Here is a 72,089-nt window from a genome sequence, read left to right as displayed (position 1 = left end):
TGACTCCAGCTGATGATAACAAATTCAGTTACTGTGCACCAAAGAAACCTGCCAGCTCTTGAAATCAGTCATTTCACATATGACTGGTAGTACAGCCTTATGAAATCAGGGCTACAACTATGTACAACCAAGGAGGAAACAATTTTCCTTTTTCGAAGAAAAGGAAAAAAACAAGACGCGATTGGGCATTTCATTCCAGTGACTGTGCATGTGTGTACACCTACTCTAGCTGTAGCTGCAGACAACCAAAACTTGAACTTAAGCTTCATGTTTTTTCCAATCAAGTATTTATCAGTATGAAGCAGTAATTTTGCAACACATATATTTTCAGTAATACGGAATTATTGTAAACTATATCATCACACTGTATGCCTACTTTTATACCACAATGAACATTTTTTTCAGATCTATGAACCCTATTGCATGGTAAGTAATGTCCTAAGTAACAGAAATATGTGTAATCAAAGGTGTACAATTTTCTCATTTTTTTCAGCTGCAGTGTTTGCTTAAAGTATTCTCTGTATAATTGTGGGCATCATTTACCTGAGAATTGACAGCCTTGGATCTCAGAAACATAATCAATCTGTATTACATGGACAAATAATGGTAATACAGAGCTCATATAAAAACACATGGAAAGGCATTTTGTGAGAATTTGGTAATTTTTGCTCCAAATCTGGCTTTTTTTAAAAAAAGCAATATTTTAATGTTATCTTTAAGCAAACAGTGTTAAAGCTGTAACTGAGTTTCCAAAGCCAACCCCCCCCTGCCCTTGGTGTTTCTGACATAAACTTTATCATATCTACTCACGTGAGGGATAACTCTGTTCCTTGCTGCTCTCTGCCCTCCGCTGTCAAGCTGCCTGAGGCAGCAAACAGAAAAAGCCTCCGCTTCACCACTTGACCCTCTCTCGTTTCAGCATGGCTTTAACCTTGTGGCTTACTGTGTGCTTCTGATATTTTTAAAACAAAGAAGGACTGAAACAAAGATAAAATTTGTCAGGTGGTCTAGGGTATGACTTTTTTCATCAAGAAAGACTGGGACAGACATCTGAGTACTAACAGTGGGCCAGTTCAGGTTGATGCCATACGTTACCACACTGGCTGTGCAGTCTGTCTTTGAGCTGCTCAGAAGCTCCAGTTCCTATTATAAGACTTAGCTCTGTCCAGTAGCAGTGAAATGCCTAAATATTATTGAGGGTCTGGGTAATGGCATAGCATATATGGTTACTTGAGAGATCAGGGTGCTTCTGCCATTAGCTGCTGGCATTCATATTGTGTTTATGCCAGCCTTTGCAAGTCTCATCTGCCCTTGTAGGAGACAACACTGGCATCTCTCTGAGAAAGGTCTGTATTGATCTGGTCTGTAGTGAAATATCAAAATGCAATCATTTAAATACCAGGTAGGACAATAAAGACCCTCTGAGCTACAGATGGTGCTGTATCCAGAATCTGTAAAGAAGTTCAACCCTGGGGTCATTCCAAATCAAAAGTCCTCGCACAGTAAGAGGTGATGACTTGTTCCCAGGTTAAGCAATGGGAACGACCAGTGAATGCTTTTGCACCTCATTGTGAACATACTCTGCAAAAAGATTAGGCATTTACACACTGTGGTAACAGCCCTGTAAGAACTACCAGTAGAAATTTATGTAAGCAGATGGCTGATGGATTAGCAGATGCCAAGTTTTGAGGTCTCTTCTCACTGAAGAGAGTAACTTCTGATGCATGAGTTAGTGACTAAATCTTTTACTAACCTTTACCATATAAAATAGACTGTGCTGAGGATGTTCAAGAGAGATGCAAGGTGCTGTATGCACCCTGTTGCACCTCATCCTATGAGACTAGATTTGATAATCCTTACAGTTTTGCTGTCAGCATCACAATAACTGGTTATCTTCAGCAAAAGAGTGAAAAATGTGGAGATACTCAGAACCGGACTAGACATGGTCCTGGGAAAATCCATAACTATTGATGTAAAAGGATTGCATGAAGATCTCATTTTCCATGAAAAATGTGATTGCTCTTTATGTTGTTGTAGGGGAAGGTTTGAAAATATCAAAGGAGTGAAGTAACAGGATCAAGATCAAAGAGAAAAGATATGTGCTCATTTTAAAATTGTACAATATTTACCCAATCCAAAAATTTTAGGGGACCTGACTCATGATTTTTGAACATTTAGGAAATACCATTGGTGACTAAGATTCATTTGAGTCAGTTCCTATGGCATCCTTAAATAATCTGATATCTGTGCTAGAGCTAAACCATTAAAATGCTTCACTTATTTAAAAGGAACTTCACCTGCCCAGCTGATTTACCTTTCATCTGGGTTTTTGTTGCTGGAAATAAATGAAGTCTGCTGCAGAAAAATGAAAATCTTCCCCACAAAAAGAGGGAAACCTCACAAATTACTTGGCCTGGAACCAAAGTGCTGGCAGAAGGGAGATTTTGAGTCCAATAAATACAAGTCTTTGGAGACCACAGGAAAATGGGATTCTAGTGACAGTGCATGTCTATGAAAATTCACTGCAGTATCAGACATCCCAGGTGCCTATTTTATCAGGAATCATTATGCTGCTCAGTGTTCCAGGAACAGTTCTGGACAGTGAAATAGCTTTTGCATTCAAAGAGGTGACATTTAGTCACCAGGCATTTAGCTGCTGGGCATAGAGGCCACTGCTTGTGAAAGGGTTTTGTTTGAAAGAAGAGAGTGCGTGTGTGTGTTATTAACTTGAGACTAAGAGTAAACTTTTAAATGAAATATGCTGCAGCTTAGTCAGTATCTTGGGCTCAGCATCATTGATGGGGGTAATGGGAAGTTCTGAGCTCCTGCTGAGCTCACTTAAATTTAGGACTGCCGCTGAACCTCACCAAAGATTTGGGTTGAAACCTTGCCTTTGTAAATATGTATTTCATATGTAAGAGTCTAATAAAATAAGAGTGTGCATTTGAATTTGCCTCTGATGAATACACACCATAAAGGAAACAGTCATTTATATATGAGTGTTCAGCTGAAGGCTGCAGCCTTTGGGAACTGATGTAATTTGGTACTTTCATAGCTCTAGGGAGCAAAGCAATAAGAAATAGTAAGTGAACAGCTACAGTAAAACTAATCAAACCAAACAAATACAAACCAAAAAGCCTCTCCAAAAGGTATTCTGACTGGAAAACCATTTTATAAATTAAGGAATCTCACATTCATGGGAAGAATCTTGTAACTAAAAGGTGGAACTAGCACGTGGTCAGTAATAACGTTGTGGGGCTGGGTGTGCTGAAAAGCTCTGGCAGGAAGGCTCAGGGCACAGATCTTGGACATGCCTGAATCAGAAAAAAAAAAAAGGAAAAAGATTTAGCGTAAAAGCCTGTTGGCAAGTCCGTTGTTATTTGTGAAGATTTGACCAGGAAGCCTATAGAGAAATTCACATGCAATTTAATATTTACTGGAACAAAGGAACATTACAGTTTTCCTTTTGGCTTCTTTGCCACTTTCTTTACCTGTTGGATGCTATTTTGGGTTGCAAGTATGAGGGAGCGGACTGATGCTGCATCAAGAGCTCCTGAGGTTTTAAAACCTAGGGCCTGTTCTGACATTGCGGATTCCTGCGGAGACACACTGTCTTTCCCTTTCATTTGCAGTCTGGTTAATGAGCCTGTAAATTGAATTAGCTCAGTCTAAGTGCTCAGAATGAAGCTGAAATGAAAACAAGATTGGAATAGTATATGGAGGCTATACTTGTTTGGGTGCCTTTGGTTTCCTGAGAAATACAGTAAGGCTGAAATAATAACAACAAAATATGTGACTGAAGATATATGATTCATCATATTGTACAAACCAACCCGTTAAACAGTGTTCAAATATCAGAGTGGTGGGTATTCTGCTGGTGAGTTAGTGTTTCCTGGTTCTAAAGAGATAAAGGGTAACTAAAGGAGAAGGCATTGTATTTTTACATTTTTCCCCAGTGCTATGGTATGTGCATATCCTTTTGGACAATGTTTGGCATCATTTTTTTTTTAAATAGCACAGAAGTGGCCCAGGGGAGTGACTGCAAATCCGAGTAATGATTAACGGGATTTATGATAGCAACATTGCATTGAAATGTGGGGGAAAAGCTGGACAGCTCTGCATCATTTGTTCCCAATGATTTTGAAGCAATCATTGCTAAAAGGAGAAAGCATCATCTGTCCTCCCAAGCTTTCCCTTCCTCTATAGATAAAAGCGTACCTGTTTTCCTGTTAGCAAACAGAAAAGGAAGGCCTCTCTCCTCCGCTGGTGGGGCCTCTCTGCCCCTGCCTGCGGCTGCTGTGTGCCAGCCATGCCCAGAGACCGGCTGTGATGGTACCTGACATCCCTGTGCCACTGGGTGAATCACCAGTCCAGGCTCCTCCATGTGTACTGACGAAGCTCTGAATTTCTCTTGGTACAGGCCAGTGAGTTCATCCAGGGTCAGCACTGTTTCATCAGTCAGTCCAGGCAAACATCTGCTGATGTTGTTTCCCTGCTCATAGTAAGGGTTTGTCTGAATAAAACAGTGAGGTGATTCCCAGTTCGGTGACTGGGATTCATGGAGCCTAAATGACTTAATGATTCATTCCTCTTGCAATTAGCTCAGCCATTAAACAGACCAATGCCCTATTCCCCTGCCCTCTGCCTGCGCTTCTGTTCACCTCTAGACTTGGTTACAGGTTACTGCCATGCGGAAAAGTCAAACCAGTTTCATCTCTGCTTGTGTCCATGGATGGCTCTTCTGCCTCCAGGTCTCAGCGACTAACCTTTGGGAAGTCACAGCTATTAAACTTTCTCCAGGGCACACAAGACAAAGCTGATGTGTTTCTGTTATCTTGAGGGCTGGATGAAATGCTATTGTTTCCATCCAGGATTTAATACATTTGTATATACACAAATATTTCCTTCACCAAAACTGATTTCCACCCTACCTTAAGTTAAAAATAGCAAAACAATCCAGGGATTGGATGACTTTTCTTATCGGCTAGTGGTCGTATGGGAAGTCACAGTGTATACAGACCACCTTCCTTACACAGAAGTCGGTCTGCTGTAACGTGCATGAACAGCAGTTGGAAAGAACCAAACTTCACAAGATTTTGGAGTCTTTCTTTTCTCAGCTATGATCTGAAGAAATGGAGGATAAACATATAAGGATTTATCAAGCTTTGAATAAAAGGAACCCACAGAAAGAATACTAGAAGTATCGTTAGCTAGTAACAATGGAACTAAATGAAAGGCCTTTATCTTATTTTCATCACTCTTATTCTCATGTGTGAAATGAGAGCTAAGCTGCCTTATTATTTGTTTTTATCTCTAGAGGATCTACTGTCTACAATCACTATAATGATGTCATATTCTAAGGAGAAAAAAAATGATAGGAAGAAAACACTGAATATGATTTTTCTCCTGTGAAAGCCAGGGATTTTTTAAAAAAATTATACTAAATAGCTAGTAGTCATATTTTTGGCTCAAAAGTATATGTCAAAAATACTACATTGTGGAAAGCTTGAGAGGCATGCAAGATCTGTGTTTCAATTCAGATATAGGGTTTTGGTAGAGATTTGCATGATCAAAAGCAGAATTTCCATACAGTCTGCAAGCAGTAACTTGTACGTACTCCCACAGAAGAATAAATCTGACCAAAAAAGGGCTACTTACATGTTGTTAGCATTGATTCCTACAGAGTTAAAGTCCCAAAATAAGTATTACCCATCCAAAAACCCAGGCTGGATATAAATCGACCTGAAAAACATGTTCATAATCTAAGAATAAAATTTAAAAAACATAAGCCCACTCACAGTACTTATAACTCTTTTTTGTTTCTTTATAAAAGTCTCAGAGCAATTCCAGTAAAACTATATAATTAAATCTTTCTTGTCTCCAAGGAACATTTAAGAGATGTGTTTAAATAAGGTCACTCACTGAAGAAGTGTTGACAGCTCAGCAGCAGGACTCAACAGCCGTTCTACAGAACATAGCAATGCAAGGGGGAGACCACCACATCCAAAATTTAACAATGCAGCCACCAATGATCTGGTTGGAATTTGTCCAAAATATTGAAAGCAACATATAGACCTAACATACCTACCTTATAGAAAGGGCTATAAGGATTTTCTGTCTTGTATAGATATGAATATATATATTTATGAGTTAAAAGGTGACAGAAGTTTGATATAATTTATTTTAAATTTTATTTAGCTGATATTATCCTGAGATGTTATCCATGAACATGGGTATCCTGGAAAGCGTACTTGGAGTACTTAACAAATGGTAATGAATCACATGAGGAAGAGTAGTAATAGATTGAATTTCAGTGGAATGTTAGTTCTTTCTCCCCATTTTATTCCAGTGTAACTGAATGCCAGATCCTTTTAATCCCTATACCTGTAATATTTTCATTTTTCAAAACCAGGCCCAACACAGAGAGATGGCCTGTGTCTCTAGTGGGAGCTAAGAGAAATAGATGTATGAGGAATCTCAGGACAGTGTTCAGGTATCCCTGCTGCTGCTGAGGCTGTTTCATGTGGAGGTCTGAGAATGGAAATGATTCTCTGAAGCTTTCATGTTGAGTTTTTAATCTTTGCTCACAACAAGTTTGCAATCCTTGAAAATTAGCCTGGAAAACTACCATGAGTCTGAGCATCATTTTGCTTTCCAAGCAAAGAGTAAATCTCTTTCTAAAGTTCCTCATTGTTCCTTTGTCACTTGAAACAACGATAAATGCAGTATGGGTACAGGAGAAGATGTTCTTCCTAGAGAATCAGGGCTTCCTGTAGCAGGTTCTTCCAGATTTTTGGTGGTATTTGAATTGTGACATTTGATGGAGAATAACTATTAGATACTAGGTCAGATTTCAAGAAAAGGTGTTATAAACACCAAATAAGACATGAGCACATTTCCACATTGAGGAGGTTTAAGCAGAACTTGCAAGAAATGTGTACAAATATTTTGCTCTACCACTAATGTCTTCTAATCTCCAGTTTTGTTTTTTTTTGCAACATAGTCTCAACTATAGTGTCCAGTATTAACGATAGTAAACTCAATCTGGGATGGGCTCAAACAGAGCCACTGTGGAACCAGGAGACAGAAAGCAACATTTTTGTCATTCTTCTTTAATGGTTGCTCCATAGTTGACGGTGATTATCAGATGTGTTTTATGCTGGATTCTGGCATCCAGACCTCCTTCCTTGGGACTTGCTTGTTGTGCTCAGCTGAGAAGTGGCTGAGTGGAGAGGTGCACACTCTTCTTAATCCTACACTGAGTAGGACTGCCTGGACTGCATATGTGGCCTCACAAACTGGTAGGTTCACAATTCACTGTGGTGTTACTTGGGTAGAGAGAACTTAATATCTGGTTTAATATCTAGCCAGTACATTCCACAAGGGAAAAGTCTGGCTAAGCAATCATCTCTTATGATGTAATTTTTTGTTCTCTGCTGATTTTTTTTTTTTTTCTCATGCATTGTATCTATAAAACATTGCTTTTCGTAACACAGTTTTCTTTCCTCTATAAATTGCTGCTATACTGGAAATTTTTTTCTCTCGCTATTTTTACCTGTTCAACTAGAACACAAGAGAAAATATACCAAACATCTTAACGGAGATCAGCATATAAATTCAGTCTTATTCTAGACTCTAAAATTGGTGGCCACCAGAAATTTTGATGGCCAACTACCGGCTAAAGCTTCTGGAGACAGCTAGCACTTACACACATCCTATGACGATAACAGATGAAAAAATAGGTCTACAAACAATGAATTTTGAGACCGTCTGTGTAAGAGAAGAAATAAACGCCTATTATCAGCTGTCTGACATAGATAAAAGTTTCCAGTCACTATTCTTACTACAGTAGTCATTAGGCTAGAAGTATTTGCCAGGCTCTCCTGAAGGCACTGGTCTGTGCCTCATGTAACTGAGTTATTTAACATATTTAAGAGATGACCTTTTACTTTGTTCACAGTAAATAAAATAAGTTTTCAGCAGAAGCAGAACTACCGGATAAAGAAAGAAGCTCTTCATGAACCACTGCTGCTGCATTTAGCTCAGCAGCTTGGCTTCTATGGAAAGCTACCAAGGAAAAAGTGGAAGTGAACAAACTATGCTGAAATGGCTGTGAATTTTAAGTTAAAGATAGTTGTTGACTACCTTTCCAGATAAAATGTAGAACATTTCTCCCTAAAGAGTTTGGAAATGGAGGCTTTCTGCTACCCCTGGCAAAAAGGCCTAGATACATGGGTTGAATTCCTCGTTCAACTCCTTGGTTATATAAATTGAAGAAACAACACACCCAACTCACTAACGTAAACAGAAACATAGACACAGAAACCCTGCCATTCTGTCTAACAATTGTTTAACAGAAGTTAAATGATATCTACAAATAAAATGAAATGGCAGCGGAAAGCACTTGTCATATGAATAATTAGACATAATAGCAACAGTATGCTCCGTCCGCTCTCATCTGTAGTGTTTCTGTTTAGCAGCTGCTATGCCTGACAAACAGCTGCTAGATGCAAGAGTTGTTTGATGGATACCTGAACATGCTCTGTGTGTCCTCCTGAACTTTACTACGGTTTAAATGTTATTCTGGACCCGCAGAAAAGTAGACTGAAGTTTTTCCAGCTTAGCAAAAGGGAATTTTCTTTCTCTGAGCAAGTGGGAAGTGCACAAAATATGTCTCAGCTAAAAACCATTTTAGCATTCACTGTTCAAATCATCTGCTTTTGTAATCTGTAAAGCATAGAGCATGTTGTTCACAAACTTGACTTGTAACAATGAACAAACTCAGCTTCCCACATGTGCTTTTACACACCAGAATACCTGCTTCCCAACAACAGATGGGAAATCTAGAGCTCTTGAATTTCTGGTCCTGTCGATTGCTCTGCTAATTGTGCATTAACAATTAGAGATTAGAGAATATGCTTCTGATTACTACCAGTGTAATAAAGTCAGAGGTGGTTGCAAACAGACTTTGTAGAGTGAAGAAAAATTAGTATCACAAGACATCTCACTGTCAATTCATGCCAGCTGTCCAATGATGAATGACACCTGTGTGAATGGTATCAAAGTCAGCCTACAGATTTGCTATATATACTTAATGACCTGCAAATACATAAAGCAAAATGGCCCCACTGACACTGTGCATCAAAACAGAGAGTATAATGCTTTGTCATGGGGTAAACTGCTATATTAACATTATCACATGTTCAGAAATGAATGTGGCACTTGTTGATTTCAAGCTAGTTTTTTTTTTGGACACAGGTTTTCTTCCAGAAGTCTCATTTCCATGATTCAGCTTTCATTTAGCTGCTATTTAAATACTACCAGCTCTAACAGGGCCTTATACCTTTTATTCTCCAATCAAAGGGAATGTCACAAGGTCCGTTTTTATGGTAGTTTCTAATAGTACATGCTATGTTTCTTCAGCAAAATGCCAGCAATCTTTGCTGCTTAATACAGGTGACTAGGTACTCTTCCAAGTGTTTTGCTACAGTTTAATGTTGTTGATCAGCGGTCCTTTCCCAAGGTGAAGCTGGTAGTGCTGCAAACTTACAGAAATGGAGTGCCTAGGACAGAATCTCTACTTGTATAAGCTGCTGAAATTGAAATATATATATGTTTACATATGATGAACTCTGAGAGCTAGATCTCACCTACATATTAAAGAAATTGTGTCAGGGTTATAAATGAGACTAGTTTCCTTCTATTACCTTCTGCTCCTTTTTTTTTTTTTTTTTTTTTTTTTCCCCTTCCTGATACAGCTATAAAGGTCTCACTTGGCATAATGTGGTTGCTACTTTAGCTTAGTTCAAACCTTTCATCCTAAAAGTATTAAAGAGTTTTGCTCACCTGACCTAATTCCAGTCATTTAAAAGGTAAATATTCAGACTAAGCTTATTAGTTAGACTTTTGCTTCTCTGTCATGGAAGAAAGATGTGATGAATTGCCCTCTTCAGGCACATTCTTGCATGGAGCGTGGAAGGTTCTCAGGTGTCTCAGAGCAGATGTTTGTCTTTCAGGCTGCACTGTACAGCATCTGTCCCCTGGGCTTCATCCAGTTTTGTTATCTTCACTCTTTGCCAAAAAGAAGCCTCAGAAGTCAACAACTAACAGAAGCATAATTTTCTTTGTTCCTTTCAACTTAGGGATAAATTTGAACATGATAAAATGTGAGGATTTTGCTGGAAACCGTATTATTTAGCACAACATCAAGGTAATGGGTTGGTCCAGTTCCTTGTGAGATGAGACAAGGTCAGAGAAGAGTCAATGGATGTAATACCTCCTTTCCAGGTAGTTCTTTTACAGAAAGTTTCTCTCTCTGTAGTGACTTTTTTTTAATCTGTGTGCTTCAACTTTATGCTTACCAGACCCCCTGACTTCAAGTTAATCAATAGCAGAACTTTGGAACAAAACTAAGCAAACCCAAGACCTAACAATAGCCAAATGACTCAGGAAGAGTCATAATTATGGGTAAGAAATATCACATGCATCAAAAAAACTCACCACATTGGTTTTTAATGGATATTGCTCATTAAATGAAATAAACCTTTGAAAGAAAAGAAGTTTGTCTAGAGAAGCTAGAAAATGATAAACACAAATATGACAACTGGCAAGGTGCAGCATCAAACTGGGTGAGTTAGTGTCAGCATTTACTATAAATTTTATTCTATCAGAGGGACAGAGATGCTTAGTCAAGTTTCATCCTCTTTGCCTTTGTTGAGAACACGCACCCAGCAGATGGTACAAATATGTGCATTTCAGGTCTCTGAACTCTCAAATGTCTTCTGTCATGAAGACAACCAGTTTAAAGTCTGTAATCTGTTTCCTGCTGGTTATGTGCACTTACCCTTAAAGTCACATGTTTGCTCAGAGAAGGTCCACAGCTGGAACATCAAGATGAATTATGTGTGTAAATGACTCTGTCAAGGGACATGCTCCACTGTGCTTAACTATTTTTCTGCAGAGAAAGCTGTGCATATGGCTTCTCATAACCAGGCATAAAAATATTTCTCAGTGAAGAATGGAATTGCCATGAAACTAAACGATGAGCTAATTTCCTACTAACAGAGAACAAGATGCTAACAGTATTTGGAGTGTTTTTAAAATGCGGTACTGATTAATTCTGCATTTATTCAATGCTACATTAACTTTTTAAATCATTCAGGTAGCTTCAAATCCTTTGCACTACAGACAATACCAGCTTTTCCGTTGCCTGCAATAGGAGTAAAATTGTTTCTGTATTAAAGAATATACAGCATCAATTGGAGGAGACAAAAATGTTATAAAAGTGTTGTGGAAAATATTTCTGGTATAGAAGCTCAGATTTTTTAATCTGTGGCAATTCTTTGCAAAGCACTTGGGTTTTATTATTTAATTAAAATTTAATATGAACAGTTAATTACTGCAGGTTTCCAACAGGAGATCACTCAGATAATCATGGAAACATGATGATAGTTAACTTTGGGGTAGGTAACAGGCTGAGTGATTTCTCCAGGTATCTTGCAGCCCTGTTTGGATAATTCAATGAAAGACATTTTGAAATATCAATTCTGCTACAGAATGTTCTTAGTTCTAAAGCCGGTTTTTAGTAATGATGAACAGTATTTGTTGTCAAAGCTCCTGCTAAAGCGGCTATATCACAATCAGTGTGATTCAACCTCCCACCCCGAAACGGTTTTCACAAGGTGTCTTGTAACTGTATTCAATATTAATACAGACTGATAGAAGCTGTTTTTCTTCTCTGAAAGATGACTAGCAATGCATTTTAAGTCTTGTAACTTATTATTTTTACCTATTTTTTTCTGTGTGAATAATAGTAGTTGATAATACAGTGAATCATCTCATTTTAGAAAGAAGCATGGCAACCACTAGCATTAGGAAATACCACTAATAATTTCTGTTTTCATTTTGTAGATGGAAAATAAGCAATTTTAGTCAGAAGGCTGATGATTTTACTTGGGCTGAAAAGCAGTATTTTCATGCCTCTTGTTCAAAAGAAAGTTGCAATAACCCCCACCTAACTGCTGAAAGATCTGAGCCTGCATTTCCAAAATCTTGGCCAGAAAGCCTCCTCAGATGCTTCAAGCTCTGCAGCTGCTTGTGACCATAGGCATTACCATTCTGGGTTGGCTGAGAGTCTGGGGACACATTTCATGCCTACAACTGTCGGGGGGGTCACAGGCTTCAGGAAGCAATTCAGTATTCATGAGTCTAGAGAGCGAATGGAGCTGTAGAGTGTAGGGAATGTTTGCTAGGAAAATGAGAAGAGTTCTTGGTGCTGTTTTAAGGAATACTTTGCATTTTACTTTAGATGATGAAAATGCAGAAATAGCACTGGAAGTAGAGACCATCATGCAAACTCAGAACCAACCACCTTGGGGGTCTAAGGTGCTGCTACATGATATTTAGTAGACCTAGCCAGAAACCTCAAGTTTGGGTTTGTTATTTTTACATCTAGAGCCAGGTACCTCATGCTGAGCTAACCTCTACTTGTGATTTGCTGGGATAGGGGAATTGGCTTCCACTGTGGTTGAATCCACCTACTTTTGGTTGATCCTTGTTTCTCCAGTTAATTAGCTTCCTCCTATTCCCTGTTCAGATTCCCTTGGCCCAGTCCCTTGAATAATTGGCAAAGCAGAACAGAGGCTGTGTGGTACTACCTGTGGCTCAGTTTTATTTAATAACACTGCATAACTCTGTGCAGCACATTGTGACTAATCACTTCCCCATTGCCCTGCCAGTCTGTGAAAAGGCCAGCATCACAAAACACCAAGTCAGAGCTCCTTGCTGAAACTCTGGAAGTTTATATAAAAAGCAAACTTTGGTGAATGAGGTCTGACTGGTAGGGGAATTGTTTTGATGAAAGAAACGTGCCCATCATTGACTCCTCTTCAGTGCTGAAGTTTGTGATTTTCCCCTTAGATGTAATGTACATCAACAGTTTTGACTCTGCAGACCTTGTGAAAAGGTCTTCCTCTTTTTCGTTCCTGGCAAACAAAAACTGCATTCATATAAACTCATGTAATTTCTGTTCTGGGTTTATCGTCTGTGGATTTGAATTTTTATTTTATTCAATGAATATAATTTCTCCCTTTCTTGCTTCTTCCTTAGTGCTAAAAAATACACAATGGCTTTTTAATATTTAATTGATTAGATCATTTTACAGGTTTTAGTTTAAAGGTAACCATAGCACAAATGCATCCATTATTAACTGCAGAACGGCAGTGTAGCTTCTTGGGAACCCTCTTTAGTTTAATATGAGAACCCCTGTCAACAGAAAACAGCGCTGATATTGTTGTTAAGTGTGACAAACTGGCAAATGCAATGGGCACCACGCTGGAACAATGCAAACTGCTTATATCAATGGAAGAGGCGATGTTTAAAAGTGAGATAAAGGCGGACAGCGAGAGGCTGTCAAGGAAGGTTCGATTCCGCGTTGCGTCCTCGCACAGCGGGAGGGTGCTGAAGGAGGTGTACGCTGACGGGGAGGCTGCCGACTCTCTGGACTCCGAGTATGCCAGTAGCTCAGAGACTGACCAAACCAGCCGGCTGAGCGAAGTGGATGGGCAGCAGAATGGACACGTAGGGTCCGAGTGCGACGAAAATGAGAACGAGCAGGATGACTTGCTCATTTTAGTCAGAGCCACTAAAGAGAGGAGGTTTGGTACAAAGCGAGTCAACATCCTCAGCAAAAATGGCACAGTCAGGGGAGTCAAGCATAAAGTGAGCGCTGGTCAAGCCCTCTTCGACAATTTGGCAAAAGTATTTCAGGTAGGTGATGTGGTTCTGCTGGCTGTAAGCCCTGTGTCTGTTCCTTTTAACTCCTCATGTTATTCTTCCCTTTGTCCAAACCTCTCTCATTTATGATTTCTCAATGTTCTGCCTCATTTCCATTGCCATCCACTTGCTGTTGTTGCCCAGGAGGGGCTCATTGTTCTTTCTGCTGTATAACACCTCCCCATTTCCACACTCCAAATTGACTGTGAACTTTTTCTTCCAAAATTGGCCTGAAGTTTGCTGAGTAGAGATGTGTATGTTGTGCTTCCCACGTATGGACCAGGAAAGAAACGTTAACAGAGGAATTAGCTGGCACTTTATTGGAGGTTTGTACAGACCCACCGTACAGGGATGTGTCATGTTTCTACTCCTATTATATTAGTTCTAATGAGTTTATGATGTTATCCACTGTCCCCTACATGTAAATAAGTATACTTGCAAATCCCATTGTGTTTAATGTGCAAAGTAGATCAAATTAGGTGCAGGATGGCAGCATTGACGGTTTTCCCACATTAAAATTTCAGAGGAATGAAATCTTAGTCGGACGTCTCTTTTATTAACATGTGTTTTCCATTTATTTTGTAGAAGGAGCAGAATATCTGTATTTGAAACAGTATATGCCACACTGATGCCTTAGGCAGAGAAACACAGGCCTCAGAAAAATCGAGATAAGAGTTCTAAAACAATTAGCTCATGTATATGTTTTATCTATATAGGCTATTCAAGCCTTTAAATCATTACTATTGAAAAAAAGAGCAACAAGTATGGAACCAAACTCTTTCTAAAGGTTGTTATATTATGATGGTCACTTAAATTCATCTACAATTGGCTTCAGGGTATCATTTCAAAAGTGTTTATGCAATTTTAAAGCATTGGGAATTTGATATCAGTAACAACTGTTGTGTATGGAAGTGAAATCTTCTGAAGTTCTTTCTTACTTTGAAACTAAGTCATTTCATAATATGCTTAGAAATGGCTATGGATTAACATTCTCTTGCTTCTGAATATTAATTTATCCTCTATGTTGTACCTAAATTACAACAGTCTTTTTGTCAATACTGATGTTCCTGTGGAAGTTGGATGTTTCAAAGATGAATTAGCTGTTCCTTTTTTGTTTTGACATCACATAACACTCAAGTAGCTTGCTTTCTTTCAAGCCACTCACTGAAGAGTTTGTCCTTGAGTTCCCTAGTCTGATAAAATTTGTAAGAAAGTCATATTTTCTAAGTAGATATGAATTAGGAAGTATTAACTGGTTCATGTCTGGGTTCTTCTCCGACTTGGATTCTCAATACTGTTCCATGTTGTTTTGCTACATGCAGTACACCATTTCACCTCGCTAACCTCATTACCTCCTAAAGGCTTTTTTCCACTTCATCATTAACATCAAGCTAAGAAATGTGAATAAGCTAGATAAATAGACCCATTTGAAGACGTATATACCTTAATTAGCCTCCCTGTCTTCCTGTTTCTATATCCAGTTTTAGTTTGGAAGTTCTTTGGGAAAGGTTCATGGACTGAAATCAATGTTCTTTGCAACGAAGTTTCTTTTAGTAGAGTTACAGCTAGGACCAGCACTACTTCCATCAGGTGTTTTGCTGGAAGAAAGTAATACTTGAGAGGAGATGTATCCATCTGATAACTTTGAAAAATGATACGTAGCCAAGTTTATCACCAGAGGTCTATAGTTAAAGCCTATAAAATAATGAATGGTTTAAAAGGTGGTAAGGATTTTGTACTGTCAATATTTTACAGCTGAAGAAAGTGGAAAAATTAAATTACCAGGTGAAAACAAACAGGTTTTTGTACAGCACGTAATTAAATTTAAGAACTCTCAGCTACCGGCATTGTAAAGACCAAAAGTATAGGCAGGTTTTGAAAGCAGATGAGGAAAACAGATGGGGAACTAAGCAGCTTCTGCTTAGGCAGGTCTAGATGACTGATAACCAGAAATAACTGTATATTCTTAGCTTAAGAATCTAGTGGATCAAAGACATATATTCAATAATATACAGAACATCATGATTTGAGGTTTCTACACAAACAAGTTCTTGTTTCCCCAGAGATAAGGTTTGACGTCTAGTGAAGAGGAATGATCGTTTGCATATCTTTCATGTCATACTGTAAGCCAGTTTTCTATGCCACATGGTGAACACAGAAGACAGCAAAGTACAAAGTTGACTTTGAGACTGATTCGGAACTGCTTGATCCTAATGTGAAATATGATTAAAATTCTTCCAATTACAAATGAAGTAGTGACCTTTAGGATGAGATTAAAGGATGATTTCTAGTTTTCTGTAAATCCGCTCCAGACAATTAATTGCACGGTAATACCACTTAGAGAACAACAAGAGTTCTTCATTCAAAGGTATGATAAGGTAGAAGTGTGTCTTTATTAGAAGATATAATAAGAGACAGGACAAGGGGCAGTGGGTGCAAACTGCAGTCCAGGAAGTTTCATCTGAATATGAGGAACTTCTTTACTTTGCGGGTGGCAGAGCACTGGGACAAGCTGCCCAGGGAGTGTGTGGAGTCTCCTTCCCTGGAGATATTCAAAACCCACCTGGACGTGATTCTGTGCAACCTGCTCTAGGAGAACCTGCTTTAGCAGGGGTTTGGACTAGATGATTTCCAGAGGTGCCTTCCAACCCTGACCATTCTGTGATTCTGTGATAACTCAATATCTCTTGATCTGGGCATTTTTCTAAGTTTCCCCCTTGATGATCTGAGGTTATCCGCAGTTACATGTTTCACTTCTTTGTAGATAAGCAACAGCAGATGTATAACGAGTTAAGATGTGTATGAAGCTCCTTATCCCTGAGAAGAGCCCATCTCTGCCCCTTGGATAATTCATCAGTGGATGACCTTGTTATACATGTCTCAGATTCAGTGTCAAAGCAGGTATTTGTAATCTCAGAGTATGCACATGAACTCTTGACAGTCCTAAATCCTGCGCATTGATGAATTCTTGAATGCAAAGACTTCTTATGTAGTATTTAATGTATCACTTATTGACTAAAATGTGTATGCAACAAGCCAAATACTGAGTACATGTGATTGTCCTGTGACCCTGAAACTAGGGGTTTTTTTTAGATTTTCTGCAGCGTCAGCATTCTGATACTTCAGACTATATCTGCAAATTCCTTTACTATGTTATTACCCCAAATCCCCAGCTGCTCCCTGCCGTAGAGGAGAGATCCTTTAAAACAAACGTATTTGCTTGGATATTCTAGGGATAAGCAGGGGTTCGTTAACTGGGCTGTATTAAGTCATGCAGCCAAGACTTCTGATGTTTTCTGTTCAAATACCTTTTTGAGTATTTTTTCCACATTTTCTAACTACAGCCTTTCTACAGATTTGGTTCAGAAAGTCCTTTCCCACAAAAGACTCATCTGAAAAAAAAATCACACCTTCTGGAGTTCTGGGGAATTTCAAAAGAGATGTAACAGAGGAAGTATTTCTAGATGAAAAGGTGTTTTTCGTAGTTTTTGTTGTTGTTATGTGATACAAGCCTGGCCTGAGAATGTATAGCTACTGCCAACTAGACTTGCATCCCCTGCTGCACCTTCCCACATCCACCAAGCACTTCCATCACCAGCACAACCAATGCCTTCCCATTTCCACTGTCCCTTGAGAAGACAAGCTAAGCTCCTTGCATTGTCCTGATGACTGTCTCTGTCCTCAGATGTGAGCTGCTCCAGCACTGTGACAGTAAAAGGTCTCCCATCAGATCGGCCCTGCATGGCTGGAGAAGCTGCTGTGAGCCCCGTGGGAGCCGCCGTGTGCAGCTGGGGCTGGCACGGCTGTGGGGATGGGGTGGGACCGAGCAGGACATGTCCAGGGGGTAGCTCAGCTTCATGGCAGGACATTTTTGGGACAGAAAGGTGGGGAAGAGACCAAAGTTACTGGTGCTTCAGGGGAGCATGGTTTCCATGGCAACCCTTCCAGCCTTTCCCTCCCAGAGGTGGATGCCACAAGGAGAGCGTTGACATAGCAACCGCATGGGGAGGGCGTTGCTGTGGCAACACCTCCTCAGCCCCTGCTAGGCAGGGAAGGTGGGAGGCCAGTTGGTGGTCATGGGTGGAGGCCAGGGATGGTCACATATGCCCACCGGCCCTCCACATGTGCCTGACCTGGCACTGGAGGGGTGGCCTCCAACAGAGCTGGCAATACAGTGGTCGGGAACAATTTATTCATGAGAAATATGCGCTACTGAAAAGCCTGAATAACAGAAAGGATCTGGAGCTCCCAGTCTCTCTGTGTGTGCACGTAGTTCTTGCTTCCTTGAAATAAATATAATTTTCCTCATGACCAATGTTTATGACTAGACCACCCCTATGATGGCTTCCAGGTGACACAGAGCAATAATCCTTGGATTGTCTGGTATGTTACTGAGTAGTACAATGATCATCTTATGTCAGACCGGGTTTCCATTCCAACATGCAATGTAATGGAGCTCAACGAAAGGTTTCACACAGGTGTCCCCTCATTTCCACTGTTTCAGCATGGATCCTTTCCTCCATTTCCATACTTGCACACTCCACTGGACTTCCAGCCTCCTCTGAAAGGTCACCTTCTGCTAAATTAGCTGCAGATCTCATTCTCAGGCAGGCTCTGCTGACGTCTCTTATGAAATGGCAGGCCTGGTTAACAAACCTGATTAATGCCTTTTGTGAGCATTGCATCAGAGGGGATATGGGTGAAGAGTCACACATAATGTACTTGGTCTTTACAATGTTTTCCAGCACAGCATCTCGGGTAGAGCTAACATTTAAGGTTGCAAAGTGCAAGTCAGTATTCAGCCTGATAAAGAACTAGCTTATTAATGTTTAGAGAGAGGTGGGAAAGAGTTAAGAATCAGGTGGAAGTTCGTTAAGGAGAGCTTCTCAGGTGGCTAAGTTAATTTTCGTCTTTCTTTACTTGTAAGTGACCTGGAAAAGTGAATACACAGCAGCACATGCAGAGCTTACAAACCAGCAGGGCTAGCTAATATCACAGAGAAAATAAAAAGAAAGACAGGAGCAAAACCAGCCATCTTCTAAAGAAGGCAGATGTTGCATAGTGCTGCTAAGGAAAGTTTCTGGTGCAACAGTACAAGCAAAGGTGTTAGGGTGGGTGATATACAACCACCCCAGCCCCTGGACCATGTATCACTACAATCCCCAAAACTCTGGGGAGAAGAGAGAGGTCCACACTTTCACTGGAGAGGCCATGATGTTTTCCTCACTTCTTTGGCAGATGATCAGTGCTGACACTCCAGCATCATTGGACTCTTTGAACTCAAAGACCTCTGCTAGGACTCCACTAAGACTGTAAAAGGTCTCCTGAACTTCCCCTTCATATTCTCATCCATACACACTGCCCCATGACTCCTAAATGGGCACAGCTTGCAAGAGCAAAAAACGTGCTGGATTGCTTGTACCTACTAGTAGCAATGTTAGGGAAACCTGTTGATAACCTAAAGCCATAGCATTTGCTGTAGTAATGCCATTTATAGGGATGGAGATAAATCCCAGTGAGCTGTAGGTACCTCCTCTGAGGTATAAAGTTCCAATGTATGTTCCTAGTTTCAGCAAGTCTGGAAAACTAATTATTGAACAATTTTTTGCATTGAAATCTATGGAAGAATAGGAAAAATTGTAGTGACACAGAGGATCAAGTAATTATGAGAAGCAGGTTTCTGTTTCTTACAGAAAACTTAATGTTATGAGGACAACTGGATCACCACTGAAATGGGCAGTGTCCCTTCACCACTTCCTTTGTACCTTCCTAAGTTCTTTGATCTGTGACCACAGTGGTCATGAGTAAAACAGGTAGTTTCCAGGGCTGGTGGCTGAATAGCCACAGTGATTTAAAAAGGGAGATGTTCAGGTCTGTGAGCTTTTAACTGGAGCCTGGGGTTGGTCAGTACTTTGGTTAATGGTTCTTTATTATTCTCATGTTCTCTTATAAATCAGCTGCAAAGCACTGAGTTCAGACGAGTCTATTATTAGACCGTTCATGATATTTTAGGGTCTGCTGCTATTGGATTTGAAATTCATATTTGGTACAGACTTGAAATGATCAGTAAATAGACCTTAAACTATCTAATCCTCTTAAAGTGATATACAAGCTTTGAGGTAAAAAAGACTTTGCTGTCTCATTTTTTTAAAATGTGGGTAAGGGCTGTCTTGACTTTTCAATTCACTCATCATTGGGAAGCTTAGCAACAAAACCATGGTTAAATTTATCACTTCTTCAAGACTGAATCAATAACTGAAGAAGAAAAGTTGAACTTTTATGCTGGTAGTCTGACCAGTATGCACTGGACATGTGTCTTACCTTCCAGAGCACTGCATGGCCTCAAAATCCTTGTAAAGGATGCATAAATGAAGATGAAGACACTGTTCTTGAGACCCTCAGGTGCACTGTATGGGGCTGATCAGAGGCAAGCCCTGGGACAATAAACATTTCTGTTCTGTGTTTACGTATGTTTCTGTTTCAGAGGATAAGCAGTACTTTGACTGCTTCCTGAATCACACCTACATCTGCAGGTGAGTGAAAATTTTTATGACACTGAATTAATTTTTCCCCACTGAGTGCAGTATTTTTGTCTGTTTAGCATAGGTAATGACCACATAAAATGCAAGACAGCTGAGAACTAACCTTTATGCATTTTGCAGTAGAGGTCAGGCATTAGTGGCATGAGTGGTATGGTTTTGAATCTGTGCACAGCAGCCTTTCCTGAGACAGAGACTGAACTGACACACTTCCCAGCAAGGGTGTGTGAAGCATGCTGGAGTCTCAAGTATAATCAAACTCTGGTAGATGCAGGATGGAAGCAGCAGTGAGGAAAAGATAATTTTGCACTTCATTAGCATCTTCGCTCTTCCGTTGGTAGAAAACAAATCCTAACAACCGACTGGTACTGAATAGAGTTGTCTCTGTCTTACCCCAGCTAGGGCCTAAGTGCCTGTGGTCCAAGCAGGTTGTGGACTCTGTAGGAAAAAGCGGAGCTGCTGCCCTGGGGTGTGAGGGAGAGCAGAATTAAATTGTTCCCTCTGTGAAGTCTATGCCATGTGGCTACTTTCCCAAACATAATTATTTATTAATAAGCCTCAGCCTCTGGCTTTTCCTTTGCATGAACAAGGGCATAGTAAAGAAGCTGTGGTAATACTGCAGTGAATATGTATGATTATGTAGTGCTAGAGTGAACCAAGACTTCAGGTATAGATTCAAAATACCCATAGGCTTCTGAAGAAGGACTTGGACATCATGCTCCAAAACTGTCATCCTCCAAACCTCCCTTTGGTGCCATCTTGTCTCAAAGCCAGCAAAAGCCTTTTGTTAATGAAAGTTTGACTAGTGGTTTTCTTTGGCCATGTGCCTCAGCATCTCAGTAGAATCATAGAATCATTTAGGTTGGAAAAGACCTTAAAGGTCATCAAGTCCAACCATTAAACTAGCACTGCCAAGTCCACCACTAAACCACTTCCCTAAGCACCACATCTACAGATCTTTTAAGTACCTCCAGGGATGGTGATTCAACCACCTCCCTGGGCAGCCTGTGCCAATGCTTGGCAACCCTTTTGCTGAAGAAGTTTTTGCAAATATACAATCTAACCTCCCCCGGTACAACTTGAGGCCAGTTTCCTCTTGTCCTATCTCTTGTTACTTGAGAGAAGAGACCGACACCCACCTTGCTACAACCTCATTTCAGGTAGATGTAGAGAGTGATATCATCTCCCCTGAGAAATGAATCAAATGTACGATCAGCTAGAGAACACAAAGGAAATGTGATGTTTTTATATTGCTTCCAAATACATAGCAATAATACTAAAAATAATGCTTTACATATATTTACAAAAAATACAAATAATTCAAAACATATTTGACAGGGCATGACAGTTACCTCCTACTCATGTCCAATGGGAACCACAAAATAGGCGTTCCTTTGCCTGTCTCACCTGCGGGGCTTGATGTAGTAGGTGTACTCTCAGCACGCCTAGTGGATCAGATCCTACACAAACTACATAAGCAGATGCTGCTTTGTTACAAATCATGTCTGCAGGAGGCAGTGGTGGGAGTTGTACTTTGAATTACACAGTCACAAGACAGCATGAATAAATTGCTGGAGCAGGAGTGGAACACACGCTTGCTGATTTTCAGCTTGCCATACCAAATACTACTATCCTTCAGCATCATGCTTGACTTTCTTTCTCACTCTGAAGCATTATAGTGATGGTGTTGCTTCAGCATGGAGGTATCCTAGAAAAGCTTGTAGCCTGTGACTTGCTTATTGGGGACAAGAGATAAAGACGAGACTGAACAGAGGTAGCCAAGACACGAGAGATTGCAAATAACCATATTCTACCACCTTGTTTCATCCTCTCTCTTTAAATCTAAAAATACATTTGCTTTCCTTTTGAAAGAAAAAACCAGTGTGCTTGTTCTCAGGCAATAAATGTGAATGCCAAATGGAAATAGATGCCCCTTGGTTTTACTAAGTTGAATTCCGAAATCATATTGGCCTCAGGAAATTCTCTGAGCTGAAAATAGTCATAAAATGAGAAAGTATTAGAAGGAAATACCATATATGCTTGCCATCCTCTTACTTTTAATTATCTGTCTGGTAGATGACCTAAAATACTAGATGAATGCTGGGTCCAAACCTGTGTACTGCTCTGGGACTCTTATGTAATGTCCCTTTGTGGAACTGCTCAGTAAGGTGCTCAGCCTTTGAATTAACATGGAAAATGCTTCATCTTACTTCAAACTGACTTGAAAAAGAGTGATGTTACATAAACAGCCTATCAAAAAAATCATAGGATGCTAGAGTGCAGAAATATTTTCTACTTATTCTAACAGTAGGAAATACTTTTTAAAAGTATTTTTCTGAATTGGCCTACAACAGAGATGAAAAGATGAACTGATTAGTCTTAATCATTAATTAGTAGCAATAACTCTTCATTTTTTTCTGGTTGCGGAGCTCAGCTTGGTAACCCAGCAGGACAATTAGTAGAAAATATCTTTCAAAGTACTCTTAAAACTAGAACTATCAAGAAAATTGGGGTCTATTCCCTTTTCTTTGACATGGTGCAACAGGCTGCCTGCTAGCACATTTGTTGTGTCCTCTCGCCCCTGAGTATCTGCATGCCTTTGACACAGCAAACACAGGTTTTATGGAACACATAAAGCTGAAATTCATTGCCTACAAATATGAACAAACCTGTATGCTTAATTACTACCATCCTTCTTGGTCATTGACCTCTAATTCTGTGTATAAATAAATTACTCTGCAATCGAATATTTAAGGGTCCTCATCGCACCTGATTGTCCTGGATGAGGTATGTTTTAGTTCAATTTACAAACAGGGATGCAAGTATTTGGCTACACTGGGCCAATTTGTCACCAGATTGCACAGCTGTGCATTGCAATTGCAAAAACATGGTAATAATGAGGATGAAACACAGCTCCTTTGTAAACAAACAAAAAAACCCAGTTCAGAAGAGTGAGGAATTACCTTTACCTTGGTGGTATGATTCTCCAGGCATGTAATAATGTTTTTGATCTCATGCCATAGAAGGCATTAGCAAAAATACTTTCTAACAAGCTAATAACATTACAATTCCATTTAGTTTACAGATCTCAGAAGTGTTTCAGTTCTGAACTAGGATTTGCAAATACTTACACGAGTAAGCTTACACATGCTAGACAAATACAAATGTACACATGCCACACAGGTGTTGTGTTACAATTAACCAGGAAAACTGTATTTTAGCAGTTGACCAAAAACACATTTCAGGAGCCACCCACTGTTAATTTAATTGGCATGTAGATGTCACTGAGGACTATTTCATTGCCTAAGAAAGAAGAAATGAAGTCATGCTTTATTTGCAGATAATGCTTGCTGGACTGCTCTCGTCTGTCAGCAGCCTGCTTTGACATTTGTCTACTAGTGTTGGCAGTTTATTACACATTACACCAACACATGGTATGTGATTAACAGCTTGAAAGAAAGAAATAGTCAAAGAGATACTGCTTTTTTTTGGCTGGAGTTTTAACCTGTGACTGCAAAGTTTGGCAGCATCCTAAGTTTGTTGCTTCGGTGCAATAAAACATGCTTCAGAATGGCATTTGCAACCAGAGAGAAAAGGGTAGGACTTGCATCCATGAAAACCTTCCTCTTTACTGCAGCATCCAGTACTAGCATGAAACTGAAATCTCACTGAATTTTTCAAAAATTTGTAAGAAAAATAGTAATAAGGACAGCATCCCCAGTCTGTTGATTTTGAAAAGGAGCTGGAAAAACCACAGCTCCCCATCCAAGCAGGCAATCTTCTGGTTTTGCTTGACGCTGTAGTTATGTTTTGGAGGGGCTGCCACAGCACAGCCTTCTACAGCCTCCATCACATAAAGCAACAGAAATGGTCACAGATGAGCAGCCAGAGTCAGTGAGGTAGAGGCTTATTTCACACATGACAAGAAAGAAGACAGAAACCCCATCATTCATTGCTAGAATGAATTCTGGAAAACATTTTAACAACCTTAGTACAATTTTGCTTTGGAACTATATATAGAGACACCATCCATCAATAATGTCAGAGGAGCATGTCTCTCATACTGCAGAAACAACACACGCAGGCTTGTTCTTTCTCCACTTCTCACAAAGAAATACAGAAAACCTTACTGGCCAATATTTGCACATAGTTATAACAACATGTGTTGTTGTGTTCTGCACTGACAAATCAGTCAATGCTGGTGTAAAGGCAAAGACATTTTTCTTTGGGATTGGCTCCTGGTAGCCTTGTTTGGAATACTTCTGATTGCTAATTACCTAACAGCCTTTCAAGATATTAAGAATTGACAGCTGTCACACAGTATTATTTAAGAAAAATCTATTTTCCCATGCAACTTCTGTAAGACATAAAGCACCCAGTTTCTAAACCTGCAATGGAAGTTCCAGATTTTTAAAGAAAAAATGATCTTTTCCTGCCCAGCTGCTCATGTCCTGCTCTTGGTTTACTACATGTAAATGCAAAGGACTCTCCATCCTAGCCCCACAGGCAGCTGTGAAGCATTCCATTGCTGTTCGAGTGGAGAATGTCATAAGAGACAGACTGATAGACACAGTGAAAAATGAGAATTTTAAGCATTATTGCTGGAGTTCCTTCCATTTATTGCAGGTCTTAATCAGAATCTTGAGAACTTCCCTTTCCAGGTGTTGGCTGATGCTTTCAATCAGATTTCCAAACATGCAGTGGTTAAGTCCAGTCATTCTTCCAAATCCCACCATGATCCAAAAACATAACCACCTACTCAGTCCCTCCAAGTCGAAACTTAAGCTGTCATGAAGATTTAAAAGAGGAATTTCTGAAGATTAATTAAAAACAATCATTTAAAATAGAAGTTTCTAAATGATTTTTTCAGGAAATAGAGTCTGTTAATTTAAATCTGTCTGCAAAGTTTTGCTATGGCAGCTCCTGGTTTCGTATCTTCTGGGTGGTCAGGCTTTTGCAAGCCTATCTGCTTGGTGCATGACATTCTCATGGATCCTCATGTAAGAGACTGTGGGGTGGAAGGGCACTTGTACAGGGCAGTATTTGCAGCTGAATTCAGGTGACTAATATCTTTTTTTCTGCTGCCACTGACTGGGAGCAGCCTTGCACCATGTAGTTCCTTCAACCAGGTAGCTTTATCCTCATTTGCTCCAGCAGTTTTCTTTTGAAGTCACTACAGATAAGGGCAAAAGTCGTCAAAAAAGAAGAGATGTCTAGTGAATTTTCTGACCTGTCTTTCATGCTGTCTCAATTCTCTTTTTGGTAGGAGGTTATGCGACTGGCAGAAATGTAATCAGTACGGAGTTTCAGCATTGCTTGTTGACATGATATGATGTTAGACTAAATGTTGTTATTGATTTTTCTTGCTGCAGGGGATTAAATGATATCAATGCAAAGGAACCACTGAAATTTTGATCCAAAAGAAAAGCAGATCGCCAATTTAATCACCTCAGCATCTGCTTGTAGTCATATTCCTTGACCAAAACACATTTAACCCTATGACATGATAGAGATTCTAGCCCCATTATAAGAATATTATTATACAAAAAGTAGGATTATAAGAATAACAATTTCTTTTCTATTTAAAAATTACTTATCTCTAGGCCGAATCCTAAATCAGATTAGTGCATAAAGATGCTCACACTGGTCTTGCTAAAAAATTACTCCAACTGCAGATGTGATATGCACAGAATAACTAATTTGGCAATTATTTTGACTAAGAGATTCAGGAGCTGGCATAAAGCTGGCATACAACTTGCTACATTCTGATTTTCAGACATTTTGCCTATTCGGTTAAAAAAACCCAAACCAAACCAAAACCAAAAAAAGAAGCTTATACCTTAGATTTTTTTCAGCAACAAAATCTGTAAGTGCTTCGTGGAGATGTGTTCTATTTTGCTCACACAGAAATGGTGGATGAGTCACCTGTCCCGTTTTGTACATCAAGGCTAGTAGCCACAGTGCAGGCTATTCTAGGACAGAGCTGGTTTATGTACGCTGTCTAGGAGTTGCATCCTCTAGGTCTGTGTAAAAATCTCAAGCTCTCTGCCTTTGGTTTTGGAATCTGTTGCATAAGGAAAGGAATTAAGCCCTGTATGTGTGCAGTGCAATGCATCTTTAAAGAAATGGAGATTGAGTATATAACTAGTAATTAACTACTCAGCGTTTGAAGATGAAGGTACCAAAGTTCTAGGTATTTTCAAGTAATTAAGCAGCTGAGAGTGTAGTTCCAATTAGATTAAGTAATATAGCAGGGAAACAAGGTCCTTCATCACTCAGTGCTGACACAGAACAAAGCAGTGCTACAACTACAAGAGATCCCTTTTCATCACTTCGTATACTGAGTGATAAGGCTGGCTCTCATTGAGGAGTAAGGACTGAATCAGCACTTCACCGTCACTTTATTGCACTAAGCATAGCTTAACTTTGCTCTTAGTCTCATTGAAAGACCCGGACAAAATTCATTACCATTTGCAGAGTGCTTTGTCACCCTGTGTGAGGCAATGATCTGTGTCCACCTGTAAAAAAGTTGGCATTTTCCTTAATGTGCAGTACAAATGACAACTTCAACTTTGTACATAATAGCCTGTTTTTATTTCAGCTCAGATGAGTAACATTTTCAAGTAGAATTTAAATTGTATAAAGTGCCAGGAAAGAAAAAGTACATAATTTGGTAAATGTTTGGAAATGAAAACTAAGCATACTGGGAGGGTGATGGTTTCCCAGTTTTGTTCAACACTCCTTGGGAGTTTCAGGATCTCAGTGCATCTCATTCCAGCTTCCATTCACAGGAACACAGTAAAAGAAAAAATAACTTTTGACAGAAAGATTGTTATCTGCCAAACACGAAAATCCCAGGGTGTATCCCAAATCAAAATCAGACTTTATTTAACTCTTTCCTTGGATTTTATCGGTTAGGAAGGTAAATCGTGAAGAATGGATTGTAATTTTGAAATTTCTCTGCTGCTGATTGCAGTTGAAAATGGCACCTTATTTCATTTATGCTATTACCTTCTTTAGTTGTTTTCTGAGTGAGGAGAAGTAGTTCTGTTGTACAAGACTGACTCTAGGGTGTAATTAATCCACGATGGAAGGCTGAACCATCTGCCAATGAAAATGTAGTAAATTATCAGCTGAGCTAAGTCCAAATGATAAGAGCTTTCCTGAATACTGGTTTTAACTTGCCGATTGTCTTTAACACTGGGAAAATCACCAGTTGCATCATTGGTGCAAATAAGAAAGAAGTCATGGACTATTGTGCTGTTTCCTATGGTATTCTGGTATATTGAAAGTAAATCTTAGGAAAACAGATCCATTCACTACACAAAGCATAACCTGGCAAAGAAGGAAGAGCCATATAATATCACAAGCGGGATCTCCCCAGCTAACTGTTTTATTCTTCAGTCAGAATTATGATTAATCACATTTTAATTAACCAAACTGTAATTGACATTTGGGACCTATAAAGGGGATCACTGCATGAGTAAACTGCACCTGGCTATGTTTAAATATAAAATGGCTTAATTGGAGATCCATGTGCATATGTATATATGTATTATTGTTACATTATTATTAACACCATTCAGTCTCTCCAGCAGCCTAAGGATACAACTATTTTAGAAAAGATGAGTAAGAGACTGGTGAAAGAGAGGAGAAAAGAGAAAGAGGGAATGGTTAGCAACCTCATTTCTTTTTTTTTTAAGCTTCATTTACCTGCCAGAGACCAGTATACAGGGTTTTCCAAAGCTACTGCCATGTTAAAAAAGAAATGGGACAGAGTAGACAGTAATTTCCATGTAAGCCATTTGCTACTGATCAGCATGGTTCTGCTTCTCTGCAGTATGAAATGTTCCATTGAGTGAAGGAACAGTGATTACAGATGGGGCCAACATGCTTAAACCAAGGCTCACTTGGAGCCACGCTGTTTGCTAACTTCTCCACATGATCTATCAAACACCTTCCTCTTCATTTGCCCACCCTCAGTTAGTCCTGCCTAGTCCATCATTACTTACAGAATATTCTCAAAGAGGACATAACCTGCCCCAAGATCCTCCTCAGACAGGCAAATAAAGAGTCAAATATCTTGAATAGCCTGATGAATAACAAGCAAAAGAAAAAGTTGCTTATGACAAGAGAAAATGGGATTTGGGCCACACAACTAAGGGTTCTGTTTAAGAGAGATGTATTGTGGTTTTTTTTTATAATTCAGGATGACATCATGGGAAATGGTACATAAGTAAATAGGAGAATTACCACCAAAGTTGGAGTAAGTAATAGGACAAACATTCCCTCTCAAGACAACTAAACATATTTGAAAAATCCTACTCATATTATTAAAAAGCAAGCCCCAAAGTAGCTTAAAATGTTAGTTAAAATGATCAAACAGAAAAGCAACTATACAAGAAAAATAACTAGTCATTTATTCAAGTATTTCTTATCTACAAGCAAATATAGGCAAGTCTAGACATGTTTAAAAATTCTTTTTTGGCAAGTGACCAAACACTAAGTGCTAGTCAGAACTCTTTCAAGTTGACCTACGTGCTCTCTATTTCCAGCCCTTTTTGTTTGGAGTAGAACCAGAAAACAGAAAGGCCCAGAAAAAATGGATGTAAAAATTGACCAACATTATTTAAAATTCAGAAAAAATTCCATTTTATTGAAGTTTGATTCTCATTTTACTCAGTCTGCTACTCCCTGTTGCTAGAGATAAAGAGATAGAATTGAAATAAACACTGATCAAATGTTGAATAATAATTATTTTTCATACTCATACATATAACTGATATCACCAAGTAGCAACATAACTATTAAGCAATAGGAAATTAAATGGTCTAATCTAGGACAGATCTTCTTCTAAGGATAGAGACTTCTTCTCTGGTATCCAGGGCTTGCACATTCTTTAGAATTGTATAATTAATACTATCAGTATTTTCGTAACCCATCTGTGATCCATTGTTTCAGTTCTCTGGTCTTCCACACTATTTACAGGCATAGCTTTAGGCAGGCAGATGCTATGCAGCTCAAGCCATACATTTTTAATTTACTGATAGCAGCATTTCTTTAGGTGACATGTAGTAGACTTTTTTTTTTTTTCCTTTTACATTAATTAGTTTCTGTTTTCAAGGTACATTGAAGAAGTAATAGTGACCCTACAATCTGCCTGTTCTCTAACTTCATGTTGTCCATTAGAAGACACAGAAAATGGGCACGAATGATAAAATGCGAATCTATCATTTTCATTTTCACATTTTGTTTGACTTCCTGATTTTCCAGACATTTAAAAATGCCTGTATCTTTCTCATGTCAAAGGCACATTGCATAAACCGTTATGCTGCTGTTTTGTGAGCAGTCTTCAGAAAACTCTCTCCAGGTAAACAGCTGCAAACAGCTGAAGTAGAAATTCAGCCTTTTCCCTCTCCTTTCTTGTTTATGTAACACAACCACAAACTCTCACTGGTCTAATTTAATATCACTGGGATAATTTAAAAACTATGTCCCTTTACTTTTGCATAAATCAGACGTGCTACTGGAGCCAAAATGAGTCTAATATGCAATGAAAGTTCAAGCCAAAATCTAGACCTAAATTAAAAGACTTCCAAATGGTCACACAATTAATGCAACAACATAATATTGTATGTGTTTGTAGACATCACAACCATATTCAGGCCTGTCACAACACAAGCAATATCTGCCAGAAATAATATTCTCCTTGCAGAAGTGGGAAGTTTCAGTTTGACCACTGATATGCTACCATGTTTCATAGCTACCATATTTTCTGTGGACTGTGTGTGAATTTTAGTGCTTTGGTAAATTGTATCTGATGATTTTTAAAGGAATTCAGCTTACATCAAGCAGTGTAGGAGGTGAGACAGAAAATGAGTGGATACTGGGAGTAAATGGGTAAAACAGAAGAGGCTATTGGTAGGTGAAGCAAAGGTCCTTCTCTTCTCCAAGATGATAAAGATAACTGAAATATCTTTGGAGAAACCTCTCTAGGTAAAATTCACAGGATGAAATTATGTAGCATCCTTGTCAAGTAATTCTGTAGAGGTATTTGGAAAGGTGAAACTAACTAAGAGCCAGAAGAACTAGTGGAAACCAAGATCATGACAAATGAGACTGGCCAAACTGTAGATACTGAGATAAAGTAATTTGCAGAAAATTTCAGGTGGTAGTTATGCAAAGTCTGTGACTGTGAATATATGGGATAGGATGGAGAGGAATAAAATAGGAACACTTATATTGTTGAGGGAACTCAGGAGATAGATACTTGTGGAGAAAAACTGAGTTTATCTATGTGATACTGGAGAAAGCTCCCTGCTATCTGGATTCACAGAGACATCTTGGAGAAAAATGGAAGGGCTGTGACTGTCAGTGTTTGGAATGTTATTTGGGAGCCTGAAAAGCTGGTGTAATGGTTGCGGACGTGCTCCACCAGTGGTTTTAAGTAGCCTGTATTTTCAGTTTAAGATGATTAGGTAAATGTGTTCACTGGAATTCCTCAACAAACCTACCAGAGAGGGAAATGATGCTTTGAATTCAGCACATTTCCAGGGATCAACTTCAATCAATACAAAACTTTGAAGGTTTTGGCTCAGTCTCTTCCTGGCTTAGCTTGTGGCACTAGCTTGCACCAGAACATCAGAGTTTATCAGAAATGGTGGCATTATATGTGTTCCATGGCAATGCATAGTGGTGATCTTCATATGAAAGGGTGAGTTATCTGTGACACTTTCAGTAAGTAAGACATGTCCAGAAAACTGGGATCTGTGTTAACCGCAGTGCTCCTAGGTTTGGTTTGGGAGTGCCTGCCTGCTAGGGGTGTGAGGCCTCTGGTGAGCCTCTGCCATTTTAGCTGATTCACTATATGCTCGCCTCTACTGAAACACAATAAGGAGGCACCAGCTACATCTGAGCTGGCATCATGGAGATCTCCATCTCCCAGCCATTCTTGCAGCCTGCCTGCAGCACAGGCTTACAATTTTGACCTTACGTAAATCTTATGAAAAGATAAGGGCTGAGTTTAAATCAATCCCTCAATAGCTGCCAGAAATGTCAAGTCGGTCTTGAGAGAATATAGTGGAAAGCGAGAGGCAGGAGATGAAAGTCATCTGCATGCTGGCAGTGTTGCAGGAAGCACAAATCTCTCCTGGAGGCCTGGGGGTTCAGGTCCTGAGAGATGACTGTGACCTGGAAGAGAGCTGAAGAGCAATCAGACTTGGTGGAGGGGAAAGGAAGTGTAGTCTGCAATCTGATCAGTTCTTTGAAGTAAAGAGAAAGAAAAAAGGACTAGGGAAACAAGATTTTTCAATTACAGCTTGAATTCAGGAGGTTTGGCAAAGACAGATGAATGGGAAGACAGAGGTTTTACATTCATTCTTTTGATTCAAACTTAAAAGTACCTTTATTTTAACCGCATCTATGAAGAATTTTCTTGCTAAATGTTTTATACTCAGAGGAGCAAAATTTAGCATAATTTTCCACCAGAACTTCAGTCCTGACCACAAGGCAATTTGAAGTTTTGCAATTTTTTTGTAGTTTTTACCATTTAATTTTCCCGAAATTAACTGCTCATCTCTCTGACTGGCATAGCCTACTTCTTAAGAAGTAGTGTTAAAATTTAATACGCATTTCTAAGTAGTATTTGTTTTACGCAAAGACCCAAGAAGCAAATCAGAGAGCTTGTATCTCCTGCAACACAATTTTGTAGAAGCATAGTTTCAGTTTCCTGATCCAACGATTACATCAAACAAAGAGAAACTGTTTATATTGCCACTCAGATTATTCAGCTGGAAGCCATTTATCAAACATAGCAGATAATCAAACATCAGTAAAACTAGCTTATAACTCTCCTACTAACACTGCACCTGTAGAAAACAATTGTTTCCCTGGATGGATGCCAGGTTACAGCACACTACAATCAGTCTTTCAACACACAGTAGGCACAGAAGGGATATATGAAATAACCCATTGCCGAAGAAAATTCATTGTTGGGACGGGGGATGGGTCTGGCTGAAGTTTGCATGATGTGTTCTGTATAGATTAAGGTGGGTATTAAGTGTGTTCACATTAAATATACTAATATACTGTAAAACAGTTATGAAAAGTGAAAACGACTTACCAGAAACAGCAGCATTTCCCCACTGAAAAACTGAGTTTCTGGAAAGAAAAAGTCTTATAGGTTAGTGTTGTTCATTGCCTCAAAAGAGCCATTTTGCAAATACTGCATCTCTAAGTAAAGTAATCCAAGCATCTGTCCTCTTGTATAGGAAGTCTTGCTACTCTGAAATGAATTGATGGGGGGAAGAGGAGGGTAATAGGTGAACAGGCTGTTTGATGAACAGCACCAGAGCATTTTTTAACTTCCTTTACTCTCCCCTTTCCCAATCAGTTCGTTTCAGAGCTGACATTACAGTTGTCAAACTAAGATGAAAGAACAAGAGTGGATTGTGCCATGGCCCTGCCACTGAAGGCTGAGAAGCAATCAAGCTCTCAGTGAAGATGAAGATCAATATCAGAGAAAGCAAGTGCACTCCCCATGTGGTTTGAGGCCACTTTTCTCACCCGACAAGCAAATACTGTATTTGGTAAAATGCACATGCTGAGAAACTCCCATGGAGCTTTATCCTGGTGAATTGTCATGGATGTCTGCTCCTGGAATTCGGGTCCAAGAGCTAAAAAATCACTCTGTGAAATTTACTTGCAGTCAACCCTCTTAATGACAAATATTTTCCCTTTGCATAGCGTATTCTAGGAAATACTGCGATTTCATTCACTTTGTACAGGGAATGCCTTGTGGATGGCAGAGCATTCCCTCCATTACAGTTACTTTTACAGGGCTGAATCTTGGTTATCAATTTGAAGTGGCTAAAAACCTCCAAATGTACCTGTATCATTAGTCAAAATAATTGATATAAAATATCAACTATAAATATAAAATTGATATAAAATCATCATTCTAGAGTAATGCTTTCCATGGCTGACAATGATTGATATGGTCAAAGAAACTAAATCAATGGGACAACACACCATGTTTTATACCCAGAGGAGCAAAATTTAGCAACCTGATTTTAAGCGCTACTTAATCCAGGAAATATTTGGCTCCACAGTTGTCTTTTGTAGGTGAGATCATAATAAGGCTGAAAAATATATATATATCAGGTTCCAGCTGTCTATTTTGGTGTAGGATACCGCAGTACATTTTGCAAATGAGGGGGAATATCACATGCCTTGCTGAAACTTGGTTTAGATATTTCCTGATTGCTGCATTAAGATTGCAATGGAAGATTCCTGCTGTAAATGGCAGAGAACTGCATCTGTCTGTCCTAAAAAATAATTGCATATTAGTTTTGCACGGTGATTGCACTGGTTGGTGAAAATTTTCTGAAATCAGGTTCTCTGGCTAGTGCTGTTAAAAATTGCACTGTCCTGAATTATGAGTCAGATTTTCCTGGTATGGATGCAGTCATAAAGATTTTCTTTGTACTGATAGTGGAATTTTCAAAGTTATTGGCAGTCCAAAGTCTATACAGGCCAACTATAAAAAGATTACCTGTGGAGCCATTTGTCTGCCTCTAATATTTTATTGCTATTTGCTTCATGCTTCCTAACACTGTGTTTTTCTCGGTGTCTTTATAAGGCTCATGAGAGGGGAGGAGGATGCTAGCAAATGGAATCACAGAGATCTCTGCAACAATGAAGGGCTTTAAATAATGAAAAAAAATTAAATGAAGTCAATTAAATAAGAAATACTTTTGATTTGTTTCTTACCACCGTCACTGGTTTATCTGAGAAAGATTTTTCAATTACATTTTAAGGACAGCGTAACAGTTTTGTCAATTAACACTGTAATTATTTTCATTTATAAGCAACATTTTAGACAGTTAGGTTAAAAGATACATAAACAGTGTTTGATGAAGAGTGTATCATTTGAAGTTTTTTTCACAACACACCAGGATTATGTTTGAGGGCTTTGCATGGAAATTGAAAAAGGGAAAGCACATTTTGGCAATTTTGCAATATCTGTTGTTTCCAGGACAGCATTTTGGCCATTATTATTCCTTGCTGTAATAACGTCTCCTATTATTCTCCATTAGTAGATGCAATTGGCTGCTCCAAGATAAGGGATATGAGGGATAATACTTGGCTGAGATGTGGTTTGATCCTCTAAATGCTTACATTTTATCAGCTATAAAATACATTACTGTGCTGACTATGCAGCATAAGATATTTCATGGATCAAAACTACCCGACCATTTAAGTCACTGTATTTCCTTTGGAAAAAAAAGAAAGATGAGATCTACAAATCTGACGAGGACTGTCAGGTATAGAAGACAGAAACACTCAACCTGTGTAAACAGCTCAGCTTTTACCTATTTTAAAGCTATGCCCCCACATGCCAGACTACCGGGAGGAGCTTCATCAATGTTACAGGACAGTCAAGGTACATCGTCTGGCATTGGGCCTCTTCTGCTGGATACAGGGATAGTTCACAGAACTGCATGATGTGAGGGAAGGTTGTTGGACACTCCTTTTTTCAAAGCGCTTCTAGTGCCTCATGTAAACTGCTGAGGGCAAAACTATTTTCAGTAGCTCTTGCTTCTTCGCCTCCAGTCTTTATGGACGGTGTCCTTGCACAACAAAGAAATGCTTCTTCTTTCTTACAAACCTCTGTAAACAAAGACTCTCTCTGTTCTCTGGGAAGAATGTGTTGGAGACATCAAATTGGTAGATAGGGAAAGAGAGAAATAAGGAGCAAGCAAGCAAAAGAGAGAAACAAGCATTATATGACAGTGTTTTCTTCCTGGGAGAGCTGCAGACTAGGTTAGAATTACTCACAGGATTATCTTTTGCTTCTGATTTTCAAAGGTTTCATGTATTCCAGTCATCTGCAGAATGGCATAAATAAACTGATAACAATATACTGATAGACCTTCCAACACCTGATAAATAAAATCCAATTAGCCATGGACAGATATGGATTTTTTTTGACTAATTCGAACACTGTAATAAATTTTGCCCCGGCTGACTTCCACAGCATTGCTGCATCTGGTTGGACAGGAGCTGCTTTATTCCCCAGAGTCAGTGCCACACCTGCAGCAGGCAGTTTGACTGCTACACGAGCAGAGGCATCAGGGTCTTGCAGAGACTGTGAACCCTTGGGAGATAGCCTGTTCTCTTACCTGAGCGCGGGTCACCTGAGAGCAGGCTGCAGCCTGGCTGCGTGGCTGTGTGCTGGGTGAGTGGCAATGAGGACGCGGGGACGTGAGCTCACTTGTAGGCTTTGTACCTGCTGAACCTGCTGGTAGCTGAAGCTTTACAGAGAGCAGGGAGAGGCAGGGTCATACTCTGTACTCCCTTGCTGTGGTATTGTGAGCATTTTTTCTACTTTGAAATGAAAACACTTTGACATTCCTTGAATAGCAGTCTGTGCCAGAAGATGTGTGGGAAAGCCTACAGTGGCAAAAAGAAGGTATGGATGTTATATTGCATTATATGAGGAACAGGAAGGGTAACAACACACATATCCATGGTGTCAGAGGGTGGAAAGCTCTCCTTTTGTTTTTGGGTTTTTTTTAGTATCCAGTCAAGTAATTTTAGGATGAAAGGAACAGTATAAATATTACATACAGTATTATTATTACTTTTGTTATTTTCATCTGATATCCCAAAACTGATATACTGCCTGAAAAGTACAAATAAATTACAGGCATATATAAATATACTATACCAATGTCTTAGGTATGATGACACTCTATATCTATTTTATGCTGGAGCTGATGAACAATTTTGAGGATGCCAGCCTTAAAGAGGTAAAACTGTGCTATTTTACAATCATCAGAATGTGGTGGGTGTGTAGACAAGAAAGACAACATTTGCCCAGGAGTTAGGAGATCAAAGAATTCAGGTTCTTGCTGGATCACAGCACTTCTCTATAATTGTGACCGTCTCCTCAGAGTTATTTAGCTCTATCAAACTGCAACAGGAAAAAATGAGATGTTTCATGCACTGTGTCAGGACACTCAACCAGGCAGAGGACACTGCACTCCTATATAGTTTTTGGAAATGCATATATTCCTAGGGCTGCTGTTCATGGAGTAGGTGAGAGCCAGAACACAGGCAGACAGAGCAAAACCAGCATCTGTATTTGAGAGTGTCCCAGGTGCTCTGGCTACCTTCTTTAGGAGTGCAGCTCTTGATGCCCTCACTTGTAAATTGGTATGCATAGACCTTACCAGCTTGCTGATGGTTATGAGGATGATAACTGCTTGCTGATGGTTATGAGGATAACTGGTGATATTGTTCCACTGTCCCAGGGGGTCACAGACTCCATGTCCTACAGTTATACTCCCTGTAATTACCAAAACTGGATAAGAAAAAATGTGGTGCTTTTGAGGTGATGTGTTTAAAAGAAGGTTGGTACATGCTTTGATGTGAGTATATGACATGCCCTGTTGCAGAAATTAGTCTTTATTCTACTGAGCTTTACTAAAATGTATAGTATTCTGAATTAAATACAGTTCAAATGATGAATTTTCCAGAATATTGATATAGTGCCAGCTCCTTGAAGACAATGCAAACAGGACTACAGCTTTAACGTAATAAAGCAGTTAAGAGAGTGCTTACATTTAAATGTAAGTGTGCACTGTGCTTTGCTGTGTGAGAGCCCATGGAGGGTTGGAACTGCAAACAGTGAAGTGGAAGGGAATGTGATTTCATACCAAGAGTGAACACCATGACTGGGGACTATTTGCAATTCCTCTTGTACGCATAAATAGAACTTGCCAAAGAAAACTATTTCACTTTGGTTGATGAAGGCTGTTTGTTGAAAGAGGTCTTCTGGCCAGTGAATCAATTCTTCCTGAAAAATGCCATTAAACCTTTATTTTGAGCCAGGCAACCAACAGTGACTGGCAGAAGGGGCTGGTTCACGACTCCATCAGCATTGTGCTGCGTTCTTGTGTTGGCAAATATTGTCATCTTCACTAGCACATAGACCTTCAATCTCCAGCCATCGCATTCAAGTGCATGATGAAAAGTGTGCTTTTCATGAAATGCTATGCATTTTGAAAAACATATATGTTCTGATGAAGTGTCATGTAGAAAAATATCGCAACATTTTGGTGATAGCTTTTTACTTTAAAATAAATCTTTCAGAAAGTATTAATTACATTTAGTATACATTTTGAAAGCCTTTTAAAACTCAAAAGCTAGTAAAAGCTTTTCAATCTAGCAGAAATGAAAAGTTTAAATTGATTTATTTTTTCTGCAGAACTTCAACAGGAAAGTTGTAGCTGTTTTCTTCCCTTCCGTTTCTGAGTGGAAAATAAAACCAAAAAGTCCAAATCACATTGTGGTCAGAAAATTAGTGTTAGACCATATTTTTTCTTGCCACTCAGTTTTTGATACTGATTCAAGCTATTAACTGTGCAATACCAATTATGAAGTGAGCAGCTTAATTCGAAGCTCTAGATATGCAAGCTTACATAAAAATACATGTGTATGGACATATATGCATACATACATACATATATATACTAATTTTCTCTTGTGCATCATTTGCTTTAGATCATGAATGCTGCATTTACTCACTGAAGCGTCTCTGGCACAAGGTTCATAATGTGCTCTCGAGTCCTACCTCAGCCTACTTAGTGGATAGCAGATACTTCTGCCAGTCTGATAGTATCTAATTACAGAGCCAAGGGGTGCATATTTCAGCAGAACACTCTGAGATGTTGAAAGATGATATTCTGAGACAGAGAAGGGCATATCAGCCATTGATTTAGGTCACAGAAGCAATTCACTATCACACGAATAACATTAGGCAAATGTTATATCCGAACACAGTAAAAACCTTTAAAAATCTCATATGCGATAAAGGTTGGCATTAACATTTCAGCTTTTGCCAAAGTGTGATACCAGCCCATTAATCTTGGCGGAAAAATATTCTGCTTTTGTGAGAATACAGTTGCTCATATAAAGCATATAATGCGAAGTATAGACTGGGCTTGGTGGTGGTGGGGTTGCAGTTGTAACTTTGTACTTTAAAAGAACCAAGTCTAAATTCGTGAGTGATGCCACCATTGAAATAAATTGTATATGGATATGAAGGTAAATAGCTATTCTTTTCACACCAATGAGGTAAAAATAAATTCACAGATAGCATTAAAAAAAATATTCATGATTGCTTTTATAGTGTTGCTGTGGTAGTTTTCTTTTGCAACCAAATAAAAATGAGGTTAATGTCCTGAGTATTCCTCTTGCTGCTGTACTTGCCTATCTACTTGCTTGCAGACTTAGTCATATACAAAAGTTTTCAAAAAGTAAATATTACCACTGTTTTGCAATCAATCACTTTATGCCCTAAGATCCAGCAGTGGTCCTTGCACCACAAGTAGAAAAGATTGTCTTGGACCGCTTCCTCTGCTCTGAATTTGGCCAGCTCTTAGCTGTGCTGCGAAATTATCCATGTTACAAGTTTTGGTCCAAAGACAAAAAGCCACTCAAAGTCAGCAAGGCAGACATCAAAATGTCATAAAAGATGTTAAAGAAAATCTATAGCCTGGGGAAAACAATTCATGACAAATACACTGAGGAAATAATCTCGTATTATTTTTCAGTAATTCATTTTATAAATTCCCCTCACAAATAGGAGTGTGAGTGATATATGCTCAGACTCGGGGGCCTGGCCAGGGCCAGGGTAGCTATGGGGCCAGTAAAGAAGCATGGACTCTTCTTGCTGCTACTTCAGTTGCAGCTGGATCCAGAAGCCAGGGATAAGATACAGTGGTGAAGGTCCAAACCCAGAGATGCTCATGGGAGTTTTATGGTGTACATATTTAACTGGCTTTCAGAAGCACCATGGAAACACCTGTTATACTACATTTTCAGAGCTACTGAGAAGACTGTTGTTATACAGAGAAGGTATATTCCCAAACACATATTTTAGGAGTACAATTCCCAAATATTTCATATTTCTGCAGCTCCAGTAATACACAGTTTTTTTAAAAAAGATACTCCAAAATATTGAAACAACTTGGAGAGTCACATACTCTGCAATATATTTGTTGTTATGCGCTTACACTGACTACCAGGATTTCTTTAAAAAAAGATTTAGGATGTCATATTTCAGTGACCTCTCTGTTTTATTATTTAATTTGGTTTGTTTCACTGTCTCTCTATTTTTTTGTCATATTTTTAATATTTTTATTCCTGCATTTAGTTTCTACTGCTTTTCCTTTATCAGTATCCTGATATTTTGGTTGGATTTTTTTTTGTTTATTACCTATTTTTGGTTGTTTCTGTCTTTTCAGAACTTTTTCAGTCCCCTGCACCCCTCCAGATTGCTGTTCATCTGCTTGCTCTATTAGGCTTTCTCTTTTTCATCAGCAATTTCTTTCTCTGTTCTGTGGTCACTCTTGATGCTAAACTCAAGTATTTAAGCCTTATGGGATGACATTTCTCATGCTGTTTGCAGAAGACTTCTTAGAATCATAGAATGGTTTGAGTCGGAAGGGGTCTTAAAGATCATCTGGCCCCAACACCCCTGCCATGGGCAGGGACACCTTCCACTAGACCAGGTTGCTCAAAGTCCCATCGAGCCTGGCCTTGAACACTGCCAGGGTTGCTCAAAGTCCCATCGAGCCTGGCCTTGAACACTGCCAGGGATGGGGCATCCACAGCTGCTCTGGGCAACCTGTTCCAGTGTCTTGCCACCCTTAGAGTGAGGAATTTCTTCCTAATGCCTAATAAAAATCTACCCTCTTTCAGCTTAAAGCCATTACTCGTTGTATCACTACATGCCCTTGTAAAAAGTCCCTTTTCAGGTCTCTTGTATTGATACTGTAGGTTGCCCTGACCCATGTGCAGGACCTTGCACTTGGTCTTGTTGAACTTTGTTAGGTTCACATGGGCCCACCTCTCAAGCCTGTCAAGGTCCCTCCAGATGTCACCCCTTCCCTCCAGTGTGTTGACGGCACCACTCAGCTCAGTGTTGTCAGCAAATTTCCTGAGGGTGCACCCAATCCCTCTGTCCATGTCACCAACAAAGATGTTGGAGAGCGCCTGTCCCAGTACTGACCCCTGAGCAATGCCATTTGTTACTATTCTCCACTTGGGCATTGAGCTGTTGACTACAACTCTGAGTGCAACCATCCAGCCAATTGTTTATCCACTGTGTGGTCCATCCATCAAATCCATGTCTCTGCAGTTTAGAGACTTGCTGAGTTTGCAAGACTTGCTCAGTTAATGATTACATTTAGTTGCAACCATGTCAGGTGGATGCCAGTGGGATGGCAGAAGGATAGGATTCCCCCAGTTGTACACTAAAGTGTAGCTGACTCCTCGTTTGCAAAAGCCCTAATCCACCTGTTAAAGAAGTCTGGGAAAAGAATGAGTCAGGTGCAAAACAAGAAAGGGCTGTTGGTTTTCTTATGTTCAGCCCTGGACAGAACTGAAGTGGTGCAACAATTACTTTTTCACTTTAGACAAAAAAAAAAAAAAGGGCAGCTGTTCCTGAGTCACTGGGAGTGGCATCTGTGCCATGAGGAGACGCAGGTAATGCTACTACTGTTGCTGCCTACCTGACGCTCCCAAGAACAATGCAAGTTCTTCAGGTTGATGCAGTAAAACAGATACTGTCTTTGGACCTTTGGAGAGATGGTGGCACTGTGCTGTTAAACGAAGAGCTGTAAATGATGTAAAGGATTGTTACTTAAGTAACTTTATTTCCCTCTGAAACCTTAAATCCCTTCCTTGGCAGTTTTTCTACGTGGACACTTTCTCTGAAGCACGCTCTTGGCCCATAGGTGCACGGGTTTTTCTGAATCTGATGCAAAAGTTGCCACCTCAAGCCAAATGATATCCATAAGCTTCAGGTTTCCATGAGAATCCCACTTACAGAAAGTGCAAGAAAGTGATCAATGTAAGTTGCTCCAAATCTTTTGGTTTGTTCATCTGTCCTACTTCCACAGCCCGAGTAAAGTTCTGTCACGCCTATTAAACAGAGAATTACCTTCTGTTTAACTTCAGACAAAATTTTATGTGCTTTTCTGAGTTATACAAGATGATTCTAATTTGAAGTTTGTTACACAAAATTGTAAAAGCTGATTTTTTTAAATATCTTTCTATTAATTTGTTTACATTGCTTGTCATTTACTACTTTTTTTGCCACAATTCCAACCTAGGAAGGAAAAACACAATATTCAAACATTATTCTGTTGATTTACTTAAAAAGCATATACTAGTAACTAAATATTGCAGGTTGTAGCCATTGAATTAGGTAGCAAAATAAGAATTAGCATAGATTCTCATTAAGGAAAACCCTGTAAATCTCTCTAACTGTCTTGACTCCTATTTTTAACCACCAGTGTGGTTCCAGGCAGGTGACAGGAGGGATTTTTCTGGTATGATAAAGTCCTGCCAAGGACAAATTCTGTGTTTGTAGCATGGAAAACAAGGTGTTTACTAAAATTTCCCTAAATAATTATTTAGTCAATGCCCTTGATACTTATTTGCAGGGCAAACAAGGGTATTTCTTCACTGCCACATTAGGAAAAAATAAAGGAATAAACATAAAAGTGACTCTGCATGCACACTTTCCACTTGATATCTTTCCAGATCACTTTACAACTTTCCATTTTTCCGTCTCTTCAGCTGCTTATTTGTATGCTGTAGGGACACCACAGTCCTGATGCTTCACTAGATAATGACTGTTGGTATCTATGCTGCCAGCCTCTGGTGTCTGGGAACAAGCAGCATTAGAGATCAGAACTGTGAGGGAACAAGAATTTCCATCCTATTGAATAGTTTTGCACTTCAAAATGTATTTTCACTCGAAAGAGGAGGAAAAAGCGAGTATGGGAAATGATCTTTTTAAGGAATATTTTAAGAACTCCTTTTGGTTACTTCCGAAAAGGATGAACTGCTCTTCCTTCCAGCAACCCATGTGTGGTTACTAAAATATTTGGCAGTGTTTATGTAAAGTATGTACTTGTCTTTTAAGTAGAGGACGAGCTAATCCTCTCACTTGGAATGTGTGAACAATATGCTGGAGAAAAGTCAATGCTGCAGTAGCAGTATATCAGATTTCCAAACTAGAAAACAGGCTGGAGAAAAGTAGATCACTTTTTATAGCATTTGTTCCTAAAATTGTATTTCTGACATCCATTCAAAGAGAAATAAGTACTGACCTACTACAACGTGCTTCCTTCCTACAATGGGATATGTAAATCCATTACATTACATATGTTTGCAATTACACTTAAAGCGATCTAGAAGTGATATGTGAAATGAAGTGGTTTTTCTGAGGACTCTTCACTGTATGTTGAACCTTGTAAACACCTAAGCAGAATATGCTTTTTGCAATGAATTTTTGTTTTGTTTGCATTTACATAGTAAGACAAATATCACTTTGTTATGTGGCAAGATCTGCGGTGACATCTGCCCAATTTTACAACTGTGTCTTTACAGTTATCGCATGACATAGTTCAAAAATTACCTATTCATACATCAAGGTTATTTTTCCATAGATTGCTACAGTGCATTACAGGTATCCTTCCTTTTTATTTTCCAACTTGCCTTTTTACTCCTGGGATAATTCTGGAATCATTAAATATAATTTGCTGAATATAATGGATAATTTGAAGAGCTTGGAAATGTCTTACCATCTTTTAAAAAAGCTAGGATTTTAGCTATTTATCTGAACATAATATCTTTGTTTAAAGCAATAATTTTCAGGCTTTTAAAAAATGTTCCATTCCTTCCTGGGAAAACAAATCGCTGTAGTATTTACACTCCCCAATTGTTTTCATCCCAGAAAGGAAAGACGTGGCACAAAATTTTACATATGAAGAAGTAGGGTAAAAAGTCAAATCTCAATTGTGGTATGAAAGTTTTTACAGCCAAGGGAACTGCCTCTCCTACCTGCAGCGAGCCTTGAATTTAACACTGAATACTCGCAAAACATACTTTTTTATTGTTGGTTGGATATTAGAATGGTTTGATGTGGATCCACACTAAAAATTAGAGATATAGCTGTCTACTCTGCAGTCGTAATCTAGTTCAGTGTGGAGAGACCTAGTGTTCTAAGTTAATGTTGACTCATGGATGTGATGAAGCTTAGCTTAGGCTCCCGTCTTGGAAAAAGTAGGATGACGGATTGTGTTTTCAAGATGCATTTTTTTTGCTTAAATAATATTTTTAATGAAATTACTCAATACTTGAGAACTATTAACACCTTACGTAATGTAATTGGAACTATTTTTTCTTTCCAGGTATCAACAGTGCCAGAGTTTGGCCGCATAGTAATTTATACTACCAGCCTTCGCGTGGTGAGAACCACTTTTGAAAGATGCGAACTGGTTAGAAAGATTTTTCAAAATCACAGAGTTAAATTTGAAGAAAAAAACATTGCTCTGAACAGTGATTATGGAAAAGAACTAGATGAAAGATGCAGGAGGGTCTGTGAAGTTCCCTCACTCCCTGTTGTGTTTATCGATGGCCATTACCTTGGGGTAAGTAAAGCACAAGCCTATGTTTTACGCTGCAATCTGGAAGAACAGATGAAAACCTTGATGAATGAGAAGTAGGGTTTTTAGGAAATTGCTTGTAGTGCTGGAACAATGGGAATAATCAAAGACAGAGATCCCTTTGTGGTATGTACTGCACAGATCCACACTGATAGATTTAATCTGAAGATGCAAAAGGTAACCAGGGAGAGGCTATCAGGAGGGGAATAATATGCAGTAATACAATCTAAGCTATCCAGTGTTTCTTAAGAAATACCTTATCTTTGCAGCTGAAACCATGAAAATCTAAAGAAATGGATTTTTTTTCCTCATGGGAACTTGTATGTATGACTGACCCAGGAAGATGAACACACATAGCATAAACCTGTCATTTAGTAATATCTGTTTTGAATATGACACTAACAGCTTGGGGTGTCAGGCCTTAAACATGCATTGAATTTTATATAATGTAGTCTGTATCAGGATCTGTAATCCACTGAACATTTTTTTAGGTAGAGAATTGGTTAATATATACTTTTAGAAAAGTCTACCAGTAAAAAAGAGAGAAAAACAGCCCAACTCTGCCCTGTTGCAAGACATAAACTCCAAATGGAAAACTATAATCCAAATTGGTACTCAGGGTCTAAAAGCCTTCTGGTACTTAAAATCACCTTTTCATTAAGCCAAGCCTGTACTTTCAAAAGATATTTTCCAGAAATTGAAAAGATCAGAGTTTAAAAGAAAAAAGATTCTGGAAAGTGGCACACAGAAAACAGCTTGAATGCTCAGAGAAGTTATTTGTCTGGAGTGGTAAAGAACTAGCAATTAGCACCAACAGCGAGACTGTGATTTGTGAAGGCAAACTATATTTAAACACAGTGGGGTTATTGTGTTTGTGTAGCTTATCACTTTCATTTTCATGAAAGATTTAAGTAATGAAATGAAATGTAATCAACAGTCAGACATAATTGATATTGGGCCTGTATAAACACTCAAATTCCCTTTCTTCCCCTTCTCCCCATCCTCCTCCTAGCTCTCTGCGCGCTCTGCATGAGACAGGTTTCCCTGAGCACTATAACAAAGGCATTTGCTGGCGCAGGGCTCGCCAGACCACTACAGCCACTGCAAAGTCGCCTGTGTGCAGATACTGATTTTTACTTCATAGTAGAGGATGCTTTTATCAAAAACCTGAGTTGGTGAGTTCTCCAGCCAGCCAGGAGCAGAAGTACTTTGTCCAAAGCAGCTTAAAATTCAACAGGATTCAGACTGAGATTTGCTCACCTAATGATCATGTTAAAAATAAAAGTAGTGAGTTATGACAGACCCCAATAAAGTCTCAGTTCATGTGTGATCAATTTGTCAAAAAGAATTCAGTTAAAATGCTGAAATGGATTGAATAAATTATTTGCTCAGCTGTAGGTGAAGCCTGGTTACAGTCATTTTGGTATGATGGACGGCCCATTAATTCACTGAGGCTTTTTTTTTTGCTTTTTTTTTTTTTTTTTAGAAGATCATGGGAAGCTTGTCTTTTGACAGCGAAGCAACAGTGTAACAAGCAATATGATCTCATTAAAATTATTTAAGTATTGTATGAGATACTTTGGAGAGGTATAGAAAAGAAAGCAAGTCAATTAGGGGTCTAGCTGTCTGTGGGAGAGACAAATCAAGCTGTCTAGCTAGCTGCTGGCAAGTAGTCAGCAGATTTTACTTCCTCTGTAGGTAAAGAATTTGGTGTTCTGGTCTACAGACATTTATTACAGCATGGTAACTGCATTCACATTGTTTAACACAAGAAAGCAAAAAATATTAATCTACTAAAAATCAGAAAAATTCAGACTTGGGAGGTGTTTTCTTTCTTCTTTTTCTATTTTTTGATTAAACTGATAAAGCACACTGTGGTTAAATGGAACAGACTTTAGCTTCAGGAGAGGATTAAAGTTATTACACGTAAGAGCGATATTATTTGTGGAGAATCTGCTTTTCAGGCAGGGAGCAGTCCCGGAGATGCCTACTCTGCTTGCAGGGAGCATCATGGCCAGCCAGAGTGGAGGGAGCCCTTTGCTCTCCCCGTGTGGGTGCCCCTCACCTTTGCTCACAGGTGGGGTTTCTGTCCTCCGCTGCTCTCCACTAATTATCGTCATAGTGGGTAGCACTCTGCTTGCCGCAGCGTCGCTCTCTAATGTGCTTTAGTTGAGATGGACCAGGGTGGGAAAACCAAGTTCAGTGTGAGCAGAGCTAACTCTGCCAGCGGGAGCACCGAGTGATGGGAGAGCAGAGCCCCAGGGTGGACCTGTCACTCAGAGTGGCAGGGGACCTCTGTCCACACACTCTGTTTGGTAAATGTGGCAAACCCCCTCATTTTTATGGCAGTTTTTATTTCTCTATCTTAATATGGCTTCACAAGAGAGGTTGGCATTCATTCATTTAACAACAGAAATAAGGAGGGGGGCACTTCGCATATTGAGAAGGTCTGGCGATGAAGTATTCACCCCCTAGCTATGTTATTGCCTGGTGGATGTGGCACCTTAAGAAGACAATGCATCGGTGACTCCAGACAGTAAGTTGGCTGGAACCTGTGCTGGGCTTCTGTTTCATTAAAATGCAATTGAGAACTAATTACAGATTTTGGTCTCGTTGGTAACTGAACATTTCTATAATGCCTTTTATGATAATTATCTTCTGATATGCAAATGCAACACAGAAATCCAGAAGCCTGGTGTGTCAGTAAATTAATCATGCAATATTTTTTTCTCTCTCTTTTCCTGTCTCTCTTTAAAAAAAAATAAATATTTATTTCCCGACAAATCCCTCCCTGAAGGAGATTGCATGTAGCAATACAAAGGAGAATCTATATTGAGCCATGCACCTTTCCATGAGTCATAAGGAGGAAACATCAACAGCCCCTAATTAAAATATGCACAGTTTTGAAAGGGGAAAAGATTATTTTTCATGAGATAAATGTAACAAAGCCAGCAGAACACAGCATATGTGCTTCTGGTAGAGTATATGGTATCCAAGCCATTCAGAAGCATGGACAAGGTTGTTAGAGCACTGCAGGCTGTGTGGATAAATCTTCACAGCGCTGCAGAATTTATCATTGCCTGCACAGGAGGAATGAAACAAATCCGCGACTTGGGCAGAAGCAATAGAAAAATCATATTTAGCCCCTGTCAAGCAAAGTCCTGTGTGCTGCACTACAGCAGGTTTTTTAATCTTCTCATTTTTTCAGGATTGAATCATTTCATTTCTTGACACACACTGTCTAAATATCAGTCTGTCAGGAAATTGCAGGTTCTTTCTGCAGCACGCTCTTTACCAGCTGATATAATCCCTCCTCTTCACCTGAGGCTGTCTCCATCTGAAATGGAATTATGCCATCTGCTGGGACACCAAAGCAGGATAAAAAATGACTTCCAAAACCCAGAAAGCCACACAGAAAAAAAAACCTGGAGCATTCTTTTACTTTTTTACAAAGGCACTCAGGATTGTTAGAGGTTTATGTTAATGTTAATGTAAAGACCTACTTTGCTGGAAAAGGGATACACATAAAAAAAGGCAAATAGAGTCAACCTTAGTAAACATGTTAGCTCACTGCATAATAGTTTTAAAATAGCTTTATTTTATTTTTCACTTTAAATATGTGATTTCATTCCAGTGTTCACTTGCCATACAAACCTACTTGAATCTTTTTCAAAAATGTGAATTTAATATTTTTTTCCTGAAGAAACTGTTTTCTATTTAGTTTTCCCAGCTGTAATGAATTCTCAACAGCATGAGGGTTACAGTAAAATTATTTTATTTTACTCATTGGCTATGATTATTTGCCAAGAATGATGAGGATATTTCTGTAACACGTTTAGAAAACAGCTTAACATATTTGTTGTTACACAAGAATTAATGGTTTCCTTTTTGCTGCTTCCCAGTGGCCATCTATGATTAGTAGCTCTCAATTGCCTCCGTGTTTTGTTGAACACACTCTCCTGGCATTCACTTGATGGAGTGGATATGAATGGCTCTGTAGCAGTAAAACTATGATGTAATTATTGCATCAAGTCACCTAGCATTTTCCCACCTGTTTCCTCCATTTTGCAGTTTAACATTTCAGGAAGAGCAGGGTTCAATTAATATGATAGCTTTTTACACATCAATCTTTCAGTTCTTTGCATATCAAAAGCAACACTTCTGGTGCTGCTGCTATACCGCAGTGTCACTTTTCTGTTTATGGGCAGATTTCCAGGCATTTAATGTACCCCGTGCGTGTCTTCTGCTAAGGGGCACCTCCTTGTGAGAGGTGTAGTGTTGTAGGCTGAAAAGCATGTGAGCTTTGGGCAAAGACAGGGGTATATACAGCCCCTCTCTTTGGTAAGGCACAGTGAAAAAGCATGGCAGGTCCAGGAATGGCAAGGCATGTGATCGCATTCTGCTGCCTTAGCAGGAGGTCTCATCTGTATACTTAGCAAAAGCTTGTTTTTAAGGAAATAAGGGATGTAATTTACCTGCACAGCAAGCATGTCCGCAAGAGAGACGTTGCAGTGCCGTGGTGGTTTTACTCTCTCTGTAAGGAGGGATGTGGAAGAGAAGCTGCTTCCCAAAATTAGCAGGTATTCGAGTACAGCTGGGTGCAAAGCAATATCTGTGTGCGTTTCTCGATGAAGGTGAAAATGGTGAAACGGTGAAATGGGTTACATGCCATGGTGAATGGTGAAAATGGTAATGGGTTACATCCAAGACAGGTGAGCAACAGATGGGTTTAGTGACCAGGCACCCGGGGCAGTAGAAACTTAGTGGACCTTGGATTTGTCCTAGTTCTGCAATCAGTGGAACAATACCTCAAATACAATGTTAATTTCTGGACATTCTCAAGAGAAAATTGGGAAATTATGTTGAGGAATAAAAATTATCTAGGAAACTTGTCTGTAGAGGAATGAAGGCAGTGGGCTGATTAGCACTGATAACATGCAGCTGTGGCCTTGCCGCAAAGGCAGTGGGTTGATTGACATGGATGATGTGCAGGTGTAGCTCGTTCCTGCTAAGGGGTTAAATAGCCCTGAGGATGGGGGGGAGAGGTGGTTGGGTGGAGGAGGAGTAGTGTGGTCTGAGCTCTGGAGGAAGGGGAAACAGCATGGACAGTAGAATCTGGCTGATGGTAAAAGTTTTGTTGCAGTCTACTAGTTTGTTTTTGCTGTAACAATTGGTGCCTTGTGTGAGGCTAACCAAGTTGGACTCAGACTACAACACTGAGTGATTTAGCAAAGTCCATGGCATTTCCTTGCTGAAAGAAGGGCAAAGACCTGACTGCAGTCCCTGGGTTCCTTCACCATGGTAAAGAGCTACTGAAGTTAGTAGATAAAGGATTCACAGGCTAGTGCTTTGAAATGTAACTGGTTAACAAAACTGAAAACTTACTTCTCCCCACTGCTTCTCTAAATGTTGTGGGCACTGTCAATCATGTTCCTTGTGTGAGTCTTAGAGGGGCAGAATCTTTAAAGTTTTGCATCCCTTTGTGGGTAATTGTGGACTGAGCACGACCTAGGAAGAAAAGAGACATAACTTTCTGGTTGGAAAGCAGCTATTTGACTTATTAACAGCTGCTTTAATTACTCTATTAATTATAGACTCTGTGTGTTAAGGTTCACAGATTCAAGGGGAAGGTTAACCTCTGCAAAGTATCTTTTATTCAAATTTCACCCGAGGCAGCTGTTAATGAGAAAAGACGTGCTGAAGCACTTTAAAATGTTGATAGCCATTTGGATGTTTAGTTTTTAATTTTAGAATCATAGTAATGAGGCTTTCCACTTTGAAAGAAACACAGCTGGCTGACTAAATGTCATCCAAAATATAAATCCTTCAAAATATGAATCTATAATGGGAAACCTGTTGGACTTTTAATTATACTATCACAAAAGCCAGTCAGTGTTATCATACAGCATCACTGTAACATGAAGCAGAAGTCACAGGGATACTTTTGCCAACTGTTGCCACAGAGAAAAGATCCTTTTTCTTAATGGGAGACAAATCAGGGCTTGCCTAGCTTAGGGAATTCGCAGTGCCGCAATTACATCAATAAAGCTGCAGCTTAACGTCTCTGCATCAGATGGGCAGCGCAAGCTTTGTCTGAAGCCGCTGTGGTGCATTCAGGCCCAGAGCTAATGCTCTGTGGGCCACCTTGGCAAACCCTCTCCTTGTTGTGCCAGTCACTCCTATTGCCTGTTCTGTGTGAAAGCAGAGAAAGATTAGAGGGGAAGCACGAAAGGGGCTAACAGACGGCTAAAAGCTGCTCTGCTGGGGACACAGAGAGCCTAATGCATATGTCAAAACTGGTGCACTGTGTGCCTGTGATCTATAGCAGATTTCAGCAGAAGAGTCAGCACAAGTAAAGCTAGCTGATCTGAGTTCCCTGTCGTCTTTTGTGACTAATTAACCACAACTAATCACCTTGTAGATAATTCTTTTTTAATAAAAATCTCTTTGGAAGTGTAGCACTTGTAAGAGTAACGTTCACTGAAAAAGTGGCACTCACATTCACTAAAATATTAATACTATGCTTTTTAACTGAAACAAAAATCATCAAACAGAGTCAAAAGTGCCTCTTGTTTTGTACAAAGCCAGAGCAAAAAGACTTACTAGAGGGAAACTAACCTTAAGTAGGGTGTCATACAAAATCCTTTGCAATGTTTTGGTGGCCCTTAGTTGGCTTTAGCCTCTTTACTCCCCAGCAAGGCACTGTGAATCGTTGGACACCAACACGTATATTAGTTGACCTATACACGTTTCCTGTGCTCCCCAGCAGCCTTTACTGTACCTTCCAGTAACAGGGTGAGCAGGGCTGGTGGGGAGCTGGGGCTAAGAGCCCCTTCAGCTGGCTGTGGACAGCTCAAAGTGATGGTACATCCAAGCTGTGTGCCATCACCCAACTGCTCCTCAGTTGTGTGTCAGCATCCCACTGCTCCTCAGCTGTGTGCCATCACCCCACTGCTCCTCAGTTGTGTGTCAGCATCCCACTGCTCCTCAGCTGTGTGCCATCACCCCACTGCTCCTCAGCTGTGTGTCAGCATCCCACTGCTCCTCAGCTGTGTGCCATCACCCCATTGCTCTTCAGCTGTGTGCCATCACCCCACTGCTCTTCAGCCCTATGCCAGCATCCCAGTTCACCTCCCAACACATGCTGGAAGCAAACCCGAAGTTGCACTTTAACAGTCTGGGCATGCAGACACTAGCAAATCGGGGCAGCATGATGGTATGAACCTAGCATCCAGGCTAGATGTGGCCTATCACCCTTAGCAGCAGGTAAGGGCTGTGCAGCTCCCTGTGTCTCACTGTTCTCACCTTTTGTTGGTTTCTAGCAATCTGCTGATTAAAAGTGTCTGTAAGTGTTTGGTAATATTTAGTATTCAGTGAGTTTGGTTACATAAGTGAAGTATAAGCATTCAAATCAGCCCTCTAATTAGAAGAAAAGGGGGAAAAAAAGTGTTAGATCATCTTTGACACTTTAATTTTGCCTGCAATAATCTCTTAGCATTTACTTTCAGGAGGAAAAAAGAAAAAAACACTTCAGTACTGCTTTGGTTCAGATCACAGAACCCCTCCGAGGCCTAATGTAGTCAGACTAAATTATTATTATTCATTGTTGTGTCTGACTTTAATGTTGTTACAGTATTTTCATTACCCTTTTTCTCCTTGTGTTATATATTAGGCATATTATGTCTTAATTCAATGCTCAACTGCCAGAATATTTGAAGTACAATTTCCTTCTCTCATTTTTCTGCATTCTCTGATATGTAATATATTTATATAATTGTAATTTTTGACATGGTAACTAGACATATTTTTCATTCTGTCAGGAAACATACCCTGTGAAATAAAGGGAACACAATCAGAATTTCCAAGCTGTATCACCTTTTACAAAAAGGCAGTGTGATACAACATCTGGTAATGAACTTCAGGCACTACTATCAGAACTCTGAATAGATTCTCCTCTCATTCTAGCTTTCCTAAGGTGGACCTATTTACAAAATACTTAATGTGAGTCAAATTTGTCCTCAGCCTGTTAAAATTTTCAAGACCAAATCTTCTAATCGTCTCTGTTTTTTCATGCTAAATGTCTGACCTTTTTCTTCTTCTTACTAATAGGGTGCTGAAAAAATTTTACTAATGAATGAATCTGGGGAACTGCAGGATCTCTTAACCAAAATTGAGGTAATTGTATTTCTGCAAATAGATATAAGGAACATACACTGAATATTTGTAATTGAGTAATTTTATTTTTTTACCAGTTCCTTTTCTTCTGTTATAAACTGATGATCCCAAATGCTTTTTTTGTTTTTCTCTCTGAATGAATGATATCATAGTAGCACAGCCCATTAAGTTTGAGAAAACATGAATAGCAATAACATCAGCCCAAAATGTCCATCTCTCTTTTCTCTAGATTTTGCCACAGCGCCATTTTCCCTTTCCCATTACCTTTGAACATCATCTTTGGTATTTAAACCATGCCATGGGGGAGTCAGGCCTCTTTCGTGGATGCTCCACCACTTCACTGTGCACTGCAGTGAATGCATGGGGACCTGCACATCTGCAGTCTGGCTGGACTTAAAACTGGCCATCTAAAAAATCTGGGCAAATGCTGGAAGTTTCTAATTACACCAATTTGCACAAATTTGAAATTATAGGTTATCATGCCTTTTTCCAGCTCTTAGTTTTCCTTGTCCCCAAATCCTGTTTTGAGGGGTCCTATATTGTTACTACCTAGCCTAACGTGTGTCCTAATCGTGGGATAGAAGGTACATCTATGAAAAATAATTCCAGACTACAGCCGACTGATAACTGCATACTGAATGCAATCACTGCTTCACTGCCTTTTGGTTTTGTTTTTCCACAAAAATGTATTTGCTACAAGTGCAAGGGGAAGTCAGGTCTTTCATTGCTGAAGATGCAGAAAGTGATTACACAAACTGTGATCTGTTCAAGAAGGAAATGGCCATTGTTCAAGGGACTGAGCTAAAGCAGTTTTGCTCTTTTTTTTTTTTTCGGTTAGTTCTCTTAACTACCTGGAAAGGTAGTTAATTACAAGCCTAACAAGCAATAATGAATGTAAAGATTAAAAATATTATTTTCTTACAATTTTGAGATTATTTGAAATAACTTCCAATAAAGTAAACCACCACCATAAATTGTGAAAGTTGTGGGCACTCCTGAGATAAAAAGAATGCTAATGTTACATTATATACTTCCAAACATTGTTCCTGGAGAAGTTAATAGTGGTAAGAGTTGTTTGCCCAGTGAAGAAGAACGGCAAGTTTATGAGCTACAGAACAAAAAGAAAAAGTGCCTTTTTTCCATGTTCATCTGAGCTGTCAATAGATGAATGCTATTGTTAATGGTTTTCTCGATGAAGCTACAAGAAGGACTACGTTATCTGTTCATATTTTAGTATGCTTTGGTAATAACTTGTGACTAATTTTTTAGTGCTACATAATTCCTCAGGCTAAAACTAGCACAAATTGTATGGATTTTTGTTCTTCCTTTGTAAACAATTTGGTAAAGTCTTCACTCAACAGCGCAATGTTAAAGCCACGTATCTGCAGTGGTAAGTACCCAACATGGTGTACCTTGCCCTTCTCTGATATAAAACTTTAAGGCAAGCATTAAACAAACTAGCAACATTTTTAGCAGTTGAAACCTAAAAATGTCTTTGAAATCTCTTCTTGTGTTCTCCATTGTCTTTAATCCAATACAAAACAGAGCAAAATTATTGTTTTACTCAGGAATTAGGACAATTGAAGGAGCCCAAGCCCTGCTTGCAGCAGTTTTCTCCAGGTATAACTGCTGAATATTGATGATCTTTCTTCTTTACACTTAGAGCCTCAGCATTCTACACCCATAAATTTGAATACACCACTTATTTCCTCAAGCACTACTTGTCAGAAGCTATGAATTGCTTTTTGATATGATCAGCTCTAACTGTAATAGGAACAATATGTTCAGCTTGAGCATGCAAATGCTAAAAGTCATAGTATCTTAACATACAGCATAGAAAACATAATGTCAACATAAACTGCCTTAAGTTTAGATTCAATCAGTTGCAATATCTCCTAAAATTGATCTAGACCTAAACTACATCAGAGGAACATATGCAGGCTATCCTTCAGCGATCTATTTTGGCAAGTATAAACACAGGCTACTAAGGTATAATGTGAGCCTGCAGTGAGCCTCTGACCATTACGTGTGGATCTGACCAAAGGAAAAGGCAGATGTACTGGTCTTCCATGGTGATATACCTTGGGATGGGGCGGTGGGTATGGCTCAAGATGGGAATCAGAATGTGTATTCTCAGCTGTCCTGGAGCACTTGTTTTCCTAGAGGTTGTGCTCGCTGATGAGGTAATGCTTTTGTCTTTCTCACATTCTTCTTTGAGCAGAGAGTCCAGCATCCTCAGGAGTGCCGCTCTTGTGGTGGCTTTGGTTTCCTGCCGTGCTCAGCGTGCCATGGGAGCAAGATGTCTGTGTTTCGGAACTGCTTTACAGACTCATTCAAAGCCCTCAAGTGCACTGCTTGCAATGAGAATGGGCTACAGCGCTGCAGGAGCTGTGCAGGCTGAGAATGGCATCTCCACATGTAAAAACTAATTTTATGGTACTGCACCAGTTTGTAATATGTTTTTTTTTTTTTAAATTAATCTGTTTATCCAGTTCAGTCAATAAAAATCCATTTGTAGTATACTTCTGCTGGTTTGATCATTTTGAGCTGTTTAAACCTAGGCGGCTGACCATATAATGAACTCTGAAATATGTTTTTCAACTTTCTTTATAGAGAGATTTGTAGTCTGAAAAACTTATTATATGTGTTATCAGCCCTTTACATGTGAAGTCTTCCCTTTTTCTATAGGGGGATCATCAGCAACAGATGTGTTTCTGAGTCATGCTGTCAAGGGTACAGCAAAATGAAACTTAACCTTCCGATTATTGAGTAGCTGCTGCTTTTAAGATCAGTGAGAATAAAGGTTTTGTGATGTGGACTAGCCCAAGACCATTCCACTTAGTACTTACCTGAAAAGTCACTATGGCTGAATTCTGGCCTGAATTCTAAGTGGCAACAGAAGAACAGAAACATTTCTTAAAAGTCCCATGAATCAGCTTTCTCTCTTAGTACTACTTTAAGTTTGGTATTAAATTAATATTGTTAGACAAAGTTACATAAACATTTAACAGTAGATATTGATAACATTGTTGTACTGTTGTACAACATCGTTGTACTCAGAGCTTTATGATCCTACATATCACAGTAGATCTTATAGAGATCATGTGAGAAAACCAGATAGCTTTATAAATTGCATGTAAAGCAACTGAGGATGAGATTTCTGCTTTTTCAGCTTAGTAATTGTTGTGGTTTGATGGCTAGCCTGGCACGACTGTTTTATGGCTTCTGGTCTCTCCAGGAGGGCCAGCAGTCTATGCTCAGGCAACTCCAGCACTGTATATACCTTTGTCGTTTTTGGTGGGTTTCCCCAGCACAAGCACAAGATAATTCGTCAGCGACTAGTGGGCTCTTCACACTGAATATATTCCAGTTTGGAAGTGCATTAGCATTTATGCAGTTCCACAGAGTACTTTTTAACAGTGTACTTGAGTGGGCCTACATTGACATTGCACTTCTTCCGTTCCTGCTGTCAGTCTCTACTGGCACAAGCAATACAGAGGTTTAGTAGCTTGTTGAAATTGGTCTTGGGTAGAAAAGGCTTCCATGGCAGGCATTTCATCCTGCCCAAACCGCTTCAGGAAATGTTAAGCCATGACATTTTTTTGTTCTTTGCTTCATTCTTTGTAACGCTGTGCTGATTGGGGTTTAGGTAAGTGCAGTTTGCTTTACTAGATGCTGCTTACTGTGGTGAGGGGGCCCATTTCCCTTCCCTCTTCCCCATACAACCTTCCTTAATTTGTCTGTGATGGGAAACTCAGCTTTCCTTTTAATGGAATGGTATAAAGCAGAATGACTACAGCTGCATGAAGCGTGGCTTGCAAAAAAGCCCTTTCTGATAACATTTGTGTTTCATGATGTCTTATTTCCCTCACCTGAATCAGCAGACAACCTTTCCTCCACCTCCATTCCACTTGCTATGTTTAGAGGTGGTAGCTGGTGCTGAAGAGTTGGACAAATTGGTTGGGCTAACTTATCTTTTTGAACATCTGAATCTGAGGGATTTACACATATTGTATGAGATGTTGAATGTGCAGTCTTGAATGTGCTCGTAAGATCCTACTGCTCTTACAGCTTCTACAGTGAGGCTCAGAGGGAGCACCTGGATCTTCTGAACATCAGAGATATTAAATTTTCTACAGAGGCCATCCACAATGCTTAGCGTCACCCCAGCTATAAAACTCTGAATTGCAGATGTGCTTAACTTATTACTGCACAGGTAAGAAGAAAAGAAAGAAAACAGAGTTCCCTTCTTTTATTTAATACTGTCATGTAACCTTCATTTCTGGCTAATATCGCAGGCTGGTATGATAGGGAATGAAATGTAGCATAAAGCAGAATACTGATTCTTAGAATGTCATCATTTCTGGTGAATGAAAAATTACTTTTTTTAGTTGTTAACATGGTATGGATCTAGGAAGTGAGCACATTCACAGTAGTGAATACTGCGCTGAAGATAGCAAAAGCAAATTTGTCCTTGAGGGAAGTTGCTATTGAAGAAAATACTAGTGTATTTGTGATAGTCATTCCACAGTCTTCACTCTCAAAAAGACATGTTTCTTGGTGAGATAGTTCATATCACATTCTTCCACTGAAGCACTAATTACTATAACTTGTCAAAGTATTTTCTTATCATATTTTCTTATCTTATTTTCAAGTTTTTCCTTGACCTGGAATAAAGGTTTGAAGCTGGTTTTCCTACCTCTCAGGCAATCAGAAAATTACTTTTCTTCACAGTGAGACAAATACACTAAATCCAGTTTCTTTCCTGATTTATGTCCAGGAGCCATGCAAGAAACCTAGAGAGAGACTATCGTAGCCAAGGCACTACCCTTCTAAGAGAGGCATTTAACTCCTACAAGCTAAGATGAGGCAAAACCTCATTATTTTTCTTTTTAGAAGGAGAAATGAAAGCAAGAAGTCATGTTTTGTAGACTATTTATTTAGAGGGTTTTTGTGGGAGACTAGAAGACAATATAATAAAACACAGGACATGTAATCCTCACAAATACAGCATTCTTCAGGCACTATGTATTTTTCAAGAAACCTATGACAAATTTCCAGTACTAGAAAAGTTCTTGTCTCCTCTGTTATCAACTGAATTACAAACTTTTTCTCCTCAGCTATATTTTCCTTGTAAGAGCCTGCATGAAAAACAAATACAACCCCATTTTTTTTTTACAAGAAGATGTTTTTACCGCATGTTGTACCACCTTTGCTAGGGTTTTGGGTCTGGCTTCTCAGCTCACTCCAACCATCCTGGAAGCACTGAAGGTAACAAAATGAAAACATTACTAAGGCAGACCCAGGAGTTAGTTCAGGGGTATGACACTTTTTGGTATGAGAGATGTCAGGCAGCTGCCAAGCCAACTTTTAAGTCCACCTGAGAGCAGATAAGGAACGCAGCTTTGTTCCAATTTACACCAGTACTGAATCTCTACTTTCAAGCAGTTAGCAGTGATCTCCTCTGAGATGACAAATAAGACTCATTCAGCTGCATTTTTGTGTAGGAAATTTTCTATTTCTAAACACATCAAGCTTTGCTCTTCTTGTTTCTGTCCCTCATTGTTATACCAAAGTAAGGATCCAAGTAGATGTTCTCTGACTGACAGCTCAGCATATAAATATATATGAGAGTAAGTATCAGAGAGTAAAGTAATCCTTAGGCTGTCTGCTTTTCAAAAGAATCGTTTTGATCCTGAGAAAGAGAATGGTTTGGAGTTCCTAGCTTGCAGCTCGCTTTCCAGTGGGCTACATTATTCCCAGTACTGATCTGCTACAGCCATCAGGTGCCTTAGCTTTACCAGGATTCATGTCCTAGAACATGACATAGTGCAACTCATTCTCTGATTTTTCTATAAATTTAATATTAAATTTCCTTTTCTTTATGGGCTATATCTACTGTTTACTGTCATGAAAAAAACCTGGAAAATAGAAACTGAAATGTGGCAGGGAACTGGCTTCCACATAAGGGCCATGTGAGGTCTTGTATACTTGAAACTTCATGGATAAATGCAGGCCTTCCCATGGAAAAAGCTCCTACTGACTGAAAAATACAGGAATCGTGTCAGGTGTAAGCAGAAAAGACTCTGCGACTATTGCTCTTGCTCTAACTAACCAGATAGACAAATACAATGTTGCAGTATATAATGACTTGCAGAATACACATGCTTTGGTGACTTCATAACAGCTTTGAAAGGACAAAACTTTTTAACTCACTTTGTCTAACTAAAGAAACTTAAATAAAAAGAGTGTTTAGGACAGAGGGGGAAATGGAGCAGAAGAAGACAGAAAATACTAGACTGTATATCTTTTTCTGGTTAATTTTTGGAAAAGGAACAACTGCCTGTTGTGAGGCAGAGGAAGATGTATCTGAGTACTTTCTAAAACAAAATCAAATGCCTATGTGGTTGGACTAGCAACCAAATTCACACCTGGCTTGAGATCTCTGCAGAAGTCAGATGCCCATTCAGCATCTACACACATCCACTTTACATGAGTTCGGACTCATCTGAGATGAGCAAATACTCTGAGAAATTTTGTATGTGAATTTTCAGTGACCAGATGGTGATTAGGAGCTTCTTTTGAGATTTCTTTTCTGCCTACTTGCCTGGAGTTTGGCTTAAAGGCTGAAATAGCAGGTTTTCCTCTGAAAGACCTATAACCTTCTTCTTCTTCTCTTCCTGTTATTAATATTGTTTTGATGAATTTTGAGAAAGGGATGAATGTCCTTAATGCATTTGACATTTCTTTCCAAGTAAAAAACCATGTAATGCTGACGAAACCAATCTATTAAATTTCTACAGCTGATCACATGTTAACAAACCTACCTGTACTGTCATTTTATGTAGTCTTAGGTTGGCATCTGAGCATGTGACTTGTCACCTACTCTATAGAGGTTTTTACCATTCATAAGAGCACGGTGTCAGCAAATCTGTTACTCTAAATAGGGAGGACCACTTTAAGCAGTGTGTTCACCCTCCTTTATTTTCTTTTTAATAACACTGGGGTATTTCAGAGTAACGCATTTCTCACTTGTACTGTTTAAGAGCCTAGGGGTTATGATTTTTATTTAATATTACACTACTTAATGAAAATTTTTGGCTTTGCTATGTTAGAGAGTCGCTTACTCTTTTTAACACTCCAATGGGAATTTATTTGCTGTGGGAAAAATCCAGCCATTTTCTGGATTTCCAGCCTTTCCAATAAGAAATAGTGCACCTGGGAGCTGATTTCTATTCACTCTCTGATTGTTTCCTTGGGTACTATTTCTAAACATACATAAAACAGATAGATTGTCTTACCTGTCAGCATCCTACTGTAATAAAATATTTTATATTAATTTGTAATGGTGAGAGTTTCTGTAGAAAATGTTGCATAAACAAGCTTGGCCTTTTAATTCATATCTAAAAACTATATCAGACATGGAGCTTACTGACCTCCATACCCAATTCTAAATTTTGCTGATCTCAAACACAGTCCTCTCAAAACAATTACAACCATTCCAGTGTTTTAAGATCTTTGTTGATTTGGGCTAAAGTATCTTCCCTTTACAAGTGAAACACTGTGGAATAAAGTTACATACTTAACGCTATATAGTGTTTAGTACAAATACCTCTTTTAAAATAAGAATGTGGTGTGTCTTGAAGCCCCCAAGATGTCCACTCTGTGAGTTAATTTGCCACACCTAGGTACTCATAACAGGTCTTGCAAGACAAGTTAATTCTGCTGTAAGTAAACATGTATTGGAAGAAAACTTACACTTCTGACCTCAGTATCATGTGAAAAAGTAACAAAAAAGTCTAAAGTTTTGGAGTTTTATTAATGAAAGTGAGAAATTAATTTTCCTGAGCTGAGTTTCAAAGCTTTCATGAGTAATTACATAATGGAAGATACTTCAGGTACTTTTCCTAGCTACTGCCTTCATATTATTGCATTAAAATTAATTTTATTAATTTAGCCTGAGATACATTATTTGACCACAAAAGCATTCAATAGGAAACATTTATGCCCTAAATAATTTAGTAAGTAGAGGAATTTAGATTGCTGAGCTCACTTTAAATAATTCAGAGATGATAGTAAAGGACATTGTAATCCAACAATAACTTGAAAAGTAAAAATTATTAGAAATAGATCTTTATGTTTAATCCTATTTTTCTTTCTTGCATTAATTTGCTTAGGGGTGATGAATCAGGAAATAACTGCATTAGAAGGAAATGGATGTGTAAAAAACTTGCAGTTTAAGCTTCTTCTAGCTCATCAGCTCTACTTTGAAAAATTGATTTCAAATGAGTTAAAAGATTTGTGAAATCCAGTAAGTTTTCCACCCAAGAAAAGCCACGCTGTGATAAGACATATACTGCCTGTCTCTCTTTGAGGCCTCATATTTTTCCCACTGATGTAAAGATCATCTGATTGAAAACAAAGAATTATTTAAAAGACTCCCACCCCCAACAACCAGGTATCAAGTTCAACAAAATGTTTATCCTTTAGTGACCTGAAATTTGAAAGTATGTAAGATACATGCTGCAGCATAGTGCCGTCTGGTAGCTGACAGAGAGTTATATCTTGATCTGGAGTAAAAACCCTGTTGTGACTACACAGAACAAGCAAGGGTTATATTACCAGTCAGAAGAGTTGACTACAGGTTGTTATTTTTATTATTGATCATGACCTGTTCAAAACAGGCAAATAGTGATCAATAGAAAACCATCAAATGTCATAATTTAAACATGAATGCTCACCAAATTACCACTTGAAAGTGGCTATTTTACTTTATAAGTATTAAATCTGGTGGATGCATTCTTGTCTGTCAGATATAGAAGAAATTCCTCTCTGATCTCAAGTCATGTAATTTATAAATAAGTGAGGATGATGTATCTATGAAGCATACCTAAATCTGAGTAACCTCTGAGCTAACCTCCAGTACCAACTTTAATACTATTTCTGTTTGGGTCTCTGATCCTGATTTGAGCCAATATCTGAGACTTTGAAGAACATCTAGACTCTGTCTTACACCCAAAGTTCATTGGCACATTACCTTTCCCCATCATATGACATGTGGGAATAGCACACAATAAGATAGAGGTGTTGTACTCCAGCTAAAAAGCTCCAAACCTTGGGGTTATCAATTTATGTTAAACCTATGCATCAACAGAGCTGCACTGGCAATGAGTGCTTTATATTGCCTCAGGGATCTCATCAGACAGACAAGACATAAGATCAATACCTCAGCATGCAGAATTAAAGGACTCAGTAAAAACTTGTCTTTTTTTTGTTAGATACAAACACCAAAAAACTCCAACAAACCAGTCATCGTCATTACTCATAGATTTGAGATATTGTAATCATTGCTTTTAGTATTATAGGAGAATCATGCTGCCTCTCATTACAGCTTGATGGTAATAGCTGGTGCTGAGAAGTTCTCCTTTTCATCATAATCATGGAGCAAAATTTATTAGAATACTATCAAACAACAGAGCTTTACTTTTAAACATAATTAGAATATTATTATCATAATTATTCCCCTCCATCAGTTAGGATCCCAGGAGAAGCAAGAATAACCAAAGCAAGATTAACAGACAAACCTATCAGAGAGTTTAGCCTGTAATCCTCTTCCTCAGTGTTTTAGAGAGACCCATTAATGTGCTTTCTGTGGGATGCAGAGTTTCACAACAGGGGTCCTTGCTATTTGATGTTGTCTTCTTCAGTTCTCAGTTCAGCGCACTGAGACGACTGGTGCTGCTCTGCCTTTTTCCATGTCCCGCATTCTTTTACCAGTTTGGGACATTATGATCCTAAATTTGTTTGTCTTTTCTCACATTCTCAACCAAATGTTCATGTCCTGTATCACAGAAAAGCTAACAATAAAATCCTCTCTTTTTATAGCCACCATATCTGATCTTCCAGAACATACTTCATGAGCAATATGGTTTGAAAAACCGTATAGTATTTTTCCACATTTATTCTCCACTCCTTTATCAGGTCTATGATGGCAATAAGTCTTTCCTATTGCAGCCTATTCTTCTTGCAGAGCATCTAAAGCTCAATAATGCCAAATATGTCATGCTGCACTTTACGCTTACCTTCAGCCAACTTGGTATATCTACTTATTGTAGGATTTATAGCTTCAGGGCCTAGCCACAAATTCTATTGTCCTGTCTAGGAGATTTCCTACCATCTGTCTTTGCTGTACTATAACTTATGGTCCAGAATACCTTGCCATACCATAGCTTGGTTTTAGAATTTGATCCCAGATTCACTCATTTCATCTTCTTTCCCTCAAAGAGTTTATCTGCCCTGCTTAATACAGGTAGTTTATTCCACTCTGCTCTCCTAAATCCTCAACTGATGTCAGCCTCTGTCCTCCAGTCTTCCTGACAGCCACCTTGAGTGGGGCTATTAACCTCCTGTAACCAACTGTCTTCATCCGATGTACATCTGCAGAGAAACAGCATAAAGCCAAAGTAGTAATTTTTTGTTTGTTTCTTTGTTTTGGTGGCTTAACTTTATAGTAAGCTTTATTTTCATGAGTTTTACTAATTCCCCAAAGCACTATTTTTCCAACATGGCATTTCATATTGATAATAACAGTAATAATTGCAAACTGATAAAGGACTTCTTGGCTGTGAATCTGAAAGTATTTCATAAACAGTGAAGATCAACACAGCAATTTGGAATGGTAAGTTAGATTTAGCATCCCTGTTTTAACATCCCCGCTTGCCTCAGAGGCACTGAGGGAGAGAAAATTAATTTGAACCTCCAGACAAAACCAATCTGCTGCCCAGATTCATGTAGATGTTACCAAGCAGATACTGAAATGCACTAATTTTTCTCTCCCTAAAAAAAAATTGTTTGAAGTATTCCCCCCTTTTTTTAAGCAAAAAAGTTTCTTCAATAGCATTATATCTGAAAAACTAGGAATTCCTGACTTTCCTTCTTTCCTTCCTCAGATGATATAATTAGATACCTAGAAATAATTAAATTGTTAAAGATAGTTATAACATGTCAGTTTTAACTTTGAAAATCTGATTGTGTATAAAAATCAAATCTGTTGTATAGTAAATAAAAAAAAATTGAGCTTTCTGTTGTACTTTCTGTTGCTACCTAACACTGAGCAGTAGATTCACCGTGTCATTGTTCATTACTGAATGATGCCAATAGTGACATACTGGTAGCAGTTTTGGTAACGTTTTTTCATCTTCATCGGTATTTGATTCTCTGACATTAAAATACTATTAATATTTTCATCAGTCATTACATTCTGAGTGTTTTGTATATGATTGCTCAAAAGGATCATATTGTTTCTGCAGAAGCAAGGATTTATGTTTCATATGAAAAGAAGCATTCACAAGATTTTTGAAAAGTTTTTCCGTTCTGAGCATTTGTGCTTAATGATACTCTTTCTCCTGTAAACTGCGATTGAAAATGGCTGCAAACATTTTGTCATTTCACACAGAGATATAAAAGTTTTTAAGTGCTGTGTCTATTGACCAAATACTGGAAAATGTCTTATCCATGAAGGACCACTATTACCTTAATTGGAAGAGAAAGATCTTAATGATGACACATGCATTAACTGGATGCTTTATCTAATTGAAGGAAAAATAGCAACCACCCCTCATAGATGAAATCGTTTGTGTTTTTCTATTAAATGAAATAAAGCAAATTAAGATTATTAACCAACTACATTTTACCTTCCTATTCTCATGCACTTTTGCTCTAGAGCTTGATACGCGTGCAATCTGTTCAGAATGCTTTCTTTCATTTGAAGGGAGATTATAAAAAAACAGAAGTGTTTTTAACCACAACTGGCATCAGTTATTGGCTAAAACCCCACATAGCTAAAACGATAACATAGAATAATAAAGCCCCGTTTTCCTTCTTTTGTTCCTGAAGAAAATAATACAAACCCTTGTCCCATTGTTCTCACTAATTTGCTTTGCTAGTCTCACGGTGCCATGTGACATCCTTATTTTTATTGCAAAATTCTCAGACGAGGGCCTGTGTTTGGAAGAGCCCTTTCCTGACACAATACTTAAGACTTGCTCTAGACTTTACCAGACCAGACCAGTTGACATTCTTTATTAGCACTTTCTGTCCTGCATGAGACATGGTAAAAGACTGCAGCAGAGGTTTTGGACTTCGTGTTATGCCCCATGTACAACCATGCCTTCTCCAGCCTACTTGTGGGATGACACAATGTCTTGGATGCTGTAGCACCTGTTGATACTCCTCCTAATGTACCTCCATGAATCAGCCAAAATCTGTACCACAGCCAGGAAAACACATCAGATCTTATGTGACACTTCAGTGTTTCACAAAATAAGCTTAACTACCTGTCATGTTACTCAATCCAAACATGATTACAATGGTTTTTTGTTGAGTTTTGAAGTAACTTCTTCTTTTAGTGTTTTACTTTATATGATCTGTTTTAAGCTTAGAAATTCCTACTGGTAAGTGTGTATAGACCTAAAGCTAATACAAAGTGTTTCAAATAAGATACAAACATTTCTGCTCACACCTAAAAATACAAGGGAAATTTAAAAGCTATATTAAGCATTCTGTCTAGAATGAGAGACTGGATGACTTCAGTTACATTTTCACAGTAACAACTTGAAAGAAACTGTGCAGAAGAACATTGCTGTCTATACAAAATAAAAATTTAAATCAGTAGCAGTTTGTATTTATGTATGTATAATGTAATGACGTTATATACTGGAGAGACAAGTACTCTGTCAGTGCAGTTCAGCATAAAATAAAAAAAGCTAAGGTGAACTTGTTTAAGATATTCTAAACACATAAACAATCAATAGTGTAGCGAGTGCAGATAAATTAACACTGTTAACTTAGGTCATATAGTATAGAATGTAATCTAGTATTCGTACCTCTGTAGAGGGGTATGTGTGGTGTATGTCTTTAATTTTATTCAAATAACAGTTATGTTCTTTTCTGACCCCTGTTTCACCAATTTTAGATACCATAACCAAGAAATAACACCTGAATTTGAAAACTCCTTTTGCTTCTGGGAAAATTCCTATACTTCAGACCCCAGACCCCAGTAGACCAGCTAGATAAAACTCAGATTTTCTTATTATTTTGTTCTCCTATCCTAAGAGCTGCTCAAGGACTGATGATTTTGATTGACTGATGAACTTACTGAAAGATTTTGAGTGCCTTGTCACTCACACTCAGCAAAGATGCACATGGCAGAACATAACGAGCATGTCCAGCCTGACTTTTGGGGATCTCTTCAAAGCTGCCCTCAACATCAGACACAAGCTCTGTCCTGACAGTGGTCTGAAAGTGTGACACCATGCAGGGGTGGAGACTGTTGTTTAAGATAAGGTTTGTTGTATGCCTGATACATGCATATTGTCAGTATAACCTTAGTGTAATGAACACATGTTATGCCATATGGTCTAAAGATATAAGCAACAGAAGCCTCGAGGGAGAGATTGCATTTTTTATATAGCTTGTATCTCATAAAAAGAGGCAGGTTTTCAACACATATCTCCTTTGTAACATCTGATAAACAAGCAACTGATTCCAGAGCTAAATATGAATTGAAACTGATGGATTCAGGTTTATTTGAATGTGCATCGGTTAGACCAGAAGTATCTGGTTTCTGAGGAGTGGAGGCAGTATCAGGAGGTGAAGGAGTGGGAACACAGAAGGGTGAGATGGCAAAGGCAGTTATCCCTCAGGGGCAAGAGAGAGACATGTAGCACATAGCCTGCTATGGACACGGACAGGAGGAAGGGGTAATATAAAGTACAATAAAACCAGTACCACTTCTGACTTCATAGTTTTGGTGTCTAGCAGAATTATGAATTTTAAATTACCAGTTTGTCTTTGTAAGGTGCTTTACAGACTTTTCTTGTAGATCAGGATACAACCCCATCCTTCGTTGCAATTGAACTGATTACTTCTCTTTTTGTCTCAGAAGGCAACAAGGTAAACTGGAAAACTTGTATTCTTTCAGTGCTTGAACACAGCAAGAACAGTCAGGGTGGTTTATTCTGGACCATGTGCATTCATGAAGGTCGTAGGACAAGGCTGTTCACAAGGTCCCATGTTCAGCCACTTACCTCTAGTGCTCTCCAACAACACCCCACCTAGTAAATGTCTTACTGCCAATTTTTACACCTGCAAAAAATTACACCAATTCAACACTTAAATTAGTGAAATTTAGCATGTTAAGTAGAATTTTAACAAAAAACAGTGCTTGCCTATAACAAGCAGAAGCTGTGCATTCAGTTATCTTTCAGGTATCTTTAAATTAACCACAAATAAAAATCCCTCCACAAATGCTTATGTTCACATTAGTCATTTAATTTTAGTTTTGTGCTACATCCAAAGCAAATTTTAAAGAACCAATTGTTTTAAAATCATGCTGTTTCAAACATTTCCTGTATATTTAGCTGGATGCTTTTAGCCTTTCAGTCACTGCACAAAGGACAGGCTCTTCACCATTTTTCTTCTCTTTTGACCATGTTTATCTCATCTCAAGGACAATGGGAGTTTACAAACTGTTTTCTCCTCCATTGTGTTCTCAGTTGCACAGCCTGAGTGTCCTACACAGACCTCACATCTTCCTCTCTACAACACTGGAAGGCTCCTTGCTACATTTGACTATGTCTGCTAACTTCTCAGATTTTCTTTCTATTATGGAACTCTTCAGTCATTTTCTTTCTTTGAAACAACCTTGAACTTTGAACAACCTTGAGTTGTTCACAGGGAGTTGGGTTTTCCCTTGTTAAAAGCAAATAAAAGAAACAGCTACCTTTCTGGTCTGAGCTGGGGCAGAATAACTTCACACAGACTCATTACTCCTTGGATAAGGAATTACATGAAATTTTGAGATCACACCTAATTTCTTGTTTGCTGGACATTTTCATGTTCTGGAAGGCAGCTGCTCATCTTGCTACTCTGAACAGCATCCCTCTGAAGAACATGATGAAAGTTAAATCTTATACCTTGGCTTCTTGACCAGTTCCTTTTAGGTATCCTTGGTTCATCTCTAATGTCTACTGTGTCAGAAATCGAGCTAAGATGATTAAATAAGCAAAATTTGTGTGTCCTGTGTAAAAGTTATATTACGTAACAGTTAAATTCCTAATGATTTGAATACTGAAAAGGTATTTTGGTACAAAGCATTACTGGAATCACAGTCTCCTAGTACAAGTGAGGAGGGATTTTTTTCTTTCCTTCAGAATTAATTGTTTTTTTTTTTAATATCAGGGAAAATTAACCTGATTAAATCTATCAGATGCAGATAACAAATGGAAATTACTGTCTCTGTCTGAAGTCAATGATCATCTGAAATGCACATTGAAACTAAGAGCAATCCCAAAAGTGGTATTTAAGTAGTGCTGATGTGTAACTTCACTAAAGAAGTCAGATAGATCTTTGATGATGCTGTGGTGTCATGTTGCCTGTAATAAAGAAAAAATGAGTTGACTTGCATGCTAACATTAACTGTGAATGTCCTTGCTGTTAAAATTATTATGTTCCTTTTTTTTAATTTTTTTTTGTCTTCTGATATTGGAACAAATCACCATCTAGTACAAAGAAATTCATAATAGCTACACTAAAATCCATGTCCTTTCTTCTTAACATAACATAATTTATGCATAAATTTTATTTCTGGGGAGAAAAAGAACTGACCAGAATAGCCCTAACCTAGAAGTAGTCTGTTAGGCAAACCGAAGTAGACAGTGTGACTGTGACACCTGTAACGGGAAAATCATGATAAATAATACTGTCATTTCTTTTACTTCTGCCGTGTGGCCTTTTACAGAGCTTCTAGCAAATTTAAGCACTTTAGCACTGTACCTTCTGCTGCAAACTCCTCTTTGTATTACTGAAGCAGATTCTCTACAGCAATTGAACTCATGAATACATTTTTAGGATAGATTTTTTGGCAGCATTGATTTATTTAAAGAAAGGAATGGATCTGAGACTTGTGCACAGGAATAGCTGTAGATAAGACAGAGACTGGGCAGAAAAGTTGCCTAGATGTATTGAAAGTTATTTGATCTGGAGGCAGTAATTTATGGTTCTATTTTTACTTCATTGAGAAAGGTCATGGAAACCTCAAAAATATTGCTGGAATATGACAAACTGCCCATAGCAACCATGCAAAGACGACATGTCTTCTTGATTGAATGCAGCAGAAATTGTGGCACAGCAAAAGGGATGTTGAAGGACTTTTAGAGCAACCCTAAAGTAAAAGTAATCAGTATTAGAAACAGATGGGCAGAAGTGTTATTTAATTCTAGAGAAAGCAGAGATACCTTTGAGAAACGAAGATCAGCCAAGAGAAGTCATTGCTTTCTCTAACCTTGTTTAGTGATGTACCTATATAAATGATGTAAATAAGATGAGATTGTCGAAAATGAGAAGTATGATGAACAGGTCTCCACAGGCAGTGAAACCATTCCTATTTACAAAGAAATGTTAATTTCCTCTGTTTGTTAATTTCCTCTGTTTTTTAAGTTCCTGCTGAAAAGTAGATGCTAGTTGTGAGCGTTCGTCTCTTACTTCAGGGGTTTACACACTCTAATTTAAGCTGCTCTAAGCTCATGACTTAAGTGCATATCATATATCACAAGAGATCACTTAGATGAGTTGGCTGAATTTTAATGATGTGGTGGAAGAAATCCCCTTTGTAAGGGTTCCTGGTCACCCAGTGCAATAGCTCAGATGCCAAAGCTGCACAAATATTCCTTAGCATCACTTGGCCCTAAATCGATATATTTTTCTTGGAAGAAAATATTTTCTGCTTAGACCTTTCAGACCTTATGTCACACACGGCCATCGTATCTGCACTGACAACAGGCCCTGGCCTATTACGTTACCCAGCATATCAATCTGAAATGTGACACAAGGGAACTATGTAACCTCTGCAATATGACACACATTGGAACCATTGTGTCAGCAACTCACGATCTCTGTGGAAGGTGAATAAATATTGACTAAAAATAAATAAATAAACAAACAAACAAATAAATAAATACATAAAAATTGTTGATGTGATCTCAGTTTGGAAGATACCTTGACAACTTTGGCACATATTTATTATAGACCTGGAAGGCAACAAAAATGGCTTAGAATGTATTGGGGATTTGGCTAGTTTTTCATCCTCAGAGATAAGATGATACCAATCAGGGAATTAAATAATTTGTCTATTGCTAAATCCTTAAAAAAGTGTGAAAGAATCAGGTTTCAAAGTAAAGTATACTTCCTCCCATCTTGAACTGAGGAATAATAATGAATAGGTTTTTACTAGTAGGGCAATACAAGAGTTTAGTTGCTCATAGGAAAAGGGAGAGGACATATATTTTGCCACTAATTCCAAAAGATCACATTTCATTTTGAAATTAAAATGATCATTTGCAACATACTGCATAAGCCAATAGGCTTGAAGAAACTAAAAAATACCAAAGAAACTCCAAACACCCAAAGCTGAGGCTGCTATTTCCTTCTCACTTCTTTAATCTTTTTTGACAAATCCAGGCCTCCTGGCAGAGCTGCTGAGTGCCTTTAGCTTGAACACCTCTTGAAGGACCTCTGAAGCACATTCCAGAAGAGGTCCAAAGTGAAGCTGTGAGAGAGCTGAAATGCTTTCCTTTACTTTCTTACTGCTGTACCGAATCATGATTAAGGTGGACAAAAGACAGGAAAGAACCTGCCTTTGCCGGGATGGAGTTAATGCCTCCTTTAGATCTGCACTGTTGGTTATGAGTGCCACATGCTTGGTGTTCCTCACTGAGGAAGCACAGTTGTGTGTAGGTCAGAACATACTATGGATGGTTTGTACTCTGAACTTTCACATCATGATGACATTTTTCAGGTATGAAATACACTGTAATATTGGCTATCAGCTGCAGGGATTAGAAGAAATATCGCCAATGATATACGAGAAAACAGTGATATCACAACTTTGATGAAAACTATGGAAACAGCATCTGGAGCGCAGCATAGGAAAATGTTCTTCCTAATATCATTGTAAATGAGGACCCAGCAGAGGAGGTAGAAGTCCGCATGGGATATGCTGTATATTATCAGTGAACTTTTGTCCTGAAAGCATTTTATTGTCAGCAGTTTTACAAGATACCAGAGGTAATTCAAAATGGTTAGGAAGCTCCTTAATGACCATATTGTTCACATGTTGCGCAAAATTTGTAGTCACACTGAGACAGCTAGTAATACTATGGACATGTCATTACACAGTGTTACAATACACTTTTGTCATATTTTTGCCTTTTCTGATAATAAAAAACGGCACACAACAACTGCCCCCCCAAGAAGCTGGCTGAAGTTGCTGTGTGTTCAGGAGTGTTTTCAGCAGTGCCAGTTGTTTCTGTCCCAGGCAATGCAGCTCTTCAAGCTCAGCCTCAAGCTCTCTTTTATCATGATGGCAAGTGTCACTGCTTTTCCCAGAGCTGCTCTTGCTTCTTGCGGGCTCACAGCTAACGCTGTGCACTGTGATGTAAGAGAGAAAGATCTGTTTACTTGCCTGCTGCTTTCTCTGCTGACAGCACAATTCCCCGTTTCCCTATTCTGTTGCTCAGAAAGACTGTGTCGCTTTGATAAAAAATGAATCAGAAGAAAAAGGCACAGTAATATGAGAGAAACAATTTCTGTTTGAATAAGAAACAGAATCACTATAGTTCCCAAAATCTTCAGGATCGTGTAAGGTTAAAAGTGAAGGACAAAGCCTCTAGCTCTGGAACCCACTGGTTTATACTGTCATGAAAATAATTAGTTGCCTGTGGAGAAGAGCTACTCTTTTTCATAGGAAAATACATTGCACGGTGACAATCCATACCATGCTACTAGTGGACAAGGATATGTCTCGTGAGCATCAGCAGAAGCTGAGGACCTTAATTCACAAATGGTTATGCAGAAAGAGAGGCATCTTGGGCTGAGATTAAAGGGACAACTAATGAACCAACACAAAAGGGAGCCACTTATTTTGCTCTAATGTCTCTAAACCATAGCTTAAAAGAATCTTCAAAGAAATCATCTTCAGCAAGCCAGTGTTTCCCAAACCAGAGGAACAAACATATAGATCGTTGCTGTGATGTTTTCTCTTCCGACCCAAGTAAGTACTACAGCATTTAAGCTAGCAAAAATATATTAAAATACATTTTTAGAATGTTTGTGATTGTTTGGATATATAAACAGGATTGAAAGTGTTAGAGTGGATCCATACTGTTTGGATAACTGTAAATATATCAGATAATCTCTTCTGAAATGAAACCAAACCTCAGAATATCTTAAGTAGGTCATAGACATGTTAATTACACACAAATATATGTGTGTGTGTGTATAATGTATGTACTATTGATATAACAACTATATATATACACACATATATAAACAATAATGTTTACACCATGAGCAGCCATATGGGCCTCTTTAAGCCTATCCTTTCATGCTTTGATATGTGTCATCGACTATTCATCAATAGACACTCATATTTAGAGTGCATGTTTTTTAGGACACTGAACAATCCCTTATGCTTTCTGTGAAATATATTTATTGGGGAAAATGCAATAAATAACAAGAATATTTACAAATAACATTATTTTTATATGTGATTATCATTTCTCTGAGGTCTTCCAGCACATCTCAGAATTCAATAAACAAGACTGATCATGATTTAGTAAGATGGAGATTATTTTCCCTCTAGACTTGGCTCTGAAACAGAACCAAACTAAAACATTATCTTTACAGGGCTTTCCTACATTCTGGCAAGTGATGGCAGATTATAAAGATGTTGATGAGTTCTTGTAGGAAGTTATCAGGGTGGAGCTGTCTCTATATAAAACATAGTTCTTGTCATGCAGAGAAAGCATGAAAATATATTGACCTCTGATGATATTATGAACTACAGATGAAATGGTAGAATAAAATGTGCTTGTATGGGATAACACCCCCCCACACCCCACCCAATAATTTCTATTTTTCCCCTGTAACAACAAATCCTGCTACTGCAGTTTTCATTTGACAATGATGATAAATTCATATCAGATAAATGTTTTAATAGTAATCACTCAGTTTGAGG

The 72,089-nt window shown here is 38.7% G+C and overlaps 1 protein-coding gene across 1 annotated transcript; it reads left to right on the top strand.

Annotated features, from left to right (window-relative positions):
• Positions 1-13,232: 13,232 nt before the first annotated feature.
• On the top strand, positions 13,233-54,490 carry GRXCR1 (glutaredoxin and cysteine rich domain containing 1). The gene is made up of 4 exons (XM_037400910.1): positions 13,233-13,767; positions 43,586-43,825; positions 51,950-52,015; positions 54,237-54,490. Exons 1-4 carry the CDS (start codon positions 13,321-13,323, stop codon positions 54,414-54,416), a joined length of 933 nt encoding a protein of 310 aa, XP_037256807.1. The 5' UTR covers positions 13,233-13,320; the 3' UTR covers positions 54,417-54,490.
• Positions 54,491-72,089: the final 17,599 nt, after the last annotated feature.

Source organism: Falco rusticolus, chromosome 1 (assembly GCF_015220075.1).
Source record: "Falco rusticolus isolate bFalRus1 chromosome 1, bFalRus1.pri, whole genome shotgun sequence".
In the NCBI taxonomy this organism is placed as follows: domain Eukaryota; kingdom Metazoa; phylum Chordata; class Aves; order Falconiformes; family Falconidae; genus Falco; species Falco rusticolus.
This window is presented reverse-complemented; position numbering and strand designations above follow the sequence as displayed.

Coding starts and splice junctions, on each gene's coding strand:
- GRXCR1 (XM_037400910.1), top strand. CDS start 13,321: ATGGGCACCACGCTGGAACAATGCAAACTGCTTATATCAATGGAAGAG. Junction 13,768..43,585: donor ATTTGGCAAAAGTATTTCAG/GTAGGTGATGTG, acceptor TTTTCTTTCCAG/GTATCAACAGTGCCAGAGTT. Junction 43,826..51,949: donor TCGATGGCCATTACCTTGGG/GTAAGTAAAGCA, acceptor TCTTACTAATAG/GGTGCTGAAAAAATTTTACT.